General features: G+C 51.0%; 1 protein-coding gene across 1 annotated transcript; it reads right to left on the reverse strand.

Moving 5' to 3' along the window:
* Positions 1-31,637: 31,637 nt before the first annotated feature.
* On the reverse strand, positions 31,638-50,926 carry LOC146869708 (uncharacterized). Its single transcript, XM_085654507.1, has 4 exons — positions 50,804-50,926; positions 48,067-48,099; positions 34,644-34,780; positions 31,638-32,317 (listed from the first exon to the last, which is right to left on the reverse strand). Exons 1-4 carry the CDS (start codon positions 50,880-50,882, stop codon positions 32,261-32,263), a joined length of 306 nt encoding a protein of 101 aa, XP_085510633.1. The 5' UTR covers positions 50,883-50,926; the 3' UTR covers positions 31,638-32,260.
* Positions 50,927-71,920: the final 20,994 nt, after the last annotated feature.

Raw genomic sequence — 71,920 nt, forward strand, 5'->3', positions numbered from 1 at the left:
GGTTGCATGAGGGGGCGTACCTTAGTATGAGGTCGTTTATGAATTTTGGGCTACGACTGTGGAGAGATTTGAAGATCAAGCAGCCAGTTTTAAAAATGCAGCATTGAGAGATGGGGAGCCAGTGCAGTTTCCTCAAGAGAGGGGAGGCTGGTTGCCACCTAGGTTGCCGGAGGATCAGTCTGGCTGCCTGGTTCTGGACCATCTGCAGCCGCTTGGTAAGGAAGAGTAGCATGCCCAGGTATACTGAGTTTGCATAGTCCAAGTGTGATAGTACAGTGGCTATTACGTCCTGTGTTAGGGCTTCCTGCAAAAGCAACCAACAGATCTTCCGGATCTTACGCAGCTGAAAGAATCATTTCGAGATCACCAATCCGACTTGTGTTTTTAGTGAGAGATCATTGTTTAAGGTGACGCCAAGAGATTTGGCCGAGGGGTAGGGAGAGGTAGGGGATCCTAGCTCCGTCGGCCAATAGTGAGAGCCCCCAGAACTTGTGGCTACCCCCTGTAAGGACTAGTTCCGTCTTACCAGGATTTAGCTTTAGGTGGTTATGATCCATCCTGTGTTGGATGTGCATCACGGTGAATAAGTTTGGTGAGTTGTCTACAGTAAAAACCAGTTGAAGGTCGTCGGCATAATTGAAAACAGTCACGTTCCTATCTTTTAGGGACTGGATAAGGGGGAGGAGGTAAAGATTGAACAGGTGGGGGGAAAGTGAGGAGCCTTGTGGAACCCCGCAGGTAATTCCTCGCTTAGGAGCCGTGAACTGGGCTGAGCGGCCAGCCTGGAACCAGCCTTCTAGGAAGGAGCTGAGCCAGCTAGAGGCTGTGCCCTGGATGCCAGCCAACCTGACACAGTCTGCCAGTATATCATGGTCGACCGTGTCAAAGGCGGCGGAGAGATCGAGCAGCACCATGGCCTGGGGGGAGCCTCTGTCAGCTTTGTCTCGTAGAGTATCCAGGACCGCTAATATCACTGTTTCTGTGGAGTGCGCGGTGCAAAAACCCGCCTGATGCGAGTCTAGGTAGTTAGATTCCTCCATGAAGTTGGACAAGCACCTTGCTACATGGGCCTCCAATATTTTAGCCAAATATGGGAGCAGAGTGATGGGGAGGTATTAGACGGGCTCATGGGGTCTGCTCCAGGTTTTTCAGGAGAGGAACCACAATGGCTTCTTTGAATGCTGTAGGAACGTGACCCAGGGAGAGGGACTCGTTCAGGAGGGCAAGTGCTGGGTCCGTAAAGATGGAGAGAGTGTCTTTTAGCACATGTGGTGGACAGCAATCTGTAGGAGCTCCTGATTTAACTTTAGAAAGGAGGTCTTGGAAAGCCTCGACACTGATGGCAGGGACATTTTTAAGCGTGTAGTTGTGCATGGCCGAAGGAGTCATAATGGGGGGGTGCTTTAATGGTGGTAATTTTTTCAATGAAGTAATTATTCAGGGAGTCTCACAGTGCTTGAGTAGGAGTGGCCTTGGGAAGGATTCTGTCTAGGTTGGACAATTCATTCACAATCGCAAAGATTTCTTTGGATCTTATTTGAGTTTCCTCTCTGAGGAATAGTGGTGTCTCCATTGCCTCTCCAATTGGCGAAGGGCCAATTTTTGAGATTTTGGTTCCTGAGAGAACCATCTCTGAGCGTCGGCTCGGCGAGACAGCTTTACCTTTTTGAGGGGTGCGTGCTTATCCCTTGCCGCTAGTAGCCAAGCTGATACTTTTGCCTCAAAGATGTTGATATCAGAGGCAGATCTGGGGGCTGTGCTGACTAGTGTGTCCAGAAATTCCTTTTTTAGCAAGGGTGTTCCATTTCCTGGCCATCCCGCCTGCGACCGTGGGGGTTTTACCAGTGGCGAGGTTTTTTATAGTGAATTTTATAAGATGATGGTCTGACCATATGCAGGGAAGGATAATAGGTGCGGGTATAATCAGGCTGTTTGTCCAGATTTGGTCCAGGAAGTGCCCTTTGAAATGAGTGGCTGAGGATACTTGCTATGTAAAGTTAAGGTTCGTAAGGAGATCGGTTAACTCAGTTGACTGCGGCCCTCCAAGTGGGTTATTATACCAGTAGTTGAAGTCACCCACCAGTAAGATTTTGGCGTGGTTGATGACAAGGTTAGCTATCTGTTCGCTCAAAGAAAAGGGAAATAGGGGCATCTGGTCTGGGGGCCGGTACACTAGCACACAGATGATTGGGACGGAGGCAGATTCCAGTTTGATTACAATGTTTTCTAATTCCGGGATGGGGAGACAGGTAAGGGCACTAAAGTTGAGGTTTGAGTGGATAATGGCTGCTACTCCCCTCACCCCCATTTTGCCTGGTGGACGGTTGGCGTGGATTATGTAGTAGTCATTGGGTAGCGCTGCCAATTAGTCAGGGGTGGAGTCGAGTGTTAACCAGGTTTTTGTCAGCAGGAGGATGTCTGGTTTATCAGTGGTAAGGAGGAGAAAGATGTCAAGCTGGTGCTTAACTAGGGAGGGTGTATTAAGGTAGTATATTAGTAGTGACAGCGGTCTGTGTTCAATGGGTTCCTGTGGTTGTAGAGTGGAAGTGGTAGGCTTCCAGACTTCGGGGAAGGAGCTTCGCTTATGGAAGATTTCCGTGCGGGTCAATTTATTACGCATGTCGGGGGGAAGGGCAAGGTGTGTAGAGTGGTGCTGTTTGAGGGCCTTGGGGGTATACATGATAAGTCGGGCATAATTGCTGGCCCCTGGGCCCTGATGGGCACGGACGGGAGCAGACGGGCTTGCCTTTAGCACGCCTTCTGCGCACCACAGACGCGCCCGCTACGCGCATCCGCTCTGTTCTCGAGCTGCGGCCGGCATATGTATTCGGTCCCTGCTCACTGCTCCTCCCTCTCTCAGCGTGATAGGCTGATTCAGAGGGCTGTGATTGGTAGCAGCTGGTAACTAATGTCGGTGCCTTACGCGCAGTGCGATCGTTTTAAAAAAAACACAGTTTCAGATTCATACAGTCTTAAAAAAGCAATAGTGATCAATTAAAAGGGTTCAGGGTATTTCTTCTACCTGGTAGCGGCACAATCCTAGCCTGCCCGCTCCCGCGCTGTGGCCGGCATATGTATCCAGTCCCCGGCCACTGCTCCTCCCTCTCTCAACGTGATAGGCTGATTCAGAGGGGTGTGATTGGTAGGACGTGGGAACCGACGTCGGCACCTTACGCGCAGTGCGATCGTTTTAAAAAACACAGTTTCAGATTCCTACAATGTGTCAATATCTAGTTTTTCCTGTTCTTGGATCATACTGATTTCTCTGTTTCTGACCACTTCCTGTCCCTGGGACCACCCACTTCCTTCCTTCAATCTTGTCACTTGCTGTGATGAGATAATAGACACATGACAACATGCCTGGTTTAGGCAGGAGACTCCAATTTGCCGTGGAGTGCAGTAGGAATCCTCCATCTGCTTAAGTCTTCCTACTGCACTCCACGGCAAATAAATGGGAGAAAATTGTTGATTTGTTTATGTAGATCCTCCTATAAGGTGCTCCCATATAAGACATGTATGTATAATGTTTTATGAGCCTGGGCATTGGTAGCCCTTGGGTCATGTCCCTCCTGTGCCTCGTGGTCTGGTCATTGCAATGACCTCAACAACTTGAGACCGGTTTCCAACCTCCCCTTCCTAGTCAAAACCCTAAAAATAATGGGTTCTCTCACAACTAAACCAACACATCAACCTCTACAATCTCCTAGAGCCTCATCAATCTGGTTTCAAAAAGGGCTGCAGCACAGAAACAGCTATTCTGAACATACTGGATGACCTACATAAGATCCTGGACACAGACCGATGCTGCCTGCTCATACTCCTAGAGCTATCTGCGGCCTTGGACAGGGTCAACCACAAGTTTCCCTTGGATTCCCTCCATAAGAGGATCAGGCGGAGGGAGCGGTCCTACGCTGCTTACACCTCTTTTCTACAAAAACACTCTCAAAAATTAAAAACAAGCAATCTGACCTCTGACGCAATGACAATCACCTGGGGTGTCCCCAAGGCTCTGTCCTCTCGCCTTCACTGTTCAATATCTACATGGATCCCCTCACCCTCATCCTCAACAAAACAAACATCAACTTCCATCTATATGTGTATGACACCCAGCTCTACTTGGAAATCTCCACACTAGATGACATACACCAACTAAATGCCACCATCAAACAGTTTAATACTGGTTATCTTGCAACCACATAAAACTCAGCCAAGTACAGAGAGAGATTCTACTCATATCAAATTCATAGAAATCCCCCCAAATACAGGAATAGCTAAACACCATAGATACTCTTAACTGCAAACTTACCCTAGCCAACTCTTTCAAATCTCTAGGCATCACGATAGACCCCAAACTGAACATGAAAAACCATATAAAGAACAGTGCAAAGAGCGCCTTCTACAACCTGAAACTTCTACACAAAATCAAACCCTACCTACTTCCCAATGACCTCAAAACTGCCACACAATCAATGGTGCTCTATACTACGGGAGTGCCACCCTCACGGGAACTGTGAAACCCCACTTTGAACCCCTTAGAAGTACTCTCAATTCACCTGCCAGAATTGTGACAGGAACTAAAAATATGATCACGTCTTACCCATGCTGAAAGTACTGAATTGGCTTCCAATTTAAGCTTGCTACAGCTTTAGAACGGCCTGTCTTTTCCGTAATAAGTGGCAGGACCGTCTGCAGATCACCATTGAAGAGGAGGCATGGGCTGATGTGCTGGAAACCTTGAACAGAGGAGCCTGAGAAGGCTGGTTAAAATTCTGCCTTTTTCAGACACTCTATGAGTGGTACTGGACCCTGACAAAACTGCAGAGGGCCGGCCTCCTACCCCACTAGAAGTTTTGGAGAAGCTCGGACACCCATTGCGATCTCACCCACATCCTCTGAGACTGCCCCTATATCCGACCCTTCTGGTCCTATGTCGGAGACACCTTAGGAGCGTCCATACCTCTCCGTCTTCCCCTCGCCCACCCGTTATCCTCCTGCACAACACTAGAGACTCCCTAGGACACTAGGACTGCTCTTGCACACAACGCCGCCTTCTCCACATGGCACTGTCCATGGCCAAGCTCTGCAACCTCCGCCAGTGGAGGTCATCTATACCTCCCTCACGGGAGGACTGGACGGTACTGATGATGCAGACAGTGCACATGAGCACATTATCTATTGCATGCAGCGCCTTGAGACCCGTTCCGGGTGAGTAGTTTGCGCTTTATAAATTATTGATTGATTCATTCAATGAGGCAGGACCTAGCAGAGGTATTTTCGCAGACGTGGGCCCCCTTCCTGCATGACACCCCCTGAAGGGGTTCATGCCCTCGCTACCCTCCTCCCTCTCTCTTCTCTACCCATACGAAATGTCGCGCACAGTCCACCGGGTAGCCGGGCTGTTGGTCCCTTGTGCCCTCCTCCGTGGCCATCGTCCGAGCATCCCGATTACAGCAAACATGGCGTATCAAGGAATCAAGGCCCCATTCCCTCCCCCGCCAAACACCCCCGGCCCTCAAAACCCTCCTTGTCCCCCCATTTTTCCCCCTCCCCCTTCCCTCCCCATGCACACTTCTTCCTCCTCCTTTCCCCCCTTCACCATCACCCCCCTCACCCTGCCCTTGCCACCCCATCTCCTCTGATGATGCTCTTTCCCCTCCCCCGCCAACCACTCTCCCTCACCCTTCCCCCCTGGACATGTCGGCAGGCGCACCCCCATCAACATGGGCAGCAGCCCCCATACACTCACTACCATGCATACAGACCGCCCAAGGACCCCACCCATCTCATCACCTTGGTGACTCATGGTACCCCTCACACTGACCCATAAGACCCCGCTCAAACCAACAGAGCACCCCGCTTCCTCTTTATATGCCCAACACTACAGACCGAGACTTGTGATCTCCTTCACACCACTGTCTGGGCAACGGACTTTCCGTACCCCCATCCCTTTTGCTTCCTCCACGGCACAGAGGATTTTTCAAACTCACATTCTCTCCCCTCCTCATCTCTGGGACCCATGGCCTCTACCCCTGCTGTTGACAGGGAGTCTGTTCGCTTTTCACTATCTTGCGCCCACTGTATGGTGTCCTGCCCCGAGTGCCAAGTTGACTAGCTCAATATACTGTTTCTATTGATGATATGTTTTCTTTTATTGCTGCACCCACTCTTCCCCCATCTTCCCTGATCCTTGCCACCCTCACCCCCACCCTCTCCATTGCTGTACCGATTATGTTGTATATTCCCTCCTTTGCTAAACTGTTCCCATTTTGTACAACTTTGTCTTAATAACCAACAAAAAAGAACTGCCTGCCTCACGCACAAAGCTCTCCACACTGGGAAACAAGCTTACCTCGATGCAAAACTGAAAAAGGCGGGCCAACCTAGAAACCTAAGAAACTCTAAAACCCAACTCCTTATTGCACCCAAAGTCTAGAAACAAATACTGTGGCCCGAGCCTTCTCGAGCAATGCCCCAAAGTCTGGAACTCCATCCCAGTTCACATCAGGACAAACCCTCCCTTCCTTCTTGAGCTTCGAAGAGACAGCTAAAAGACCTCCTCCTCAACAGACATCTTAACTAGCAGGACGGCAAGCGACCGCAAAGACATGACCTCACTGTTGGACAGGCCTCACAGACGGCTCGCGCCCTCCCCGCTCGACAAGGCCAGGACTCCGGGCCACCTGGCATAACCCCGCGACCAGCACCTGTACCCTGTCCCCCGACGGACCCTCTGCCCTCGGACCCCTACTCATCACGGGGTCCAGCCCCACCGGCTTTCCCGGCCGGGTCAAGCCGCCATCTTGGACCCTGTACCACGCGGCCGCCTGGCCTCCCCTCGACCCTAACCCCGGGCCTGGCCGGCCCCGACATCCCGGCACCACTATCCACCCAGGAGGTGAGCGGACCACTTGGCAGGTCAATGGGAGACCGAAGTGTCAAGGGCTCTCCCCCGCCAGGTGCCGATCGCTCCCAGCTCCCCCAGGCACTGGCTCCACCCCCTGCTGGGTGTCTGGACACCGTCATCCCGGACCCTCCGACCTCCAAGTGCGAGGGTCCGGACATCAAAGGGCACCAGCCCTATAACTGAGGCAGCTCCGGAGCAGGAAGGCAGTTGTATCCTGGAGTCGAGAGACACCGAGTGAACTCAACCCTGACGGTCTACTGGCGCTGCCGTAGCCCGCTCTTGTGAACCATCGTCCTGCCTGCTGGCGCTGCCGCGGCCTTCTGCAACCTTCATCTTCCTGGGACCTGCTGGCGCTGCCGCGGCCCGTTGTACCGACCATCCTCAACGGGACCTGCTGGCGCTGCCGCGGCCCTCTGCAACCTTCATCTTCCTGGGACCTGCTGGCGCTGCCGCGGCCCGTTGTAACGACCATCCTCACCGGGACCTGCTGGCGCTGCCGCGGACCGTTCATCTTCCAGGGACCTGCTGGCGCTGCCGCGGCCCGTTGTATCGACCATCTGCACCGGGACCTGCTGGCGCTGCCGCGGCCCATACCACCTAACCACCAAGCTCGAGGATTGTGAGCTCATCACCATCTCATCCGAATTACCTGATTGGTAAATAGACTGTCCCGCTACCCCCTTCCCTACCCTACGAGACTCTAATCGAGGGGACCCCTGAGTCCAGACCTCCTTGTACCATTTTACCGTACCTTAAATAAGTGCCTATAAAAGATCACTGAACCTTATCCGTGTGTGGTATTTGTCTGTGGGGGGGAAGTTACTTGTCTGTACGATCGCTGGAGACGGCTCTCCCCGGAGACCTCTCCTCCTGACCCCGGCCGACCCTCCCGGTCCGTCTACCTTTTCTAACATTGGTGGCCAGCGGCGGGATCCGAATCAACGCGTAATCGTACAGAGAGTAGCTCACCCCACGACAAAGCACGATGTCAACCAAAGATAGCAGCTCCACCGAGAAGTTCCAAATGGAGAAACTAGAGGAGTACAACCACCGCGAACTGAGACAATTTTGCATAGAACTTGGCATTGCTACCACTGGCCTGAGTACCAAGGATGACCTAAAGCACGCCCTTGAGTCGTGGACAAAAACGGGGGTCGCAAGACCCTCCGACCAAAGCAGCGTCACACCAGACCAAAACAGCGTTACACCAGAGGGGAACGCCACGACTCCCGAGGAGCGGGGAACGGGCCTCTCACCGGAGGAGATACGAGAAAGAGACAGAGTCAGACTGCACGAATTAGAGATGGCACGACTCAAGATGGATGGGGAGCTCAAGTTAGCTGAACAGAAACTCAACCTCGAGCATATGCGGATTCGAGAGGAGCGAGAAGAAAAACAGAGACAGAGAGAGCTGGAAGAGAAAAAGATAACGCTCGAGCACGAGCGCCAATTGGCAGAGATAGAACTGCGCAAACAGCATAAGGACTTGGGGGTGCCTGAAAGACCACACACCCCGGGACCAACTGAGAAAAAAGTTCACATCCCCAAGGATGTGGTCCGCGAGTATGTCCGAGAAGACGACATACAACAATGGTTTAAGGCCTATGAGATCGCAATGACCTCCCACCGGATCGACCGGAGTGATTGGGGAGCCGGACTTTGGGGGAGATTTATCAACGAGGGTCGCGATGCCCTGCTGCAGCTCCCCGATCACCAAATGTCGTCCTACGACCACATGAAGGCTGCCCTCCTCACCCGCTACGGCCTCACGCCCGAGATGTACCGCCAGAGGTTCAGGGATTGCACCCGGATCCCAGGTACCACTTGGGTGGAATACGTGAACTATTTCAGCCGGGCCTTCGAGGGTTGGATCAAGGGAAGTCAGGTCACCACCTACGAACAGCTCTTCAACCTCATGGTATGGGAACACCTGTCAAACAACTGCTTCGTCGAGCTCCGGCAGCACCTACTCGACAGTAAGCTGACTGACCCCCGGCAGCTCGCCGCCGAAGCTGACCGGTGGGAGAGCACCCGAGTGGGCCGGAAAGGGCCACACGACCAGAACAGAAGCAACCAAGGCCAGCACCGTCCTCGGGGAGGAGGAGGAGGCCAGGGGCGGGGGAGAGACGCCTTACCAGCAACAACCGTGGCCAGCACCCCGCCGCCGGCCGGCCGGGGCAACCCCCCGTCGCGGCCTGGGTACCGAGCCAACGTCACGTGCCACAGATGCCAGCGACTAGGCCACTACGCCAACGATCCGAACTGCCCGCTGAACCAAACGCCCAAGCCCCGCCAGGTAGCTGCCGCTGCCCTGGGGGAGGAGCAGTCGTTGGAGGGTCCCGAGGAGTGTGAGCCAGACCAGCAAGGGTGGGAACCGGCCGCCATGGTCCTGGCATGCTTAGGGGGAAGAGACATGGTTCCGCGGGCTCCCCTACCCGCCAACACCAGGAAATACGGTCAGTGGGTGACCATTAATGGACAGAGAGCTGAGGCCTTGCGCGACACCGGCGCCAGCGTGACGGCCGTCCGCTGTCACCTGGTGAAGCCCGAGCAGATCTTGCCGAACATTCTCTGCCCCGTCCGCTCGGCAGATAACTCTGAAAGCATGTGCAAGATGGCCTGCGTCCCGTTTGAATGGGGAGGGGTCTCCGGCCTACTGAAAGTGACGGTCCGGGACGATGCCCCCGTGGACTGCCTCCTGGGGAATGACCTCGAGAGTTCCCCGTGGGCCACCGTCGAGAGAAGAGAGCACTTGGGGATGCTGGGCCTCCCGGACTGGGCCTGCATAACCACCCGATCCATGGCCGGCCGGGCCGCCCCCCGATCAGAAGAAACCGAATGGCCGGCACCTCCGCCCCCGGTTGCCCCCGTAGAGGACAACGGCGAGGCCGACCTCCCAGACCCGGCCCCCGAAGAAAACGCGCAACCCCAGGACCTTCCGGATCTGGCTCAGTGGCGGCAAGAAGGGGGGCCCACCCAAGAACAGTTCCGCCAGGAGCAAAAGACCTGTCCCTCCCTCGAGGGACTTCGCCAACAAGCCAGCACCCAAGCCGCCGGGGACACCACCGGAACCCACTGGGTCTACTGCGATAACGACCTGCTCTACAGCGAGCAAAGAATCGCCGAGCTGGGGGCCAGTCGAGTTCTGGTGGTACCGCTCCGCTTCCGAGACTTTCTACTCAACCTAGCCCACGATGTCCCCCTGGCTGGGCACCTGGGCCAAGATAAAACGTACAGTCGACTGGTGACCCACTTTTTCTGGCCAAAAATGAGGAATGACGTCCTGAACCACTGCCGATCGTGCCCCACATGCCAAGCAAGCGGGAAGAGTGGCCGGAAGCTTAAGGCTCCTCTACAACCCTTCCCGGTGGTCACCACCCCGTTCGAGAGGGTGGGGATAGACATTGTGGGGCCGCTGGACCCTCGCACGGCACAAGGACACAGGTTCATCTTGGTACTAGTGGACCATGCCACCCGCTATCCCGAGGCGGTGCCCCTACGGACCGTGACCGCTCCAGTGGTTGGCCGGGCCCTGATGGGGATCTTCTCCCGGGTAGGCTTCCCCCGAGAAGTCGTCAGCGACCGAGGTACGAACTTCATATCGAAGTACATGAAGTCCCTCTGGCAACAATGCGGGGTCACATACAGATTCACGACCCCCTATCACCCCCAAGGAAACGGACTAGTGGAGCGGTTCAACCGCACTCTCAAAGGGATGATTGGGGGATTGGAAGAGCCTCTCCGTCGCCAGTGGGATGTACTGCTCCCGTGCCTCCTCTTCGCCTACCGAGAAGTACCCCAGAAGTCCCTCGGCTTTAGCCCCTTTGAACTCCTATACGGACACCCTGTGCGAGGGCCCCTCAGCCTCGTGAAGGAGGGCTGGGAGTTGGCCCCCCTAACGACCCCTCCAGACGTCTTCAAATACCTCCTGGCCTTACGAAACCAGACCCGGCGCTTCAGGGAGATTGCCAAGGCGAACCTCGAGGCCAGCCAGGAAGACATGAAGAGGTGGTATGACCACAATGCCTCCTCCGTGGAATTCGAGCCGGGGCAGCAAGTATGGGTAATGTCCCCCACCGAACCGTGTGCCCTGCAAGATAAGTGGGCGGGGCCCTTCAAAGTGGTCGAGCGCAAAAGCCCCGTCACTTATCTCATCGACCTGGGGACCTCCCGGAACCCCCTTCGGGTCCTCCACACCAACCGGCTCAAACCGCACTTTGTGCGCTCCGAACTAAGCCTCTTGATGGCTACGGACAGTGGCACAGAAGAAGACTCCGAGCCCCTCCCGGATCTCCTGAAGACTCAAGAGAAGGACGGGTCCGTGGATGGGGTCCGGCTCTCTGACGCCCTCACTACGGAGCAACGACAGGACTGCCGGGACCTCCTGCTGCAGTTCGCTGCCCTGTTCTCCCTCACCCCCGGGGTCACCCCCTGGTGTTTGCACGACGTAGACACCGGGGACAGTCCCCCTGTCCGGCACCGGGCCTACCGCGTACCAGATCGGGTACGGGCCTGCATACAGGAGGAAGTGGCCAAGATGCTCACGATCGGGGTCATCGAGCCCTCGGACAGTCCCTGGGCCAGTCCGGTCGTACTAGTCCCCAAAGCCGCTGCCCCCGGCACCGCACCTGAACTGAGATTCTGCGTCGACTACCGGGGCTTGAACGCTGTCACCCGGACCGACGCTCATCCCATCCCCCGAGCAGACGAGCTGATCGACCGGCTGGGGGCCGCCCGCTACCTTAGTATCTTCGACCTAACGGCGGGCTACTGGCAAATCGGCCTCACACCCAGGGCTCAGGAACGGTCGGCCTTCTCCACCCCCGATGGCCACTATCAATTTAAGGTCATGCCCTTTGGCATGAAGAATGCCCCCGCCACGTTCCAACGCCTTGTGAACCAGGTCTTGGCGGGGCTTGAAGAATTCAGCGCTGCCTACCTGGACGATATCGCTGTGTACAGCCGCCACTGGTCCGACCACCTCCGTCACCTCCAAGAGGTCCTACAAGCCCTCCAGCGGGCCGGCCTCACCATTAAGGCCGGCAAGTGCCAGATTGGCCAAGGGTCTGTGACCTACCTTGGGCACCAAGTGGGGAGCGGGCTGGTGGCCCCCCTACAACTTAAGATTGCTGCCATCCAGTCCTGGCAGCCCCCCGTCACCCAGACCGAGGTCCGAGCCTTCTTGGGGCTCACCGGCTACTACCGGCGGTTCGTGAAGGAATACGGCAGCATCGTGGGGCCCCTCACGGGTCTCACATCCAAGAACCAGCCAAAGCGGGTCAATTGGACTCCTGACTGTCAAGCGGCCTTCGAGGAGCTGAAGGCCGCCCTGTGCACCGCCCCGGTGCTCCAGGCCCCCGATTACAGTCGGGAGTTTGTGGTGCAGACCGACGCCTCCGACCACGGCATCGGAGCCGTCCTCTCTCAGTTGAACCCCGAAGGTCAGGACCAGCCGGTGGCCTTCATCAGTCGACGTCTCCTGGCCCGAGAACAGCGTTGGAGCACCATCGAGAGGGAAGCCTTCGCAGTGGTGTGGGCCCTCAAAAAGCTCCGGCCCTATCTCTTCGGTACCCACTTCCGGGTACAGACCGACCATCGACCCCTGCAATGGCTGATGCAGATGCGGGGGGAGAACCCAAAACTCTTGCGCTGGTCCATTTCCCTGCAGGGAATGGACTTCACTGTGGAGCACCGACCGGGCCGAGACCACGCCAACGCGGATGGCCTGTCCCGCTTTTTCCGCCTCGACGAAGAGAGTCCCCAAGGGGATGGGTGACTCTCCCCGCCTTCAGCTGGGGGGGACGCATGTTGGACAGGCCTCACAGACGGCTCGCGCCCTCCCCGCTCGACAAGGCCAGGACTCCGGGCCACCTGGCATAACCCCGCGACCAGCACCTGTACCCTGTCCCCCGACGGACCCTCTGCCCTCGGACCCCTACTCATCACGGGGTCCAGCCCCACCGGCTTTCCCGGCCGGGTCAAGCCGCCATCTTGGACCCTGTACCACGCGGCCGCCTGGCCTCCCCTCGACCCTAACCCCGGGCCTGGCCGGCCCCGACATCCCGGCACCACTATCCACCCAGGAGGTGAGCGGACCACTTGGCAGGTCAATGGGAGACCGAAGTGTCAAGGGCTCTCCCCCGCCAGGTGCCGATCGCTCCCAGCTCCCCCAGGCACTGGCTCCACCCCCTGCTGGGTGTCTGGACACCGTCATCCCGGACCCTCCGACCTCCAAGTGCGAGGGTCCGGACATCAAAGGGCACCAGCCCTATAACTGAGGCAGCTCCGGAGCAGGAAGGCAGTTGTATCCTGGAGTCGAGAGACACCGAGTGAACTCAACCCTGACGGTCTACTGGCGCTGCCGTAGCCCGCTCTTGTGAACCATCGTCCTGCCTGCTGGCGCTGCCGCGGCCTTCTGCAACCTTCATCTTCCTGGGACCTGCTGGCGCTGCCGCGGCCCGTTGTACCGACCATCCTCACCGGGACCTGCTGGCGCTGCCGCGGCCCTCTGCAACCTTCATCTTCCTGGGACCTGCTGGCGCTGCCGCGGCCCGTTGTAACGACCATCCTCACCGGGACCTGCTGGCGCTGCCGCGGACCGTTCATCTTCCAGGGACCTGCTGGCGCTGCCGCGGCCCGTTGTATCGACCATCCGCACCGGGACCTGCTGGCGCTGCCGCGGCCCATACCACCTAACCACCAAGCTCGAGGATTGTGAGCTCATCACCATCTCATCCGAATTACCTGATTGGTAAATAGACTGTCCCGCTACCCCCTTCCCTACCCTACGAGACTCTAATCGAGGGGACCCCTGAGTCCAGACCTCCTTGTACCATTTTACCGTACCTTAAATAAGTGCCTATAAAAGATCACTGAACCTTATCCGTGTGTGGTATTTGTCTGTGGGGGGGAAGTTACTTGTCTGTACGATCGCTGGAGACGGCTCTCCCCGGAGACCTCTCCTCCTGACCCCGGCCGACCCTCCCGGTCCGTCTACCTTTTCTAACACTCACCCACCAAGTCTACCTGTATGCCTCCCATGCAACCCATCCTCCCCTCGCTCAAACTTTGGCTTATTTTGATTTTATCGCTAATGTGTGATTTTGCCCTCTATTTGTATTGAACATGCACTGATATAAAGCGCTTTGATACCCTTGGATCATGCCATCACTATATAAAACTACGTGAATAAATAAAAATAAATAAAATATTGTCATGTCCTATGAACTGGGACATTTCTTCTTCTCGATCCTGCTAACTGCTTGTTTTCAGGCAAATCACTTCAGGTTTCAGTCAGTTCCTGGTCCCATAATAGTCACGTCCTGTCCTCGAGCATACTTACTTCATGTGAGTATGACAGTTCTTGTCCATGGATCTGTTCTTTAGTAGATTTCAGGCTAATCACTAACTGTTGCTAATACTGTCACTTCCTGTTTACAGAATAGTCACTTCCTGTCCTCAGGGAAGGTTACTTTCTGTGAGCATATCAGTTCTTGTCCATGGATCTGTTCTCCAGTAGTTTTCCGGCTAATCACTACCTGCTGCTAATAGTATCACTTCCTGTTCAAAGAATAGTCACTTCCTGTCCTCAGGGATGGTTACTTCCTGTGAGCATAGCAATTCTTGTCCATTGATCTGTTCTTTAGAAGTCTTCAGGCTAATCACTACCTGTTGCTAATGGTATCACTTCCTATTTACAGAGTAGTCACTTCCTGTCCTCAGGGAAGGTTACTTCCTGTTACCATGGCAGATATTGTTGTCTATTGATCTGTTCTCTAGCAATCTTCAGTCTGATCAATTACTGATGCTAATACTGTCCCTTCCTGTTTACAGAACAGTCACTTCCTGTCCCCAGTTAATGTTAGTTCTTCTGAGCAAGCCCGTTCTTGTCCATGGATCAGTTCTCTAGACTGTTGCTATTACTGGCACTTCCTGTTTACAGTATAGTCACTTCCTGTCCTCAGGGATGGTTACTTCCTGTGAGCATGGCAATTCTTGTCCATTGATCTGTTCTCTAGCAGTCTTCAGGCTAATTATTAACTGCTGCTAGTGCAGTTGGTTGCTTCCTGTTTACAGAATTGTCACTTCCTGTCCTCTGGTACTGCTACTTCCTGTGATCATGGCATCTCTTGTCCACTGGTCTGTTCTTTAGCAATCTTTAGGCTAATCGCTCACTGTTGCTAATACTGTCACTTCCTGTTTACAGTATAGTCACTCCATGTCCTAAGAGAAGGCTACTTCCTGTGAGCATGACAGTTCTTCTCCATGGATCTGTTCTCTAGCAGTTTTCGGGCTAATCACTACCTGTTGCTAATAGTATCACTTCCTGTTCACAGAATAGTCACTTCCTGTCCTCAGGTATGGGTACTTCCTGTGAGCATAGCAATTCGTGTCCATTGATCGGTTCTTTAGCAGTCTTCAGGCTAATAACTACCTGTTGCTAATAGTATCATTTCCTGTTTACAGAGTAGTCACTTCCTGTCCTCAGTAAGGTTACTTCCTGTTACCATGACAGTTCTTGTCGCCTATGGATCTGTTCTGTAGCAATCTTCAGTCTAAACACTAACTGCTGCTAATACTGTCACTTCCTGTTTACAGAATAGTCACTTCCTGTCCTCAGTTAATGTAAGTTCCTCTGAGCAAGGCATTTCTTGTCTATGGATCTGTTCTCTAGACTGTTCTAATACTGTCACTTCCTGTTTAGAGAATAGTCACTTCCTGTCCTCAGGGGTGGTTACTTCCTGTGAGCATGGCAATTCTTGTCCATTGATCTGTTCTCTAGCAGTCTTCAGGCTAATCCCGAACTGCTGCTAGTGTAGTTGGTTGCTTCCTGTTTACAGAATAGCCACTTCCTGTTGAGAGAATAGTTACTTACTGTCCTCAGGGATGGTTACTTCCTGTTAACATGGCAGTTCTTGTCTATGGATCTGTTCTCCAGCAGTCTTCACGCTAATCATTACTTGTTGCTGATACTATCACTTTCTGTTTACAAAATAGACACTTCCAGTCCTCTGGTACTGCTACTTCCTGTGACCATGGCGCTTCTTGTCCATTGATCTGTTCTTTAGCAATCTTTAGGCTATTCGCTGACTGTTGCCGATGCTGTCACTTCCTGTTTACAGAATAGTTGCTTCCTTTCGTCAGGGATGGTTACTCCTGTGAGTATGGCAGTTCTTGCCCATGGATCTGTTCTCTAGCAGTCTTCACGCTATTCATTAACTGTTGCTAGTACAGTTAGCCGCTTCCTGTTTCTAGAATAGTCGCTTCCTGTCCTCAGGTACTGTTACTTCCTGTCAGCATGGCTTTGTTCTTCTCCACATATTTGCTAACTTCCCAGCCTTGGACTATCTATTTTTGTTCTCTCTATAGTCATGTTCTTTGTTCGTGTTTCTTACCCATAGTTTTATTCACTTCCTGTCCTGGGCCAGGTCACTTCTCTTTATTGGCCTTTTAGTCTTATTGTTCATTTTGATCTGCCCACACCCCTTCCTGTCCTCTCCTGGTCACTTGGGATCATTGGCGGGTTCTTACCCACCATCCTCTGCTGCAGCCTGCGCTGCCTCTGGTAATGTCTGAAAATCCCAGATGTGCCAGCTGTCCATGCACCATCAGAACACGTCCCTTAGTTCCAAACACTCCTCTCATCAGCATTCGTCCACACATGTCTCTCCAGCATTCACATGTGAAATCCAAGCATTACAAATCCTGCGTTTTTTCCATAGGCCGTGTCTCCAATTTTCCATATCATAACTGCTTTAAAGCGCCTATATATGGGCCACTGAAAGCGCTAGAACGGTAAAAATCTCTATCTGATTTAGGTCTTGAAACATGACTTTAGGGTGATATTAATCAATGGATATCTGGGGTTGAGAAGGAAAGGTCGGCAGTAGTAGAGACAGGTCAGCAGTAGTGTAAAAGACAGACAGTAGCAGGGAAAGATCAGCAGTGGTAGGGGATACATACAGTAGTAGGAAAGACAGAGAGTAGTAGTGTAAGGTCAGCAGTAGTAGGAAAGACAGACAGTAGTAGGGACAGGTGAGCAGTTGTGTAAAAGACAGACAGTAGTAAGGAAAGGTCAACAGTAGTAGGGAACAGTCAGCAGGGGTAGGGAAGACAGACAGTAGTAGGGTAAGGTCAGCAGTAGTAGGGAAGACAGACAGTAGTAGGGAAAGGTCAGCAGCAGTAGGGAACGTCAACAGTAGTAGCGATGACAGACAATAGTAGGAATAGTCAGAATTAGTAGGAAGAGGACAGCAGTAGTAGGGAAGACAGACAGTAGTAGGGTAAGGTCAGCAGTAGTAGGGAAGACAGACAGTAGTAGGGTAAGGTCAGCAGTAGTAGGGAGGACAGGCAGTAGTAGGGACAGGTGAGCAGTAGTGTAAAAGACAGACAGTAGTAAGGAAAGGTCAACAGTAGTAGGGAACAGTCAGCAGGGGTAGGGAAGACAGAAAGTAGTAGGGTAAGGTCAGCAGTAGTAGGAAAGACAGACAGTAGTAGGGACAGGTGAGTAGTAGTGTAAAAGACAGACGGTAGTAAGGAGAGGTCAACAGTAGTAGGGAACAGTCAGCAGGGGTAGGGAAGACAGACAGTATTAGTGTAAGGTCAGCAGCAGTAGGGAACGTCAACAGTAGTAGCGATTACAGACAATAGTAGCAATAGTCAGAAGTAGTAGGAAGAGGTCAGCAGTAGGTGGGAAGACAGACAGTAGTAGGGTAAAGTCAGCAGTAGTAGCGAAGACAGGCAGTAGTATGGTAAGGTCAGCAGTAGTGGGAAAGACAGGCAGTAGTAGGGTAAGGTCAGCAATAGTAGGGAAGACAGGCAGTAGTAGGGTAAGATCAGCAGTAGTAGGAAAGACAGACAGTAGTAGGGTAAGGTCAGCAGTAGTAGGGAAGACAGACAGTAGTAGGGAAAGGTCAGCAGCAGTAGGGAACGTCAACAGTAGTAGCGATGACAGACAATAGTAGGAATAGTCATTTAGGTTTGAGGCTCCAGAGAATTCTCAGCCAGGATACTCCAACAAAAGGAGGGCTGATGGCCCCTGAACTTCGGCCTTTGTTTTGGGCCCAGATGGAATGTATAATTACAAAGCCCCCTCCCCTCCTACACGAAAGCAGACAACGTGCACATGCGCTTCTGAATGTGTCCTGGTGTCTGAAAGTGACGCTGGGATGAGTTCAGCAAATTTCTGACGGGGCCAATTTCTTGGCATCATAGACTGTGTCGACCCTATGAAAAGAGTGGATAGACGCTGTCTACATGCATGCACCCTCGACTCATGCTCTGGTGGCATGCAATGGTTGAAAGTGTATGCAGCTGTTCATTATCCTGGTCCAATGTTGTGGAGGTCTTTGTGGGTGTGCATGAGGAGTTTCAGTTGGCTGCGTTTGTGAATGGGGAGCCAGTGGAGCTCTCTACGGTGAGGTGAGGTGAGATGAAGTTGCAGCTCTACAGGTTAAGTGTGAGCCTAGCAGTTGCTTTCTGAACAGCCTGAAGTCTGTGTAGGAGCTGCTTGGAGATTCCACCATAGAGTGCATTGCCTTAGCCCAGTCTGCTTGTGATGAGTGCTTGCGTGACAGCTCTGTGGCAGCCTCTTGAAGATCCTTCATAGCATTTGAACGATGTGGAAGCAGTGGCACTCACCGCGTTGACTTGTGCCATCATGTTGTCATCCACAATGATCCCTAGATTTCTTGCATGGTCGTGGGTATTGGTGTTGGTCCTAGTTCTGTCAGCAATCAAGGGGTGTCCCAAGGGGAGGTCTTGTTTCTGAAGTCCAGAACTTCAGTCTTGTGGGAGTTGAGCTTCAGGCAGTTGGTTCTCTTCCATTCTGCTCCATGCTCGTGCAGTTAGTGAAGGTGGTTCTGGTGGTGGTTGCCTTGTCCATCAGAGAGAGGATGAGTTGGGTGTGGTTGGCATAGGAGATGGTGGGGATGCCTTGGGATCAGATGATGTTGGCCAGCAGGGCATTGTTGACGTTTACACGGTTGGGCGAAGAAACGATCCCTGCGGGACTCTGCAGATCAGGTTCTTGGTATCCGAAGTGAAGCGTGGCATTTTGGCATTGGTTCTTCCTATGAGGAAGGAGCAATCCCAGAGGGTCCTTGGATGGCGATCTCATGGAGTCTTCTGATGAGTGTGTTGAGGGAGACTGTGTCAATTGATGCAGAGAGGTCAAGCAGGATGAGGGTTGCTGTTTCTGCTCTGTCCAGAATGGTCCTGAAGTTGTCAGTGGTTATGATGAGTGCGGTTTCAGTGCTGTGGTTCTTTCTTAATCCTGACTGAGTGTTGTCTAGTGGGAGGTGTAGCTCGAGGTGGCTTGTGAGTAGGGGTGGGTAGAATTTGCGAAATTCACTTTTGCAAATTATCGCGAAAATGTTAAAAATCTCCGCAAACACGCGGAAATATCGCGAAGATGCCGAAGTTTTTTTTCCCCCCCCGTTTGCAGTATTTTCTGCATGGTCGCGGCTCGCCAACTTACCCATGCGGTTGCTCACGGGCGCGGCCATCTTGTTTTCACTTGTCTCGCGGTGCATGATCACGAAAAGAAAGAGGTGATCGCGCGACGAATGACATTACTGCGGGCGCGAACTGTCGCGAGACAGCGCAAATGGCTACCAACAATCCAACATCTCGTGGAGAACGCGACCGGATCGGGAAAACTTGACGGCGAATGCGGGGATTCAGGTAAGGCGATCGCGCGCACGCGAGAATGTATTATTTAACAGCGCGAGCAAGCAAAACATTTCCGGTAAAATGCGGATTATGGAAATTTTGACATTTTCGCGCTCTCCGCGGAACGTGAAAATGTCAAATTATCGCAATTTCCGCGAGCGGAAAGGAATTTTAGCCCAGGCCTACTTGTGAGTTGCTTGTTGATGACCTTCTCTATCACATTTGCTGGATAAGGGAAGCAGAGAGATGGGACAGAAGTTGCTCATTTGGCCGAGGTCGATTGAAGGTTTTTTGAGGAGGATGTTAACTGATGCATGTTTCCAGTCTTCCAGAAGGTGGTGGAGGTGTTGATGATGTAGGTGATGGCAGTGATGACTGACGATGTGCCAAAGTTGTATACTTGGTGGGGACAAGGATCTTTTGGGACGCCTGAGTCGATGGCCTGCATGATGGTCACTGTTTATTCTTTGGTAAAAGTTTTCCATCTGCTCAGGTGGCCATCTTGATCAGTGGTGGACAGGTTGGTGATTAGAGTGTTAGGGTCTGGTTTGTTTGCAAAGTTGCTGTAGATGTTCGCGATATTGCTGTGGAAGAAGTTGTATATGTTATCGCAGAGTTCTTGGGTTCTTGGGAGGAGGTGATGCTGTGACAGAGGCCGTGGTGAAGTCCTTGATGATCGAGAATATTCCTTTGCATCTGTTGGAGCTCCCTTTGATATGCTTAGCTAGTACTCTTTTCATGGTGTCTCTCTTTTGCTGGTGGTAGCGTCTGAACACAGTTTTGCAGGTGGTTCTGTTAGTGATTTTGTGGATGGCTCTCCATTTTCTTTATAGGTGTTTGCAGTGTTGTGTGGAGTATTAAAGGTTCTCTGTGAGCCAGCTGGCCTACTTATTTTTTCTTCTTTGCTTGTTGGATGTCATAGGTGTGAGGGAGTCTGCGCAGTTCTTCATCATCTTGTTGAAATTGATGATGTCCTCAGTGAGGCTGTCAGTGGGGTTGGGCTGAACCCTGTGAAGGGCGTTGAGCCAGTCTGCTTCTGAGATTTTACCCCAGCTGCAGCTGGGTAGGCTGCCATTGTTGGGTGTTATGGTTTGTGGTGTGTTGATTTGCAAGTCTTTAATGAAGTGGTCAGTCCATGTGAGGAGTGAGGTTGAGTTGTACTTGATGCTGTCGCTGGTGGTGGAGATGAGGTTCAGTATATGTCCGGTAATGTGAGCTGGGTCTGTGGTGAGCTGGGTTAACCCAATTTTGATCAGGATTTCAAGGAGAGCTGTGGAGCATGGGTCAATATTGTCAGTGAGGTCGAAGTTGAGGTCACCGAGGAGTATTGAGGCTTTGGAGTCAATGGTGAGGGCGGTGATGAAGTCAGTGATGGAGCTGATGAAGGTAGCTTGTGGTCCTGCTGATGGGTAGACAAGGGTTCCAATTAGGGCGAAGGATTTGGAGATTTGTAGCTTGAAGTGCAGATGTTCAATGAATGGTGTGGTGCGCTCCGTGGTCATTGTTTAAGTTCCTCATGTCCATTGAATTTCTTATGTTTGCTTTTGGTTGTCAATAGCAACCTATTAGGTTTCAGTAATCCAACCTGAATATCTATTTTGCAAATTGTGCGCCAGAACTCCAAGAGTTTCTTTCTTTTCAAGTTTGTCTTTTGGGATATATCCTCCAACACATAGATGCGCTGCATGCTACATGGGAGTGATCCACCCTGTTTCTGGGAGACTACTATTACTATTCGAGCTGGGTCATGGTACAGAACCTATGCGATGATTGGTCTGGAAGAATTGGAGGATGTTCAAGAGGATCTTGAGCATATTCTATGTGCCCTCTGAAATCCCAGTGCGGGTCAAAGGTCAACTTGGTCAAGTCCAGTAGGAAGGCATTCATGATGTTCATTTCCGGTTTGTGTGAAATCGGGGTTGTTGATTGAGGTGGGTAAACCCTACTTAAGCAACTACCACAATCTTTGTCAGGGTGAACCACAAAACGCTACTAAATTAACTTGCGCTTAACCTTCTAATAGCTTTGTACAAACAAACTTAGAGGTAATGTGCATAGTATTTATGCAGCAGAGAAACAGTTATAAAGTATAAATACAAAAACATCCAACACCAAAGTGCTGGAGGCTGTCGGGGAGTTTGAGTAAGATATTGCCTAGAGTTTGATGTTGAGCTGACGCCAGGGATCGGGCCGTGTGCCCAGCGCTCCGGAGTCAAACACTCTGGCCACTGTGCCACACCTCAGTGTCTTTAATTTTCCAATAAGTAGTGACTAGCCCCAGCTGAAGGGTGGCCAGCTCTGTCCTAAGTCACCTGACTTCAGAGGTGGTTGGCTTGGTGTCTTCTTGTACAGCATCCATAACAGTTTTAATCAGAGATATTTCCTTCAGCCCATACTTGCCTCAACCATTGCGTCATATGTGCCTTTCCCTCCCCCTGAAACCGCTTCAGAGAAGAGTAGTTATCAGGACATTTTCAGTCTGAACGTAAAGCTTACAGTAGTAATGGGTGATCCAGGCAGCGTGTATGAGGGATGAGTTGTCAACGGCTGGCCAGAGTCACTGGTGTATGTTACTTTTGCATATCTGACTGGCTGTTCCTGGGTGTACCATGGGTTCCACTGCAGTCAGGCACCTGAGCAGGGTCCATGCCAGTATGTCCCATATGTCCTCTATATATGGTTGTGTCCTTATGTATGAAGATTTAGGGATTTGTAGTTATGGGTTTGGTGGTTTGGGGGAAGCACATGCACATGGGGCTGCTCCAGGGTTAGACCCTCACAAGGGGAAGCACAAATGTATTAGAGAAGCCGCCACTTTCACAAGTCAACAGATAGGGATGAGAGCCAGGGACATGCATGTCAATTCACCAAAATGCCAAGGGTGGCTGAAGGTCACATGACCACCAATGACATCACAGTAAGTGAACTTGTATTACCTTATGCCTCAACAACATCACATGAAGTGACATCATCCAATTTTTCTCTTTGGGGACATTACAGAAAATGGCACCAGACATTCTTTGTCCCTGCAGTGCACTTTTTATTGTGCAGTGATCAGCACACTGACCCCTTTAAACATTAAAGGGAACTTCCAGTGACCGGTGTGCAACAGATCTCAAACCCTTCACAGATGGTATTAAACGAAGCAACATTCTCGAATACGTATAGTCGATTCATGTTAATGATATATAGGGCTGGGTGGGAGAGAGGTGACTGTTCTTATCACTGTGTGCTCTTTTATGGTAAATGACAGAGAAATACTATTTGCAAAATCCTTAAAATAAATATGAATGCAGTCCTTTTTTGGTTTTGCATGAAGAAATGCTGGGATCTGCACAGGAGATCTGTTGCTGCTTGATAAATACCCAAATACTCTGTATGGACTGTGCTGTCTGCTTCACATAGAACTTTGAAACATTAATAATTAAAATGCCTTTTTGCAGCATGTGATGGGATTGCTGAAGACTCTCTTACCTGTGTCAGACTTCACATTTATATTGCAGATGTTGTATTTATTTTATTTTTTAAGTGTCTCACATGTGGACGCTACCAAAATTAACAATTAAATGCATTTGCAAAACAAAAGGGAAAAAAGAACAGAAGCAAGGGGCTGGAACAATGGAAAGAAAACAAGGCGCATACAGAGCCCTTTGTAAACTATGGTCCTGATGAGATCCAAGCCATGGGTCGCAAAGATAGTGCGTGGGGCCTCAAAGGAGAAGCCAGGGGTCGCAGATGCACGTCTTGGCGACACCGAAGGGACATCTCAGTGCGTGGTCCACAGCGGGGTCTTCCCTCTTTCAGCTAGGGTGACCACCCATCCGTAATTTTCATGGACTGTCTGTAAATCAGCCCTAATGTCCATTGTCCGTGATTGATATCTTAATGCATGGCATTTGTCTGTAATTTTAGCCCTTCAGCTATACAACAAAAGTTACAATTGAGATTCCTCAGCTCAAGTGGAAAGGTGTGAGTCTGCTGTACCAGAGGGAGGGGCAGACAGATGAAAAGAAACAAGCCTTTTGGGTGTCTGCTTACCCAAAGAAATGCAAATGTGTGTAATTGGTTAATCGGCAAATGTACAGGCTGCCCTGGAGCCGGTCTAGGCGTTAATTGATGGAGTCACTTGCAGTTTCCTGAAGTCAAAGATAGTTTTTTTTTTTTTTGAGAGGTATTGTAAGGGTATTCCAAGCTGAGCTGTCGAGAGAGCGCTTTAAATGGACAGTTATATAACATTTTTGCACTAGTTATAATCTGCATATTACTGAAATATATACTTTAGAAGCAATTTTTATCTTTAATATAAATGTATATGTGCATTTTGTGGCAGCCTAGATTATACTGTCTGTAATGCACTTTGAAATAATGACTTAAACCTTCACAGTGCTTTCATCGACCTTCTGGCACTAAAAATACACATCACTTTTCCCTGTTACACCAAACAGGGTTCAATTCTAAGGGTCTCCAGTTGCACACATATACATCAGGAGTGGACGCATTAACCAATACAGGTTTCATAACATAAAATAGTGCATTTCCCACTGATTTGTTTAACTTTCATTAATTTTTCAGTTAAGGAGTGCGTTATTTTATACGTAGCCACTTGATGCTGAAAGATTAACAAAATAGTTACAGAAAATGTTGTTCTTTGTAGCCACGTCTTTGATTCCGCATCGGCGCTCACTGACCCCGTTCACCGCACTATCCATACTTTTTTCATTTCAAAAGTTTTTTATTGATTGTTTCCAAATAAAAACCATACGTACAATACATCAAATGAGGGTCATACAAAATAGACATACAAAAGTATATTCATACTTTTTTTAATGCACTTCAACCGCTGCAATGAATAGCTTTGAGGTGAGCGAGCTAACAAGTTAAAAAGGAGACCCGAGCCAAGGGTCGGGCTTGGAAATAAGTGCCCGTGCACAAGTCTAGCCCTGAAATGCTTTGCTATGTAAATCATATAACAAACATCACGTAAAATATAATACAATCACTTCAAAATTCAAAAGAAGCGTATTTCTTTAATGTCACACTATAGTCTATTAAATCAAATGCAATAGGTTTTTGTACAACTGATATTCAGAACTCATATTTAATAGGGATTTCATATGCATTAGTGAAGAATAAAGAGCTTTGGTGCAGTAAAATATTTTCCTAAGATCACTCAGTTTAAGCGGGGAAGCTGCGATTTATCCAGGTTTCTAATTTAACTCTGAGTATGTGTTTGTCTTTCCTTATGTTAAGGCTTTGGTTTTACTTCTCTGTGCATTTGTCTGCAGTTTTTATATACTTGAACTAGACGCAGAGGTATGGGAGCACCTTACAAGGGCGCCACTTTCATTACACAAGGTCTCTCATCCAATGATTATAGGCATGGAGAGATTTAGTACATCCAGGATTTGTAAGCGTGGCAAATCACCCGTGAGGGTCTCATGGTGCTGTGTTGTAGGCACAGGGAGATTAAGTGATTTGCCCGGATGTTGAGCCATTGCCGAGGCTCAAACCTGGTTCTCCCAGCTCTGAATTTGGTAGCTCAGGCCGTTATGCCACATCCTGGGTAGATAGAAAGCTGCAAGCAGAAGCACCATGAATGCTCTGCTCGTTATTTCATTAAGGTTCCAGCAGTCTATATGGTGCAGAGCATCTGATACACCTTGTGTTTTGTTGGTGATAGGTGGTGCAACAACAACAGTTGATGGACAGAATGCAGAACAATGTCATACATTCACCCCAGTACAGAGATCTGGGCCTAAATCTATCGTTTTTTTGTTCACCATGCCATTCCAGTTTGGACCCAGCCATATGCAAATCAGTCTTGACCCTGTGCCTCATGAGAACAGTCCAGCCCGAACTGCCAAGCCAGGTCCTCCCTGGACTGGAAACAAGCATCCTAGGACCGGTTTCGGGGTTTCACCCCTCTTCAGCCAGGATAGCTTGATTCCAGTGGCATGGAGAGCACGGGACTCACGTCTGAGCATACCCGTCCCACTCGGGGTGACAAATGCAAAAACAACAGTTGATGGACAGAATGCAGAACAATGTCATACATTCAACCCAGTACAGAGATCTGGGCCTAAATCCATAGTTTTTTTGCTCACCATGCCATTGCAGTTTGGACCCAGCCATATGCAAATCAGTGTTGACCCTGCACCCAATGGGAACAGTCCAGCCCGAACTGCTAGGCCAGGTCCTCCCTGGACTGGAAACAAGCATCCCAGGACCGGTTTTGGGCTTTCAGCCCTCATCAGCAGGATAGCTTGATTCCAGTGGCATGGAGAGCACGGGACCCACATCTGTCACATGGTCAAGACTGATTTGCATATGGCTGGGTCTAAACCGGGGTGGCATATTGAGCAAAACAACAATGGATTTAACCCAGATCTCTTGACTGGGGGTGAATGTATGATTTATTCAGCATTCCGTCCATCATTTGTTTGCGTAGCACTTTTCAGCCTAAGTGGGATGGGTATGCCCAGACGTGGGTCTCTTGCCCACTGTGCAACTGGATTCAAGTTAGCCTGGCTGATGAAGGGTAATACCCAGAAACCGGTCCCAGGATGCTTGATTCCAGTCCAGGGAGGACCTTGCTTGGTAGTTCGGTCTGGCCTGTTCCCATGAGGCACAGGGTCAAGACTGATTTGCATATGGCCATGTCTAAACTGGGGTGGCATGGTGAGCAAAAGAAACATGGATTTAACCCAGATCTCTTGACTGGGGGGAATGTGTGATTTATTCAGCATTCCGTCCATCATTTGTGTGCGTAGCACAGCATCTGTTTATAAGCGTTTTATTGTTTTATAAACAAAAATACAACTGACGGGGAGTGAGCCCCTGAGCAGATACAAAAAGAGAGACGCAGATGATCAGTGCCAGTTTAAGACTAAAACCAGAGATTATGACTCTGATTGTCAGTGGCAGGTTGGTTCACGTTTGACATTCTCCCTGCAGTTATCCCATCCGGACCATGCTTCCCTCTCCATGTCCCACATATTTTATATTTGGGATCGTGCACAAATCTATGGCCATATGTACGAGACTTCCATTTTACATTTGCTAAATAGCGATTCCCAAGAAACCGCTATTTAGGAAATGCAAAATGGAATGTACAAAAATAGAGACAGAGTAGGAATCGCCCTTAGAAGAGACTGAACCAAAGGTGCCTCTAGGCCTAAGACCCCACCCCCTTGATGCACACCTTTACCATGTTTAAGAGAGGGAACACAAGCATTTTACCCCGGTTAGCAGGAGTAAAGTGCACAGAGTCGTAAGCCCAAACAAAAATGAGTTCAGCAAAAGAAATAGGAGGATATGGCAAAAGGTCTAGGGGGTACTATGCCATAGATGTCGGGTCTAACACCGATCCTATGTGATATGTTCAAAATTAAATGGGAGAGTGAGGGGTCTGAGTGCAGAAACCTAGAGGTCTATTCACAAACTGCAATTTGTAGAAGTTTAGTAGTACCACAATCGTACAACTAAAGTACTACACAATACTATTCACAAACCTACACATGTAAATGTCCACCTTCACTTCTCCTGAGTTTTCTCACACATGTAAGTTTACAACTTAGGGCCCTCCACAGGTCGGAGGCTAGGTGATAGGTGGTGGACATGAAATATGGTATCAAAGGATTATTTAAGGTGTTCGTAAGTAAGGAATTTACACGGGTGAAGATTTTAGTCTGCCATAAGGGTTTGGAAATCTAGTAGCTTGCTGTCAACAAACAAATCGACTAATTTTGAGAGGCCTGTATTATGCCACTGATGGGGTTGCCATGAGCGAAGCCAACCTGTGTGAGTGGGGAGGCCTAGCACAGTTATTGCAGGAGTGTAAGGTTTCTTTTTGTTAGTGAGTTTACGGATTCTATTAAGGAAAGAGAAAGCCGGGTGGGATAACCCCGGGTGGCGCTGGGTGGAATGGTCTGTAGGAATCAATGAGTGGTGCAGTAAACCCTCCTTAAAGTCTTTTTGTGCAAAATCCCGTCTCATGCCGGGGACGGCCAGACAGCCAGCGAGACACCCATGGGAGCTGTGCAGCTAAATAATGGCGTCTTTAGTCAGGGGCAGCTTCAGAGTGGAAAGATCTACCCAATGATGCCAAGGCTCCCAATTCAAACATGTGACATGTCTGAAGAAGGAAAGAGAGATGATCAGGGGAAGGTTTGCAAAATATTACAATAACCGGGTTTGCACCACCATCTTCACTAGTACCACGCAGTCCATTACTGAAAGCTAAAGAGAAGTCCAAAAAGCAAACTGGGCTTGGAGGGACCGTGTCGCTCTGCCTAGATTTCCATCTAGAAAATCAGTGGGAGAATGGTAGATTTATCCCTAGGTATCAAAAGGTAACTGCTTCCTAGTTCAATCTTAGTCTAATTGTATATAAAGGAGAAAACACTATCATATGTCAAGACACATTTGTTACATTACAAGCACTTTATCATGTCCTTACATTTTGCTTGTGCAATTTACATCCCAAATATTTTGAAGATTCTGCATGTACTTTGGCACTTAGGGATGAGGATTCTGCATGCACTTTGTCACTTAGGGATGAGGATTCTGCATGTACTTTGGCACTTAGGGATGAGGATTTTGCATGTACTTTGGTACTTAGGGATGAGGATTCTATATGTACTTTGGTACTTAGGGATGAGGATTCTGTATGTACTGTATGTACTTTGGTACTTAGGGATGAGGATTCTGTATGTACTTTGGTACTTAGGGATGAGGATTCTGTATGTACTTTGGTACTTTGGGATGAGGATTCTGCATGCACTTTGTCACTTAGGAATGAGGATTCTGCATGTACTTTGGCACTTAGGGATGAGGATTCTGCATGTTCTTTGGTACTTAGGGATGAGGATTCTGTATGTACTTTGGTACTTAGGGATGAGCCCAATCACTGGCTTGGCCATGGCACAAATGCAGAATAATTTTAATACATGGACAGAGTGGGCAATTGCCCAGCACAACCTTCCAAGGGGTCTCGCCCTTTCTGAGCCTTCCAAGCATGACCGGTGGATCATTGTACCAGCAGAGTTTGCCAGGGTGGTGGGTGCTGCTTGTTCAACAACTTGACAGTGCCTCTCCTGTTTCTCTCCCCTCTGTTGATACAAACACCCAGGTACACAATACTTTCTGATACTCACAGTGGGCCCATCTTGTCTGATTTTAAAAAATTGTTCTTCTCTTCCTTATTTGCCCTGTTCTTAGCAACAACCCTATGAATCAGTTGTTGTGGATCTTCCAGCGATTTCATCCTGCTCCTTAATTCTCTTTGATTGGTAGTCCAGGCTCCCAGTTCTGAGATAAATGTAGAGTCCTGGCGGCACACTCTAGTGCTGTGAGACTACAGACAAGCTGAGGGCACCTCACATCCTGACATTAGAAGTGAGACTGTCACCTACACCAAATGCTCTGCCTCATTATCTGTTTTTAGGTTTAACTTTCGCCGGAGGTTGAGGTGAGCCAAATGTTTTGTTCAATCTGTGTAAACTAGCAGTGTGTCACTTACCCTAGTGTTTCCCAAGCTGTTTGCAATAGGTCCTAAAATGTTTAGAAACTTTATCAAGATGTTGTTGTTGGATAGATTTGGGTAGGAGTGATGCCCTTTGAACTATGATCAAGAGCATTAATTTACTACTGAACAAAGACATAGGGGCTGATTACAATGTTGACCGGAAAGGCTCCAACCGACAGTCGGATTCTCCTAGACCGTGTCCGAACCCTACCGACTGACTCGGTTGTTTTACTTTCCGACCGACAGATTACAATGTTTGCGTCAGAAAACCAGCCCTTGGAGTATCCGTGTTCGTTGGAACCACATTGTACACCCCTATGGACAGTGTTTCCGACCTTGGGCTTACGATGTCGATTTCCAACAGACTTTCCGAGTTGGCCTGTCTGACATGAAAAATCTGTCAGAAAGGGACTTTGGGGGCCCCTGGCAGGGCCCCTTTATCCTGAGGTCTCCAGTTGGTGGCCGAGGGGGTACCTAAGGGACCCAGCTGTAGCACCATGCACTTTTTTGCAGGCACCATGTGGTGCCTGCGACAGCGTGCAGGGTTTTCCGCACACCCCCCTTTCCCCAAAGTAGACTGTGTTACAGCCGGTTGTCAGGTGGAACACGGGCGCCCATGGGAAACAATGGGAATTTGAACGAACAGTGCTCGGAAGCATCGTAATTGGTCGGGTGTAACCGCCGACCGCGATTCGGTCGGTCCCGATTCCGAGACGGTGTTAGGCGGAAAGTTTTCGACCGACATCGTAATCGCCACATAATGTTCCACCTGAATGTTCCATACCCAGAGGCAGTAATGTAAAGACCATAGTGAATAAATAGAGCTGAGTAGAACACAGCACAGATAAAGTAGTGGGTGTGGCCTCTCCCTGGATGTGTTCCTACAATTGATCTTTTGTCCTAAATGTTGACCCTTTGTCCTTAATTGTTTTCAGTCCTGTCCAGAATTTGCCTCCATGCTGGGTGGCCACCCTACTTAGAACCCCTTTAGTGAGCTTTGTGTCCTAGATTTAGTCTCTCTGAGAGGGGAGGTGGGGGAGAACTTTAGTATGCCTGGGATCAATTCAATGTAAGGGAGTAGTGTAAAGTGGAGCCTTCTAGAATCTGGATGTTTTCCATTGTTCTTCCTCCTATCAGGTAGGCAAGCGCCTCTGGTGGCGGTGAGACACTGTGCTTGTTTGGGCAAGGCCCTCCACCTGTAGAGATCCACGCATGTGCTGTGGTTGCTGCCACAGTTCCAGTACTCTTGCTTGAGACTCTCCAGTGTAGCCACTTGGGTGGGGTGGGGGGAGGAATGGTAGCACAACCATTGAGGGCCGTGACGAGAGGCGGTTGTAAAAAAGCCAATGCTGCTCTGCCGCCCAACCCCGCTTACTTCATTATTGACCTAGTGTTTCTGCTCTGCTGAAGCTCCTCTGGGTTTGACGGCAGCTCCGAAACGTCCTCTGCGGGAACTGTGGCACATATACCCTCTATTCCCGCACTGCAGTGTTACTGTGTAATGGCATCTGGGTCGGCTGCAGATGGCGGGGTCGGACAGAGCTACAAATTCAGCCTGCCATCTCGAGCCTGGCGTAGCTCCTCCTCCCCCCTTTTCACTTTTCGATGTTGATAAAGATGATAATTTCCTTAATCTCGCTAATGACACACTTTCACAGCCCTGTAGTTGAATGTTGTGGGTGCAATAGATATGTACTAATTTGTTCATTCATCTTCATAATAGGTTAACCTTCAATAGATATTCAACTAAGGGCATCGTCACCCCAAAACTTAGTAAGCATCACTTATCACCCTTATCACAAGGGGGTGTTACTGTATTTGAGGTTACAATTTTTCAATGTGCTTCATTTACCCAGAATTGTGACGAAATCTATCCTTCCCAGCCTCCCAGAGAACTGTAGCTCTGGTTTCATTGATTTCTAATTTAATGAGTCAATGCACGGCCGGCGGACAATTGCAAATACAGAGTATGCGTAATTCATCATGGTGATGGAGTATTTGATTCAGTCGCCCTGACGGAGTAAATACCATACTCCAACCTCTAAACCAGGCCTATAGCCCTCAGCCCAAGCCTCCACAAGTATGAGAGCCTTACTCCTGTCCCCAGAGGCTAGTCTGGTGGGCATTCGTAGGTGAAGTCCTATCACTAAAGACCCATGTAGGTCACTAAAGTCCCCTGGAGCTCACTAAAGTCCCCTGTAGGTCACTAAAGTCCCCTGTAGGTCACTAAAATCATCCCCTGGAGCTCCCTAAAGTCCCCTGTAGGTCACTAAAGTCCCCTGCAGCTCACTAAAGTCACTTGTAGGTCACTAAAGTCCCCTGGAGCTCACTAAAGTCCCCTGGAACTTACTAAAGTCCCCTGGAACTTACTAAAGTCCCCTGTAGGTCACTAAAGTCCCCTGTAGGTCAGCCATGTAGGAAACCAAGAGTATTCATTGCTGAAAGTAGTCTTATAAAATTGTGATGTTCACAGATCATAGGAGCCCACCACAGACCCACCCGTCTGCCACAGACAAAACAACTGCACATGGGGTAAATTAATGCTTCTTTATTGACACCAATAATTTATCAATCATAACATGAACACCTCTAGTCAACACAGATTCAGTATCAGCCAATATACTGTGAGTGAAGCTACCAGGTTGTCTTATCTATCGTGTTCCTTGACAGTGTAAATAGTGTCCAGGGTGAATCCGAGAGACTTGGCATTGAATGAGAGTTGAGGTTTCAAAGCCATCCAGGTTCATGTCACTCATCCAAGTTTCCAGTAGTTATTGCTTGTTCTTGGTGAACAGCAGATATTCTGTCTTGGTTTGGCTGGGGAAGGTGCTGGGTAGCCAGGTCTGGTAGAGTGGTGCTGTTATTTTGGTTGCTTATTTTCTCACTTATTTTGTATCATTAACTTCTGGATAACCAGTTCTAGAACAAAATGCGCTGTGGGGCCTGTGAGACTGGATGTGACTCATATCCACTACCAATGCTCACAGTATGTTTTGTGGCAACTACATGGTAAATACATTTAACAAATATCACACTTAGTTCTGGGGTTTGGTTCAAGGCCATCCCTCGTGTACTCTTCAGGAGTGGCACAGACAGGGTGGCAATGTCAAGGCATTAGTTGTCCATGAGGTTCTCCTGTTCTCCACATCTTCAAGGGTTCAGCATCTGGGACCAACGTCCTGACATCTCTGAGACCGACACTTGCAGAAGATGCTCTGGAAAAGAATGATGTCAAAGGGTTAACAAAGAGTCTCTCTTATCATAGATGGGGAGAGGCGGAGGTAAGAGTGCCCCACACCCTCCTGAGAAACGCCACAACCACAAAGTGCGGTAGCTGTACTAATGTATGTGACTCTTATCCTAACTGGGAGGACAAGTCAAAGTCCTACAAAGTTGATACAGAATTACTGACCAGGAGCATAGAGAAGTCCATCATCAGCGACCTCTCCCCACGCTGGTAGGGCAGTACCACCAGGGCGTACTCGACCACCTGTTGGACTTGGGTCAGGAGAGAGCTCTTAGTTAAAAGCTACTGGACAAAAGAGGTGTCCAGATCAGAAAATAAAGAATGCCTTGTAGTTCCCCGATGCAACACCTTTATTCATAGGGGCTGGAGGCATATCTAAAAACCGGCGTGAGCTGGTGGGTTGACAGCAATGGACCATCTCTCTGTTAGGTCAACATGACCATGCCCTACTCTGTAGCCCTAATGAGCCTGGGGCATACTGCAGGGCCAAGGATCCCTGACTTCATCACAGCGATCGCGCCGAGATTTTGTTTTTATACCAACACAACAACAGAAGATACACTTAGGTGAGTACTACCTGAGTTTGAGATGCAGGTCAGATGAGTGCTAAACTTCAAGGGATGGTGGCTTCCTGGTCAAGGAGGGGACAATGTCCTTTATTATCACACTTACACCAAAAAGGCACATCGTGCTACATAACCTATTTGAGACCGCTCCTTGCCGCTGATCAGAGTCACGAAACATGAGTACATCTACTGTACTTCTTTGTGGTTGTAGCAAAGAGCCTTGCCTTCCAGGCCCGGGCTGGCAAAGGGGGCTGGTCTCATATCTAAAGTCAGCCCAGAGCTGTGAAACCTACTCCTGTGGTTGCACAGTTGCCCCCTGCTCCTGGTGGGGGAGGGCAGGACAGTGCAGTTAGACAGGCTAAATCTGATGTGAAGATCCTGAGCTCTGGTGATATGAGCCCAATGGCTCTTCCCACCCCCACCCCTCCAGTAATGGACTGATCTCAACCTCACCCTACCCAGGCAGGTTAGAACTATATGACAAGTTGGCGCAAAACTAACTAATTCCGCAGTACGCTGAGTGTCAGTCAATATATCTAACCTTGCAGCGCTCTCATTGTCAGTAAATATATATCTAACCTCGCAGCACTCTGACTGTCAGTCAATATATCTAACCTCGCAGCACTCTCATTGTCAGTAAATATATATATAAACCCTCGCAGCGCTCTCACTGTCAGTCAGTATATCTAACCAAGCAGTGTTCTCACTGTCAGTCAATAAAAGCTAACCTTGCAGCGCTCTCACTGTCAGTCAATATGTCTAACCCGGCAGCGCTCTTACTGTCAGTCAATATATCTAACTCACAGCTCTCTCACTGTCAGTCAGTAAATCTCCCCCATGCAGCGTTCTCGCTGCCAGTCAGTATATCTAACCAAGCAGTGTTCTCACTGTCAGTCAATAAAAGCTAACCTTGCAGCGCTCTCACTGTCAGTCAATCTGTCTAACCCGGCAGCGCTCTTACTGTCAGTCAATATATCTAACTCACAGCTCTCTCACTGTCAGTCAGTAAATCTCCCCCATGCAGCGTTCTCGCTGCCAGTCAGTATATCTAACCAAGCAGTGTTCTCACTGTCAGTCAATAAAAGCTAACCTTGCAGCGCTCTCACTGTCAGTCAATATGTCTAACCCGGCAGCGCTCTTACTGTCAGTCAATATATCTAACTCACAGCTCTCTCACTGTCAGTCAGTAAATCTCCCCCATGCAGCGTTCTCGCTGCCAGTCAGTATATCTAACCACGCAGTGCTCTCACTGTCCATCAATAAATCTAAACTTGCAGCGCTCTCACTGTCAGTCAATATGTCTAACTCACAGCTCTCTCACTGTCAGTCAGTAAATGTACCCTTGCAGCGTTCTCGCTGCCAGTCAGTATATCTAACTCAGAGGCACTCTCATGGTCAGTCATTATATCTACCCTCGCAGTTCTCTCACTGTCAGTCAATATATCCAACCCCACAGAGCTCCCACTGTAACACAGTGCGTCAAAATCTGCAGCAGTCTCACTGTGACAGTGTGTCTAATACTGCAGAGGTCTCACTGTGACAGTCACTGTATCTGAGCTATCAGTTCTGTCACTGCCATACAGTTAGAATACCTAACAATGCTGACACTAAGGGGAGAGATGGATAATTAACTAACTCACACCTTCATTGGTACTCACCCGAAGGGCAGTAAGTAATACAACACAGGGCAGTGGGAATCATTAGCCCCTCCCAGCCACTTTTACTCACCCAGATGCACATGCTCAGCACCGTTAACAGGGTCAGGACAGCCAGCACGATGAGGGCGATTTGCCAGTCCCTCAGTTTGTCTGTATGCCTTCTCTGGGTGGTGAAGGTGCTGGATGCCGTCCGGGTGGTCGGTGAGTCTGAGGAGAACGAGGGTAAAAAAGGAGTCAGTCAATGCTGCACTTAAATACTTATTTATAGTAATATTATTAATGCTGCTCATGGACTCACTTGGATGGTAAAACTATCTGGAGACATGTGGTACTCATAAGTGGATAGTAATGACATTAATGTGGCCCGCAGGGACACTTAGGTAGCGATAATATTAATGCTGCTCATGAACACACATGGATAGTATTAATATTAATGCTGCTCATTGACACAGAAGGATAGTATTAATATTAATGCTGATTTTAGAGACATGTGGGCAGTAATAATTTTAATGGTGACTTTAGAGGTATGTAAGTAGTAATTATATTGAAAGTCCTGTTAGGGATACTTAGGTAGTCATAAAATTAACGCTGCTTATAGACACACATGGATAGTATTAATATTAATGCTGCTCATTGACACAAAGGGATAGTATTAATATTAATGCTGCTCACAGGCACACGTGGATGGTATTAATATTAATGCTGCTCACAGACACACATGGATAGTTTTAATATTAATTCTGCTCACGGACACACATGGATAGTATTAATATTAATGCTTCTCATGGACACACATGGATAGTATTAATATTAATGATGCTGCTGCTGATGGACACACACGGATAGTATTAATTTGAATGATGCTGCTGCTCCTGGACACACATGGATAGTATTAATATTAATGCTGCTCATGGACACATGGATTGTATTAAAATTAATGCTGCTCATGGGCACACAGGGATAGTATTAATATTAATTGGGCAAGCAGAACTGTTAAAGAACAAGCATTGGCAAAGCCAATAGGTCTTGGCTCTAATATGAATGAATGTATATTTAAAAATGACATATTGACTCCATATGAGGTATCTTGGTGCTTGTCAGAAATGACCCAATACCACAGTTCAGCAGAAACAAACCAGCCAATGAGAAGAGCCCAGTTGTTAAAGCTGCAATGAACGAAGAATGTGATTGAAAAAGACAGATGGTGGGGCTCCAGTTCCACCATTTAGGGGCTGAATAAAGAAAAGACCAATCGCCTTGTTGTAAATTGCAACTTCGATGTGATTAAGCATTTACTAAAGACATGAATTCTCCTCCCTTACACATGTTCCTTTTGTTATGTTGACTGAAGTCTGGACTCCATTTTGTACTGTCATGTCTCCACGTGCTCAACACGAGGAGAGTCTTATCTTTGTGTTAGTTGCTCTTGTAATCTGCCTAGTAACAGTCTATAAATAGTTCCTTTGTCCGTCTGGCGCATGCCCAGACTTGACCACATCTGTTATCAGTTAGTCCTTGCTTGACCATGTTTTCGCGGGCTTAAGGAGTATGTCAGCTCCGCCCACATATCGATCTTGTATTGCAAATGTCCGTAAAAGGTAACATTCCTCGTCTCATGTCGTGCCCTCCCACTTATGAGCCCCTCTGTTGTGTATAAAAGGGGACCGTGTATGCAAGTTCTGGGTGCTACTCTATGCAATACTGAAGGGTATTGTATGGATTGTAGGACCACCCTTAAGGGTTAATAAACCTTGTCTTTGTACTTTACGGTTTCCGTGCCAACTTCCTTATAGATTCCATTGCAGGAGAGCGAACCCTTGTGTCCTGCGGGCCTAGCTGGGGCCTGTACTCATCAATTGGCGCCCGTCACGTGGGGCTCATCGGCGACTCGGATGCTCGAAGGATTGGTCGCGACGAAGGTGAGGAATTTGGCCGGGGATGTGATCACTGCCAGAGGCACTTTAGTCCTGGCATCCCGAGGTTTTTCTTCCTTCCCGTCCGAGCTGACCATCTGGGTGGCGCCGGTCCTCGACTGAGACCTCTTCTGTCGGTTCTGCCGTGACAGCCGTTTGGGCGAATTTCGGAGCTTGGCAGTTGGAATCTGGACTCTTGATTGGTAAGAACCGTTGTACGGTACTTGCTCCGAGTTTTTGAAGCCTGGGTTGGCTATTTGAGTTTGATTTGCGATGACCGGTCATATCTTGTATTGTTTATTGTGAGAATATATGCGTTGCAACACATATAGGCAGGTAATGTGGAGATATTTCTCCGGAACTGTGTAACTTTGACCAGCACAACGTTTAAGTGCCATTTTTTTGATAATACTGCATATTCTGCATTATTTTTGAGCATGCCTGCTTTTAGCGCACTCCGTAAGTGGTGCTGCTGTTTTGGAAACCGGTTAAACCTCGAGGAATCTGCTCCAGCTCCCCCAGAGGGGACTCCTAATAGGGATATGTATGTGAAGCATGGTCTTTCCTCCATAATGTACAGCACAGTATGGAGGAAATATACCAAGAAGGATCCTGAGTTACGGTGGCCGTTGTATGGGTCATTTGATATACGTAAGATTGAGTATGTGGAACAGTGTATGTGTAAACGGCGTGCGCGGCAAGACATGTTTGAATGTGTGCGACTATGGGTGAAGGAAGTGCGTGAGCGAGAGAAACGCGAGAAAGCGCTGTTTGATAAAGAGCAACGAAAGAATGATCATGTGAGAGCGCAGGAAGCAAAGCGTCGGGAGGAAAGAGAACAGACGGAGAAACAAGAGAAAGAACATAGGTTACAAGTCTCGGGTCAATATGCTGTTCGTCAGCCACTCTATCCTGTCCTTAATAATCATGACGATGATTTTTATTTATTAGATCGTTCTCCGCCTCCTTATGTCGGCGCGTCTGCCCCGAGGCCACAAGATTCTGGATCGGGTTCGAGTAAGGTAGACACGCGGTCCATGTTATCGGCTGAGCGAATGGGTGAGCTTCGGCAGGTTTCTTATCGTGCATGTAAGGGCAAGTTATCCCTTGATGAACTGTTGGCTTCTTGGGAGTCGTGGCAGGATAGAGAAAGATTGTATTTTTTGGGACACTTTTCTGATGAAGTGATTGGTGCCTTTCGGAAATATTCCAGCGTTTTTGAACCTGACGATGTGGTATTGGATGCTAAAGCATTGCGTAATGGTGTTTTCTCTCCCTCTAAGGCGCCTGAAGCAGTTCGGCGACTGTTTGCGTTGCGGGATGCGGCAGCAGACCTTAAAGAGAAAGCGCGCCAACATCTTGAGGAGGAAAGGCGGTCGGATTCGCGTACTGGAGGCGGCCATTCATCCATCTCTCAATCAGATAAGAGCGATCCAGTGCATGCTAAACCAATGCGCGAGGCGGCGCCTTTGTATGTTCCTCCTAAAGGAGCGGGGACTAGCTCGGATATTACCTCCGCCGATGCTAAGGGATATTTTGTGTATAATTGGGTTTATACTCCCTGGCACAGGGCTGACGTCATGGCATTAAAGAATGCGTTGCCTGATCCCCGCAAGAATCCAGCGGCCTTTTACGAAGAAGTCGAGGGGGCCTTGAATTCTTGTATTATGACCTTAGCGGATATAGATTTGTTCTTTGGGCTTATTCTACCACCAAATATGTGGCGATCCGTGCAGAAGGTAGATGATGTTGCCACTTTTAAGGCTCGATGGTCTGAACTTGAGGATGAGGATAGGGAGAGAAAGCCCGCGCAGAAACCACCTCAGATTATTTTAGATCTCCCCGCTGCTATTTTGACTAAGTTGAAGACCATCATTCCCCCTAAAAAGATTGACTGGAATATGCTAGCCTCGTGTAAGCAGAAAGCCGATGAATCAGTTGCAGATTTCTTTACGCGCTTTGAGGAGACGTTCCATGATTTTAGTGGTCAGTCTCTTACGGATGATACGGGTCGGCACCTTTTTGCTGACAAATATGTGGCGAATTTATTACCGGCAATTGCAGCTCGCCTCAAAGCGAGTGAAAGTTCTTGGTCCACTACGACCCGACAGCCCTTCTGACTATAGCTCAGTACTATGAGCGCCAGGAGCTAGAAGCGAAGGGGCAGGAGGAAAAGAAATCGAAGGATTTAAAAACGAAGGTGATGTTAGCACAAGTATATGGTCCGCCCCGACGGGGTGTAAATAGAGGTAGGGGAGGATTTTATGGTCCTCCCTCGGGCCGATCTGATCTGAATAGGAATCAATGTGCGTATTGTAAGCAATCGGGGCACTGGGCCAGAGAATGCCCAGCGTTGCATGCTTCACGGCAGGGGCACGGTCAGGGACACACTCAGAGTGGCCCCAGAGGTAGAGGGGGTTTCTCGAATTTTAGAGGGAATTCTACTGATCACGCTCGTTTTGACCTTGCTGGTCAGCAACGAGATAGGTCTAATGTTTTTGATCGACAAAATCAGTATCAAGTGTCGGGAATTGACCGGTCTGGGTATCATGATTCTCAGCATGCATAGGAATGCGTTGGATGGGGGTTAGAATCAGTTGAGGTGCCAGTTGATCAGAGGGGTCCTTACGTATCAGCTGAGGTTTTGGGCTCCACTGATCAGTTTTTAGTGGACACAGGAGCGACTCGTAGTGCGCTGTCTAAACAATTGGTTCCGAGGGCTCCCCCATCTGGCTTAATGGTTACATCGGTAGGGTTTGATGGAACACTCTCCCAAAGCCCTCTTTCGCAGCCCCTTGCATTTCGGGTTAATTCCTTTTCTGCACCCTGTCCGTTTTTGTTAGCTCTGAGCACGCCGGATAATATTATGGGCCTTGATATGCTGAAGCACTTCAGAGCTACGATCCGGTGTTCCCCTGCTGGAGTGCGGGTGATATTGAATGACAATTACCCCCTGTCTGAACGGATGTGTGTGGCTACAGAAGATGCTGTGTTAGCTGCCCTCCCCCGTGCTCTGTGGGCCACTTCGGATACTGATGTGGGACAGATGGTGATTCCGCCTGTTCACATTAGTGTCCAGGAGGGGGCGGTGTTACCACGCCTTCCACAGTATCGTATTTCGCAGGAGGGGGAAGAGGCTCTTATACAGATTGTGCAGGATTTGATTAAGGTGGGAGTGGTGGAAGAAGTTCCCTATAATGTTTGTAATAGCCCGATTCTACCCATTCTGAAAAAGGATACGGATGCTAAAGTCTACCGGTTTATCATTGATTTGAGAGAAGTAAACAAGATCGTGATACCCCAGTACCCAGTGGTTTCGGATATCACGACGTTGCTTACTTTGGTCCCACCTACGGCGACCACGTTTTCTGTTATTGATTTGAAAAATGCCTTCTTTTCAATTCCCATTCATCCCGATAGTCGATACCTTTTTGGTTTCACTCTCAATAATAGGTCTTACCGATTTTGTAGAATTCCCCAGGGCTATACGGAAAGCCCTAGCATCTACAGTCAAGCCTTGAAAAGACAATTGGACTCCTTTGTTCTGCCCGAGGGTGTCGCCCTCATTCAATATGTCGATGACATCTTGCTGGCGGCTGACACCCCGGAGTTGTGTGAAACGAGTACGTTGTCTTTGCTTTCCTTTTTGGCATCCCACAATCACAAGGTCTCTCGGAAAAAGTTGCAATTTTGTAGACCAAAGGTGACTTATCTAGGTCACCTTTTGTCTAAGGAGGGACGTGCACTCACACCAGACCGTGTTCAAGTGATTCTAGATACACCGACGCCGTCCACGCAGAAGGACGTGCGCGCATTTTTGGGTCTTGTTTCGTTTTGTAGGCAGTGGATATTAGGGTTTTCGTATATAGCCAAGCCATTGTTAGCCCTTTTGACAAAAGATACACCTATCCCGCTCCCGTGGACGAATGAGTGTGACACTGCCTTTCAGAAACTGCGACAGGCCCTCTGTTCAGCACCAGTATTAGGGACACCTGATTATACCAAGCCTTTTTCGTTGTATGTGCATGAGAAAGATGGATGTGCATTATCAGTTTTAGTGCAGATGCACGGCGATAAGCAGCGCCCTTGTGCATATTTTTCGGCTGTACTTGATCCTGTTGCCCGAGCATTGCCTGGTTGTTTTCGCTCGGTTGCGGCGACAGCTGTGTCAATACGCCAGAGCGAGGGAATTGTGTTATCTCATAAGCTGTTGGTATTAGTCCCCCATGCTGTTGATGCCCTGCTTAATCAGACAAAGACGCAGCATTTGACCAGTGCCCGTTTAACGGGATATGAGCTGACGCTTTTGGCTCCTCATATCACGTTGAAGAGGTGCGTGACGTTAAATCCTGCTACATTGTTGCCATACCCCGAGACTCGGTCTGAGGCACGAGAAGCACATGATTGTATCCTCATGACCGAGGAACAAACAAAGGGTCGTATTGATCTCCAGGATACGCCCTTTTCAGATGTAGATGGAGAACTGTGGGTGGATGGGTCATGCCTGAAGCTACCAGATGGTACGACTTCAGCAGCGTATGCGATTACCACATTGCAAACAATAGTGGAGACAGCACGCATACCACAGAAATCAGCTCAAGCAGCGGAACTGATAGCATTAACACGAGCATGTGAGCTCAGTACAGGATTGTGTGTGAATGTTTATACAGATAGCCGCTATGCCTTCGGAGTAGCGCACGATTTCGGCCTGCTCTGGAAGGAAAGAGGGTTCTTAACGTCGCATGGAGTACAAATAATGCATGGGGAGTTAGTTCATAATCTTTTAACTGCATTGACATATCCGAAGAAAATTGCTATCATTAAATGTAGCGCCCATAGGAAAGTAGTCGATAAAGTTGGAGAAGGGAATGCGTTAGCAGACCGAGTGGCGCGGGAGACTGCGATGCAGCCCGGTGCTACTGCCATGTATGTAGTAAAGTCGCAAGTAGAAAGATGGCATGATGCGAAGGAAGAAGTGCGAGAAATACAGAGGACCGCTTCTGATAAAGAACGGGAGCAATGGTCCAGTGAGGGAGAATTGGATGATGAGGGTTGCTGGAGAAATAAGCAGATGGATCGATGGAAATTACCCACAGCTTTTGTACAACCTATGGTTCAGATGGCACATGGGCTAGCACATGTTGGAGCTTCCGCAATTGTAAAATTGCTTACCCAAGTTTGGGAGCATCCAGAGATTGCAAGCACGGCAAAGAGAGTGGTGCAGACCTGTATGATCTGCTTGCGGTACAACCCAGGAAAGGGGACTCGGACCCCAGCAGGAGGATTCGTAACGCCTACTGCACCCTTTGAGGTGTTACAGATGGATTACATCCAGCTGGAGCGTTGTAATAATTTGAAGTATGTTCTAGTAGTGGTGTGTGCCTTTAGCAAATGGGTTGAGGCATACCCCACGAAGGACAATACTGCAATGACTACCGCTAAGATGCTGTTGAAGGAGTTCTTCCCTCGATATGGCGTTTGTAGACTTCTGTGGAGTGATAACGGGCCCCACTTTATAGCGGACGTTATAAAGTATGTTCTGAAGGGTCTAGGCATCACCCAGAAGTTCCATGCAGTATTCCACCCTCAATCTGCAGGACTAGTCGAGAAGTATAATGGTACACTGAAGCTCAAGATCGCTAAAATTCAAGCTTCAACGTCTTTGACTTGGCCAGACGCTTTACCGCTGGCATTGTTGTCAATTAGGTCGGTACCGCACTCTCGAATCGGTCTTACACCATATGAGATTGTCTTTGGACGTCCAATGAATGTTTGGGGTCCGCCAAAACCTAAGACTGTGTATGATGTACCTTGCGTAATGATGAATGATTATTTGGCACAGTTAACGGATAACTTGGTTTCCATTCATCAACAGGTCCGGGAGGCGCTCCCTGATCGGTCCACCGGCGAAGGACATAGTCTCCGGCCTGGAGACTATGTCATGCTGAAAATCTTCGATAGGACGAACAGCCTGGAGCCGAGATGGGTGGGCCCTGAGCAAGTCTTGCTGGCAACAAGGACGGCTGTGCGAGTTTCCAACAGAAAGAATTGGATTCATTCCCTGCACTGCCGCAAAGTACCGCCCGGATTGGTGGAGCCCGCTGTACTGACCGATCAACGAGAGATTCTGACCACAGAGAAAGGCCGTGCTGTGGAATCGAACGACGCTGAGGAGCTCTTTCCGGACCACGCGACTCCTGGAGGAAGGCGATATCATCTAAGGCCAAGAAAGTGAATCCTTCAGTATCGGGACATGTTGTCAGAACGGCCTTTGGGTTAGTGAAACAGAGAGCCAGTGAGGCAAGGGGGGGGGATCAGCCCTGCATTAGTGTAGTGACACCCGTCTTGGCCCGTTGGTGAAGAAATCGACCGCTGCCCAAGGGGAAGAGTTCTGACAAACCTTTAGTTTCAGGAAGATATTGATTTTTTATTTTTTGACATGGAGAAGAAGAAGATCCTCTGCGCAACAGGTTTTATGCTCACAGTAACTATTGTTGGGATAACCACATGGTTTGTGGAGAACGTGACTCCTGCCAGAGAGTTGCTTGTGTTGACCACTCCAGTGCCTGCGGAGCACTATTTCTATACCCTCCCATACCAAGAATTGAAGCATCGTCAGTCTTACTTGAATAATACTTTCATTCAGATGTTACATCATACCCATGTTGCCACCAATGCTACGAACTGTTGGATATGTGGTATGATGCCAGCTCATCAGAATAAGGGAGGAACGCCATTTATACCTCTTCCTTTCTCTCATAATGGCTCTTGTAGAGCATGGTACACTTTGCTTTTTGCCACTCGGAAACCCACAGTGGGACGATTACTCTTCAGACTCAATAAAGAATGTCATCAGGATAAAGATGGATATCCGCAAGCGAATGGGACAATTTGGGAATGGGAAGAGTATCGACCAGACAATGAATCGATTCCATATGTTTTTACGAACACCAGAGACACTGTGGGAAGAGATAAATTTGTGATTCAAGTGGCACAAGCTCAAGCGGACCTGTGTGTCCAAAGTGTGGGTTATATTCCCGTCGGTGTTAGCGATTGTATTACCATATTAAACATCGATGGATTGAATAACAGTACTTTTTTAGCATCCCATAATACGTACTTCGTGTGTGGAACTAAGGGTTATTATCGTTTGCCAGCCGGTTGGTCTGGAGTATGTTATGTATAATTTTTGTTACCTCCTGTATTTCTGGCACCTGCATCCTATCATAAGGATTTAAAGTTGTTGAATAATGTGACTGTAAATAGGTATAAACGTACTTTATCAATTGATGATGTGGATCAAACTGACACCAGTTTACAGCAGTATATCGACTTCAATCTAGGATTGTTTTTCTTCGTTGGAGCTGCCCTAAATAGTAGGAAAATTCGAAGATTAACACGAGTGGTAGAGGCTGTGACAAACCAAACCGCTGCTGCTCTTGGGAATCTTACGGAAGAATTACAGATTACCAGAATTGTTGCATTGCAGAATCGTATGGTGTTAGATGTTATGTTAGCTGATCGAGGTGGAGCTTGTAAAATTATCGGAAGTAGTTGCTGTGTGTTTATTCCTGACCACACACCTTCAGTCTACAATGCAATTAACAGGTTGCATAAAATTGCAGCTGAAATCCATACAGAAAATGGCACTTGGTCCTTTTCTGGATGGTTTTGGGCATTGATCACTGCTTGGGGTTGGAAGGTTTTGACTGGTCTCTGCATAATTATAACAGTTCTGTTTTCTTGCTGTATCTGTATTCAATGTGGTCCTTTGCTCTGTTCCGTATGTGTATCATTGTGTATCCCCGATAAGAAAGCTATTGCCAATGTCACTTATCAGAAACGTTTAGCTAAGGAAGTAGAAGAGATGATGATAATTGATATATATGATGATTATTCTAACAAGCCGGATGTCTTCAGTAAATGCTGAAAGGGTCGTCTGTTGTAAATTGCAACTTCGATGTGATTAAGCATTTACTAAAGACATGAATTCTCCTCCCTTACACATGTTCCTTTTGTTATGTTGACTGAAGTCTGGACTCCATTTTGTACTGTCATGTCTCCACGTGCTCAACACGAGGAGAGTCTTATCTTTGTGTTAGTTGCTCTTGTAATCTGCCTAGTAACAGTCTATAAATAGTTCCTTTGTCCGTCTGGCGCATGCCCAGACTTGACCACATCTGTTATCAGTTAGTCCTTGCTTGACCATGTTTTCGCGGGCTTAAGGAGTATGTCAGCTCCGCCCACATATCGATCTTGTATTGCAAATGTCCATAAAAGGTAACATTCCTCGTCTCATGTCGTGCCCTCCCACTTATGAGCCCCTCTGTTGTGTATAAAAGGGGACCGTGTATGCAAGTTCTGGGTGCTACTCTATGCAATACTGAAGGGTATTGTATGGATTGTAGGACCACCCTTAAGGGTTAATAAACCTTGTCTTTGTACTTTACGGTTTCCGTGCCAACTTCCTTATAGATTTCATTGCAGGAGAGCGAACCCTTGTGTCCTGCGGGCCTAGCTGGGGCCTGTACTCATCAGCCTGTTCTTGATTGAAAGATTTCTGGGGTCAGACGATGGCCATTACTGGATCAACAGCCCATGCCTGAGAATATGAAAGCAGATGACACTCTGTGGCACCACAAAGTGACACAAAAAAGACAGCAGGCCCTCAAGAGCACGTGACCGGTGATGCAAGAGTTATTTTTACACAAATCCATAATGGTGCCATGTAATACACTCTTTTATTGTCCTTGGGTGATCTGGAGCTATCAGACAGCACAATGCTGACCTCTGAGCTGGCAAGGTAGACCCAGCTCACACTTTACATATTAAGTACTTTTATTATTACATCTTGACTCAGTGCACTTATCCCGAATTTATTTTTTTAAACAGACAACTCTTTATTTAAAGAGTAAATTAAATACAGTATTATACTATTTGTTGATATGTATTAAAATAGTTAGCTAATGTAAGGCCATGCTTTAGTTTGTTAGAAGCACATTCCATCTCAAAACCAAAGATTGTTGAAACTGGTCCCTGAGAGATGCAGCTAACAATGGGCCCTGATTGCAGTTAGACTGTTCAGGGTTTGATTCCTTTTCATAAGAGAATGTTGATTAAAAAAGGTGAATAGTGACGTTTAGGGGAGTGGTTTGAGGCTGGTTTTATTTTTATGGATTCTGCTGCTTAGAGATTAATTAGTAATGACAAGAAATTATGATTAATATTTCACAGGAATTATGGCATATCCATGAAATATGGAAAATATTTCCCAGATTTGACACAATCTTTTTTTTTCAATAAAGCAATCGAACATGTCATATATACATCTATGTCATGTCAGTGAAAATAAATGTGTCCCAATAACACATTATTTAGAGAAACTGTGCTAATACATGCACACATGTTTTACCACAGAGCAAAGTTCACCTTCTAGTAGAGCAAAAACAACATGAGAAAACACTGTTTATTGCCTCATATGTTGTATGTAACAATTACCTCACAAGGAAATCACTCTTCTAACAGTCACAAGACCTCTCAATGTGATTTTCACTTACTGCAGAACTTTAGCCATCTGCATCCTTAATCATTTTTTAATGCACAAGTAAACATGAAGTGGAAACCATGTGTGAGCAGAGTGGAGAGAGGCCAGGAAGAGGAGGGGCATCTGATCCCATACAAGGCTTTGTCATGACACTCAACAATGGCAATAAATAGTGTGTTACACTTGGAAGAGTGACATTTATACCTCATAATACACTGGGTAGTTATAGTTAGGATTGTGTTAATATAGGAAATGCTTTTAATTAATTGTTAATAGCTTTGGCGCCGTTTGCCAAATCTTCAAAAAACTTTCCCAAAAAAAGTGCTTGTTTTTTTACTTAGTATCTTCATGGGCAGTTTCAGGGTGATCCATTAAGCGGTGGCCTATAAAAAGGAGGGATCCCAAAATCCCAAATCCCCATGCATTTTCCAGAGACTTTTTGGAATGCGAGAGCGCAAAAATGTCTGAACTGAATTACACTAAATTTAATAGGAAGCTAGACATTGGTGCAGAAAGCAAGCTTTTTGTGATTTTGTGTGAATTTGTTTATTTATTTTTGAGAAATTACGGTTAAAATAATTTGTATATTTGGATGGTTGGGTTCGCTAGAATCTCGTGAGAGTCCAGTGGTCTCGTAAATTGAAAAATGGAGCCATCTGATTGGTTGAGGGGTTTGTTTTGCCAGCGACCAGTGAGCGAGAGGCTCCTGTGAGTCCGGCAGGAGCTTGTGCTCTGATTGGTAGGCCGCAACATGAAGAGATCAGTTGCAGCTGCCATTTTAGGACATGGGAACTCATGCAGGAAAGTAACTATAATTCGCGCCCTGTCCATGCACTGCTAATTTACTCATGAGATGTTCTATGACATCATTGATAGCATCGCTGCAAAATCTGAAATATAATTATTGATGACAACACTGTGCTTGGCAGGAGCACGAGTTATCGTTACTTTACAGCATGAGTATTTACTTGAGATAACTATAACTGGTGAATTTCAATCGGTTTTTAGTTTAAAATGGTATGTTTAAACCGGCATTTTCACCTAACTAAAACGTCCCTTTAACCTTTGCTTTTCTCATTGAATTTCTAATTTTTTTTTTTGTAAAGTAAGTTATAATTATAATTCCTCACTATCAGGCACATGCATCAAAATAAAAACCGGTCGCAAACGGGCAGATTCTCAGAATCTGCCCCTTTGCGACCGGTATATTTGCATTTGGGATGCATCATCCCAAATGAAAAAAATCGCATTTTAAGTAATCTCTAAATTGCGATTACCTAAATTGCGATTGCATTTAAGGAATCGCAAATTGAGATTCCTTAAATGCAATGCATTAAAGTAATGCATTTTGCGATTTCCCTAATAGGGGGCGCAAATTACCATGAAGTTGAACTTCATGGTAATTAGCAAAACCTTTGAAAAATGCACTTTTGTGCATTCCTCAAAGATTTATGTTGCGCACACACATGCCCTTAGGGCATGTATGTGCGCAACATATGTGCAGAGGTCAATTCCAGGGGTGCAACAGTGTGTCCTTTTGACACCCTTGCACCCTGAAATTGCATGCGCAATATGCGAGTACCTATTGGTACTCGCAAATTGTGCTTGCAATTTCCTATTTATTCCTATGGGCCTGTAGGCCCATAGGGATGAATGGTAAGCTATTCCCTATTTGCGACTCGCAATTTGCAAGTCGCAAATAAGGAATGTGTAGGAATTGCTATTAATATAGCGATTCCCACATGCATAGGACTTTGCGAGTCCTTAATTGCAAATCCTTAATATTTGCAATTAAGGATTCGCAAAATCCTAGCTTGATGCATGTGTCTGTTAAACGTTATTTTAACCTTTGATTTTTCAGTGAATTTCTAGGATTTATTTTAACAGAAACCCATTTATACATACTATACACATGCTCAGATGTATAGCGATATAGACATATACATATATACACGTACACACACATACATATTCATACATAGACACACAAACAGCAATAGGGAGACATAGGGCATGGCTGTAGGCTGCTACTATACCTGTACTGCTGTTAAAGAAAATAAGCTGGCAATCTGTAACAGAGGAAGAGAGAGTTTATTAGTAAAATTCTCACGGTGAGTCTCACATTTTCTCTGTTTCACATACATACTGTTGTGCGTCACAGGACCCAATGCTAACCCATAATCCAGACTGCACCCTAAAAATGCATGAACAGCTCCTGTAATTCTCACCCCTACCCTACAGTCTTCATCCGTAGTGAAACAATAACGACCGCCACCAAACCCTAACACCTAATGCCGATGGTACTCTTAGCTCCATTGCGAACAAGAGGCACAAGACCACTGAAAGCCAACCGTAAACCCAACATTTACCCGAACCCTTCATCCAAATGTTCCTGCGACTCCAGTCATGACCACTCTTTCTCGGCTGCATTTACGAGTTTTACACTCACTATCACAAAACCAATAGGTCCATGTCTACTACCGACCAAAACCAATCACCGTTCATGTGAGTGAACATCTCAGCTGGACACCACTTCTAACCCCCACCAAACCCAAGGTCTGCCTAAACCCTCAGTCGGACTGTGCTCCTGATCCCAACCATAGCACTGTCTCCAACCTGACTCTTACTTCAACCACAACCATTCCTCTAGCCGTGATCCGTTAACAATCACAAATCTAGCGCTAACTTTCACTACCCTACCCTATCCTCGAGCATGACACTAACCCCACAAAAGACCTCTAAACTATGGACTTTCACTGAGATGAAATTCCAAGCCCTCCCCTCAATGCTACACTTCCTCGTCTCCCAGTCTCTCCAACCTGTAACCCTAAACCCTGTCCACAACCACAATCCCAGCACCAACAGGAAGTCCTCTCACTGACTGCACCCCCAGCACTGGGGCACTTTCACGGCTACTCGGTCAATATATCTAACGCTGGATCACTCTCACTGTCACACTGTTTGTCTATCAAACTCCAGAGTGCTCTCACTGTCACACACTGAGTATACCTAACACTGGAGTACATGCACTATATCCAACACAGGATCACTCTCCCTGTCACACTGTTTGTATATTAACCTCCAGAGAGCTTTGACTTTCACTCACTGAGTATATCTAGCACTAGATCACTCTCCATGTCACAATGTGTGTATATTTACCTCCAGAGGGCTTTGACTGTCACACACTGAGTATATCTAACACAGGATCACTCTCCCTGTCACACTGTTTGTATATCAACCTCCAGAGGGCTTTGACTGTCACACACTGAGTATATCTAACACAGGATCACTCTCCCTGTCACACTGTTTGTATATCAACCTCCAGAGAGCTTTGACTGTCACACACTGAGTATATCTAACACAAGATCACTCTCCCTGTCACACTGTTTGTATATTAACCTCCAGAGGGCTTTGACTGTCACACACTGAGTATATCTAGCACTAGATCACTCTCCATGTCACAATGTGTGTATATTAACCTCCAGAGGGCTTTGACTGTCACACACTGAGTATATCTAACACAGGATCACTCTTCCTGTCACACTGTTTGTATATCAACCTCCAGAGAGCTTTGACTGTCACACACTGAGTATATCTAATACAGGATCACTCTCCCTGTCACACTGTTTGTATACTAAGCCCCACAGAACTTTGACTGTCACACACCGAGTATATCTAACACAGGATCACTCTCCCTGTCACACTGTTTGTATATTAACCTCCAGGGAGCATTGACTGTCACACACTGAGTATATTTATCACTAGTTCACTCTCCCTGTCACACTGTATATTAACCTCCAGAGAGCGTTGACTGTCACACACTGAGTATATCTATCTCTGCAGTGCTTTCAGTGTCACACAGTGTGTATCTCAGACTCTGGAGAGCTCTTACCATTGCACGCAGAGTATATCTAACACTGCGATATTCTAACAGTCTCACAGTCAGTATATCCGATTCTATAGAGCTCTCACTGGTGCACACTGAGTATATCTAACACTGCAGGGCTCTCACTGCCACTCAGTCAGTATATCCAAACTCTGGAGAGCTCTCACTGTCACACACTGAGTATGTGTGACATTGCAGTAACTCACTGTCACACAACTTGTATGCCCATCTCAAGAGAGCTCTCACTTTTGCACACTATATCTATCTCTGTCAAATACCTTGTATATCAAACTCCAGGGAACTCTCACAGTCACACTGTCACTGGCAGAATGTAGCACACATAGAAAGAGGAAAAACGAGGAGAAAGAAGGATATTTCTCCATGTTGCACCTCCCGAACGCCACCCCAGTGGTGGTGGGAGAATCTGATGCATTCTCAGGTTTACAATTCCTCATAAATCTGGGAATGCTTCAGATTCCATGGGTGCTGCATGGGTACACCCACAGCAACGCCCATGGAATGCCCCTTTCACGCAGTATTCTGCGTGAAAGGGGCAGCTATTTACAAGGCCATGAAAAGCCACGTAAAGTGGCTTTTTGTGGCCTTGAAAATATGCTGTGACACATTGTGCCATCAGTGCATCCTGAAAGTGACATACTGTGACGCAAAAGTACAGCTAGTGCCTCATAAATGAGGCCCCTAGTATATCAGACTTCACAACACTCTCGCTGCTACACAGTCAGTATATCTGACACCATCGGGCTCTCACCATAAGACAGTCAGTCTGAGGCTGTTCTTCTCAGTTCATTCACTATTCTTAAGGGCTTTACTCTTCTGACAGCTGATTTCTGCGTCCCTTAACCTCCTCCATCTCTCAGGTCTCTTACCTGCTGTCTGGATGTACAGGGCCAGGAATAGTGCCAGGAGCCTGAGGGCACAGCGGGGTCCCTTCCATGCTGGTGCCATGCTAAGTTTTGCTTGGAGATGTCTCAGGTCACACAGTGCGTCTGGGTACCTTAGAGAGAGGTTGTGTCCATCCCATGCACACCACAGCCTTTATACCTGTCCGTGGACAGTAAAGTGGGTGTTTCTCACGTTTCCTGGACTGGTTATCGAGTAGTTGTCAGCTCTTGTCACTCTCTGTCACTGAGCCAGAGGTGGCCTCACATTCCTGGGTGAATTTGGCTTAGATACTGCAGAAGCTGTGATGAAACAAGTGCTTATCCATAAACTTTAATTAGACTTTTATTGGGATGGGAGTGTCCCCCAGTGTCTCAGGATAATGCTCACCTCACTGCTACCAGGCCAGTGATGAATCCACTGACCCAGGCCTTACCTGGCAGTCAGTAGGGTCAAGTCCAGGTCTGTGGGCAACGCCGCACGTGCTGTCATCCATTGCACGTCTGTAATCTCAGCTGTGCGAGCTGAGTGGGCCCTCTCTCCGCTCTCAGCTGTGAGGGACCAGTGTAACCCCATCTCACTCTCATCTGTGAAGGCCCAATGTTCTGTCTCCCCACTCCCAGCTGTGAGAGCCCAGTGTCCCCTTGACTCACTCACAGCTGTGAGAGCCCAGTGTCCCTGTGACTCACTCTCAGCTGTGGGGGACCAGTGTCCCCTCATCTCATTTTCAGCTGTGCGGGCCCAGAGTCCCCTCATCTCACTCTCAGCTGTGAGAGCCCAGTGTCCCCTCATCTCACTCTCAGCTGTGGGGGCCAAGTGTACCCTCATCTCACTCAGCTGCGGGGGAGCAGTGTCCCTCATCTCACTCTCAGCTGTGGGGGCCCAGTGTCCCCTCATCTCACTCTCAGCTGTGAGAGCCCAGTATCTCCTCATCTCACTCTCAGCTGTGAGAGGCCAGTGTCCCCTTGACTCACTCTCAGCTGTGAAGGCCCAGTGTCCCCTCATCTCACTCTCAGCTGTGGGGGAGCAGTGTCCCCTCATCTCACTCTCAGCTGTGAGGGCCCAGTGTCCCCTTATCTCACTCTCAGATGTGAGGGTCATTCTCTCACCTCACTCTCAGATGTGAGGTTCCAGTGTCCTTTCTTCTCACGCTGAGCTGTGAGGTCCCGATGTACATCTTTTCACCGTCAACATTAATGGTCCTGTGTCTTCTCTCCTCATCTCATTTGTGAGGGTCATGTGTCCCTTCTCCTCGCTTTCAGCTGTGAGGGTCCAGTGTCTTCTAAATCTCGACTGTGAAGGTTTAATGTCTCCTTATTCTCTGCTTCGAAGGTCCGATGGCTCCTCACTCTAAGCTGTAAGAGCCCAGTGTCCCCTATCTTCACTCTCAGCTGTGAGGGCCCAGTGTCCCCTGTCTTCACTCTCAGCTGTGAGGGTCCAGTGTCCCCTGTCTTCACTCTCAGCTGTGAGGGCCCAGTGTCCCCTATCTTCACTCTTAGCTGCGAGGGTCCAGTGTCCCCTGTCTTCACTCTCAGCTGTGAGGGCCCAGTGTCCCCTATCTTCACTCTTAGCTGTGAGGGTCCAGTGTCCCCTATCCTCACTCTCAGCTGTGAGGGCCCAGTGTTCCCTATCTTACTCTCAGCTGTGAGAGGCCAGTGTTCCCTTGACTCACTCTCAGCTGTGAGGGCCCAGTGTCCCCTCATCTCACTCTCAGCTGTGGGGGAGCAGTGTCCCCTCATCTCACTCTCAGGTGTGAGAGCCCAATGTACCCTTAGCTCACTCTCACCTGCAGGGGAGCAGTGTCCCCTAAACTCACTCTCAGTTTTGAGAACCCAGTGTACCCTTAGCTCACTCACAGCTGCAGGGGAGCAGTGTCCCCTTAACTCACTCTCAGCTGTAACAGGTTCAGTGACATCTCTCAGTTGTGGGGGAACAGTTTCCCCTCATCTCACTCTCACCTGTAAAGGCCCAGTGTTCCATCTCCTCACTCTTACCTGTGAGGGCCCAGTGTCCGCTCACATCACGCTCAGCTGTGAGCGTTCAGTGTATTGTCTCGTCAATCTCAGCTGTGAGAGCTCAGTATCCCCTTAACTCACTCTCACCTGTGGGGCTCAGTGTCCCATCCTCACATTGTCTGCTGTGGGGAGTTAGTGCCCCCTCACTTCTCTCTTAGCTGTGAGGGTTCAGTATCACCTCACTCTCTGCTGCTGTGAAGTTTCAGAGACCCCTCTTGTCCCAAAAAGCTGGGAGTGCTCTGTCTCCCTTCTGCTCACTCTAAGCTGTAAGGGACCTATGTCCCCTCACCATAGTCTCAGCTGTGGCTGCACAGTGCCCCCTCTTGTCACTCTCAGCTGTGAGGGTCCAGTATTCTCTCACTCACTCTCAGCTGTGAGGGCCCAGTGTCCCCTAACTCACTCTCAGCTGTAAAGACGCAGTGTTCCATCTCCTCACTCTTATCTGTGAGGGCCCAGTGCCCCCTCTTGCCACTCTCAGATGTGAGGGTCATTCTCTCACCTCACTCTCAGATGTGAGGTTCCAGTGTCCTTTCTTCTCACGCAGAGCTGTGAGGTCCCGGTGTACGTCTTTTCACCGTCAACATTAATGGTCCTGTGTCTTCTCTCCTCATCTCATTTGTGAGGGTCATGTGTCCCTTCTCCTCACTTTCAGCTGTGAGGGTCCAGTGTCTTCTAAATCTCGACTGTGAAGGTTTAGTGTCTCCTTATTCTCTGCTGTGAAGGTCCGATGGCTCCTCACTCTAAGCTGTAAGAGCCCAGTGTCCCCTATCTTCACTCTCAGCTGTGAGGGCCCAGTGTCCCCTGTCTTCACTCTAAGCTGTAAGAGCCCAGTGTCCCCTATCTTCACTCTCAGCTGTGAGGGCCCAGTGTCCCCTGTCTTCACTCTCAGCTGTGAGGGTCCAGTGTCCCCTGTCTTCACTCTCAGCTGTGAGGGCCCAGTGCCCCCTATCTTCACTCTTAGCTGTGAGGGCCCAGTGTCCCCTGTCTTCACTCTCAGCTGTGAGGGCCCAGTGTCCCCTATCTTCACTCTTAGCTGTGAGGGCCCAGTGTCCCCTATCCTCACTCTCAGCTGTGAGGGCCCAGTGTCCCCTATCTTCACTCTCAGCTGTGAGGGCCCAGTGTCCCCTATCTTCACTCGTAGCTGTGAGGGCCCAGTTTCCCCTGTCTTCACTCTCAGCTGTGAGGGCCCAGTGTCCCCTATCTTCACTCTCAGCTGTGAGTGCCCAGTGTGCCCTTTCTTCACTTTCAGCTGTGAGGGCCCAGTGATCCCTATCTTCACTCTTAGCTGTGAGGGCCCAGTGTACCCTATCTTCAATCTCAGCTGTGAGGGCCCAGTGTCCTCTATCTTAACTCTCAGCTGTGAGGGCCCAGTGTCCCCTATCTTCACTCTCAGCTGTGAGGGCCCAGTGTCCCCTATCTTCACTCTCAGCTGTGAGGGCCCAGTGTCCCCTATCTTCACTCTCAGCTGTGAGGGCCCAGTGTGCCCTTTCTTCACGTTCAGCTGTGAGGGCCCAGTGTTCCCTATCTTCACTCTTAGCTGTGAGGGCCCAGTGTCCCCTATCTTCACTCTCAGCTGTGAGGGCCCAGTGTCCTCTATCTTCACTCTCAGCTGTGAGGGCCCAGTGTCCCCTATCTTCACTCTCAGCTGTGAGGGCCCAGTGTCCCCTATCTTCACTCTCAGCTGTGAGGGCCCAGTGTCCCCTATCTTCACTCTCAGCTGAGGGAAGCAGTGTCGCCTATCTTCACTCTCAGCTGTGAGGGGCCAGTGTGCCCTATCTTCACTCTCAGCTGTGATGGCCCAGTGTCCCCTATCTTCACTCTCAGCTGTGAGGGTCGAGTGTCTCTACATTCTCACCTGTGAATGTCCAGTGCCTCCTCATATTCATCTCTGAGGTCCCAGTGTGTTTTCACTCTCAACTTTGAGGGCCCCCTCGCTACACTGCCGATTGTGAGGGCCCAGTGGATCTTCTCTGCACACTTGACTGTGACTGTTTGTAGCAGAAACTATCACTGGCCTGTGATGAGTGACTGTGAGCAGCAGATACTACCCTTGACATGTTATGAGTGACTGTGAGCAGCAGATACTACCCTTGACTTGTTATGAGTGACTGTGAGCAGCAGATACTACCCTTGACTTGTTATAAATGACTGTGAGCAGCAGATACTACCCTTGACTTGTTATAAATGACTGTGAGCAGCAGATACTACCCTTGACTTGTTATGAGTGACTGTGAGCAGCAGAATCTACCCTTGACTTGTTATGAGTGACCGTGAGCAGCAGATACAACCCTTGACTTGTTATGAGTGACTGTGAGCAGCAGATACTACCCTTGACTTGTTATGAGTGACCGTGAGCAGCAGATGCTACCCTTGACTTGTTATGAGTGACCGTGAGCAGCCGATACTACCCTTGACTTGTTATGAGTGACCGTTGTCAGCAGATACTACCCATGGCTTGTTATGAGTGACCGTGAGTAGCAGATACTACCCTGGATTTGTTATGAGTGACTGTGAGAAGCAGATACTACCTATGACTTGTTATGAGTGACCGTGAGCAGCTGATACTACCCGTGACATGATATGAGAGACTGTGAGCAGCAGATACTACCCTTGACTTGATATGAGTGACTCTGAGCAGCAGATAATACCCTTGACTTATTATGAGTGACTGTGAGCAGCAGATACTACCCTTGACTTGCTATGAGTGACTGTGAGCAGCAGATACTACCCTTGACTTGTTATTAGCGACTGTCAGTAGCAGATACTACCCTTGCCTTGTTATGAGTGACTGTGAGCGGCAGATACTAACCTTGACTTGTTATGAGTGACTGTGAGCGGCAGATACTAACCTTGACTTGTTATGAGTGACTGTGAGCAGCAGATACTAACCTTGACTTGTTATGAGTGACTGTGAGAAGAGGATACTACCCTTGACTTGTTATGAGTGACTATGAGATGCAGATACTACCACTGACTTGTTATGAGTGAATGTGAGTAGCAGAAACTACCACTGGCCTGTGATGAAGGACTGTGAGCAGCAGATATTACCCTTGTCTTGTTATGAGTGACTGTGAGCAGCAGATACTACCGTTGACTTGCTATGAATGACCGTGAGCAGCAGAGGCTACCCTTGACTTGTTATGAGTGACCATGGGCAGCAGATGCTACCCATGGCTTCTTATGAGTGACTGTGAGAAGCAGATACTACCCTTGACTTGTTATGAGTGACTGTGTTGGAGCCGGCCTCGTGGCGTGGTCCTGTTCCCCCTCGCTAAGCCGCACGAGGTCCCCTGCACCTCGGGGCTCCTCCATTTTGGATTGTACGTGACTCTACGCACCCGCCTACGTGACCCCGCTCCACCCGGCCTTGGTCCCAGCGAGGCCCGACATCGAGGCGCCAACCCCTGGCCAGGGGGATACCACGTGAACAGTTCCCCATTCCCGGCGGAGGGCAGTATCAATGGGACCCCCAACCGTCCTTCCACACCTAGGTGCGATCGCCCAACAGCTCTCTGGGGCCTGGCGCCTCTCCTGCTGGGCGTCTGCCCGCTCCCAACCCGGCCTCTCCGCCCCCCGGGCGCAAGGGTCCGGACATCAAAGGGCTCCAGACCTATATCTGGGGCGACCCGGCAACAAGACAGCAGTTGTATCCCGGAGTCAAGAGCCCTGCTGATCGGATCGCGGCTGACCCTACTGAGAAAGACTCATCCTGGAACCACGCTCTGAGCCCTGCTGACTACGTCGCGGCTCCACCGTGCTTAAAGACCTTCACGAACCTTTGGGGCCCTGCTGACGCTGTCGCGGCCCGACCTTGTTGAACTTACCATCAGAGCCCAGCTGACCTCGTCGCGGCTCGACCGAAGCGGACCTACCACCGGAGCCCTGCTGACTGTGTCGCGGCTCGACCCAAGCGGAACTACCACCCAAGCCCTGCAGACACCGTCTCGGCTCTCCACGTCCGAGCTGCTTTGAGACCAGCACGCAAGGTCTGGCGCAGAGCCTCCCCGTACCAGGCTGGTACTAAGACTGTCCCGCTACCCTGTTCCTACAAAGACATTGAGGCTCTTCCTGGATCACTCGATCCCACTGTAAATATATTGAATGTGCTACCATTGATAAAGTACCGAGATAAGCAACTGATACGGAGTCCGGTGTGGTGGTGTTACTGGGCCTAGTACGATCACAGGAGAAGGACCTCCCCTAGGAGGCTTCTCAGCGGCGCTCGGCTATAACTTTGCGGTAGGAAGGTGCCCCGGAGTGGTCCCCCCGACTCCCCGGTGGTCCTCCCTCCAACATTTGGTGGCAGCGGTGGGATCCGAGCCAGACGCAATCGTACAGGCAAGTAACGCACCCGCTACCTAACCAGACGGAAAAAGAAAGGGAACCATGAACGGCCAAGAAGCAACCGTGGCCGCAACCTTCCAGCCAGAAAGGCTGGAAGAATACACCCACAAAGAACTGAAACAATTCTGCAAGGACAAAGGGATCCCAACCACAGGATTGGGCACCAAGGAAGAAATGCAGAAAGCCCTGAAAGCCTGGGCAGAATCCGAGGCCACTCCACCCCGAGCCGAAGGGACCTCGGCCCGGGACGGAAACCTGCCACCGACCATAACCCCGACAGATGGGGGGCGAAGCATCCCGGAAGACGGCCTATCCCACGAAGAAACGCGAGAACGGGAGAGGGTCCGGACACACGAATTGGAACTCGCACGACTCCGGCTGGACGGTGAACTCCTGCTGGCGGAGAAGAAACTAGCCTTGGAGCAACTACGGCTGCAGGAGGAAATCGAAGAAAAGAAACGGCATCGAGAACTAGAAGAGAAAAGGCTAACCCTCGAGCACGAGAGGGGCCTCAAGGAACTCAAACTGAAATCCAAAACGGGGGAGACCAGCACCCCCGGAGCCCGGGACGCTCTGCCACTGACCGAGCCAAAGGTTCATATCCCCAAGGATGTCGTCAAGGAATACTACAAAAACGACGACATCCAGCAGTGGTTCCGAGCCTACGAGGTAGCCATGACCTCCCATCGGGTACCCCGGAAGGATTGGGGTGCCGGCCTATGGGGGAGGTTCCTCAGCGAGTGCCGGGATACCCTGCTGCAACTCCCCGACGCGGTGATGACATCATACGACCACATGAAAGAAGCCCTACTCACCCGCTACGGACTATCAGCCGAGATGTACCGGCAGCGCTTCCGGGACTGCAAGAAGCTCCCCGGTACCACATGGGTCGAATACGTGGACTTCTTCAGCCGGGCCTTTGAAGGGTGGATAAAAGGAAGCAAGGTCACCTCGTACAACGAACTGTTCGACCTCATTGTCTGGGAGCACCTCGCCAACAACTGCTTTGTCGAACTAAGGCAACACCTCCTGGACAGTAAGCTGACCGAGCCCCGGAAGCTCGCCGCCGAAGCCGACCGATGGGTCAACACCCGGGTCCCCCGGAACCCCGTGGGGGACTACCAACGGAGTAACACAGGACCTCCTCGCCAGCGGGGCGGAGGCGGGGGGTCCCACCGCAGTAGAAAATTCCCGGCCGGGCCGCCCAGAAGCCCGCCACGAGGCCAAGCCGCCAACCACACGTCCCCGACCCTGGTCCGAAGGGGGACCCCCATCGCCAGGCATGGACCCCGACCAACAGTGACCTGCTTCGGCTGCCAACAGACAGGCCACTATGCGAGCGACCCGGCCTGCCCCGTGAACCGACGGAACGGGACCGCTGGGCCCCCTCCCCGACAAATAGCCGCCGCAGCCCTGGGGGAAGGAGAGGAAGAGGAGGAAAACCGCGACGACGGGTCCCCCGATTGGGAACCAGCTGCCATGTCACTCGTATGCCTGGGCTCCCGAGAAATGGTGCCCCGAGCTGCCATCCCAAGCAACACCCAGAAGTACCAGCAGTGGGTCACCATCAATGGACAATGGGCCGAAGCCATCCGGGACACTGGGGCCAGTGTGACCGCTGTCCGCTGCCACCTGGTGACCCCCGAACAGATCCTGCCGCATGTCCTATGCCCTGTCCGGACCGCGGACAACACCGAAAGCATGTGCCGGATGGCCAGGATCCCCTTCGAGTGGGGAGGAGTGTCAGGCACCCTAAAAGTAACTGTCCGCGACGACGCCCCAGTGGACTGCCTCCTGGGGAACGACCTAGAGAGCTCCCCCTGGGCCCAGGTGGAGCGCCGAGAGCATCTGGGGATGCTAGGGCTGCCCGAGTGGGCCTGCGCCACCACCCGGTCCATGACCGCCCAACCAGCCGCTGCAGCGGCCCCTGACGAGCCTACGGGTCAAGAACTGCCACCCTCCTCCGGCACGGAGGAGCCTGACGATGAGGCCGGGCCATCCGAACTTTCCCCCGACGAGGCCGCCTCCCTCAGCGAGATCCCCCAGCTGGCCCAGTGGCGCCACGACGGGGGCCCCACCCGCGAACAATTCCAACAAGAACAGAAGGCCTGCCTGTCCCTCGAGGGGGCCCGACAGCAAGCGGCCGCCCAGGCCTCGGGGGACCCCACGGGAACCCACTGGATCTATTGGGACAATGACTTGTTGTATAGCGAGCAGAAAGTCGCCGAACTAGGAGCCGGCCGTGTGTTGGTGGTTCCCCTCCGATTCCGAGAGTTCCTCCTGAACCTGGCGCATGACGTGCCCCTCGCCGGACACCTCGGGCGAGACAAAACCTACAGCCGCTTAGTGACCCATTTCTATTGGCCCCGAATGCGGAGAGACGTGGACCACCACTGCCGGTCCTGCCAGACCTGCCAGGCTAGCGGGAAGACTGGGGGTCGAGTCAAGGCCCCCCTCCAACCATTTCCTGCCATCCACACCCCGTTCGAACGAGTAGGGATCGACATCGTGGGGCCCCTCGACCCCCGAACCGCCCTGGGCCACCGCTTCATCCTGGTACTGGTCGACCACGCCACCCGATACCCCGAGGCCATCCCACTCCGCACTGTGACAGCTCCAGTGGTGGGCCAGGCCCTGATGGGCATCTTCTCCAGGGTGGGGTTCCCCCGAGAAGTGGTGAGCGACAGGGGTACGAACTTTATTTCGAAATACAAGAGATCCCTCTGGCAACAATGTGGGGTCACCTACAAATTCACCACCCCTTACCACCCCCAGGGGAACGGACTGGTCGAGCGGTTCAACAGAACCTTGAAGGGGATGATCAAGGGCCTGGAAGAGCCCCTGAGGAGGAGATGGGACGTCCTGCTGCCATGCCTCCTGTTCGCCTATCGAGAGGTTCTACAGAAATCCCTGGGCTTCAGCCCCTTCGAACTGTTGTATGGGCACCCTGTCCGAGGGCCCCTCAGCCTGGTCAAGGAGGGCTGGGAGGCGAACATCCAAGATACCCCCCCCGACGTCTACAGGTACCTCTTGGCCCTGCGGAACCAGACTCGGAAGTTCCGGGCCCTGGCAGAAGCCAACCTCGAAGCCAGCCAAGAAGACATGAAACGCTGGTATGACGAAAATGCCTCGACCATCGAGTTCGAGCCAGGCCAGCAAGTCTGGGTCATGTCGCCCGTGGACCCCTGCGCCCTGCAGGACAAGTGGACCGGGCCCTTCAAGGTGGTTGAGAGGAAGAGCCCCGTCACCTACCTGGTCGACATGGAGTCCCCAAGGAACCCCCTCCGGGTCCTACACGCCAACCGGCTCAAGCCCCACTTTGCCCGAACCGAACTAAGCCTGCTGCTGGCTACCGACGATGGGGGCGAAAGCGACTCCGAGCCCCTACCCGACCTCCTGGGGTCCTCGGGCCAAGACAGCTCCTTGGAGGGCGTCCACCTCTCCGCCACCCTGACCCCAGAACAGCGCCATGACTGCCGGAAGCTGCTGCAACCCTTCGCTGCCCTCTTCTCTCTCACGCCCGGGGTGACCCCCTGGTGCATCCACGACGTGGACACCGGGGACAGCCCCCCTGTGCGACACCGCGCCTACAGAGTACCCGACGAGTCCGAGCCTGCATACAGACCGAGGTCTCCAAGATGCTCGCCCTCGGAGTCATCGAGCCATCCGACAGCCTGTGGGCCAGCCCTGTGGTCTTGGTGCCGAAGGCCGCCGCCCCCGGCACCCCCCCGAACTCAGATTTTGTGTAGACTACAGGGGCCTGAACGCAGTCACCAAGACCGATGCCCACCCCCTGCCACGAGCAGACGAGCTGATCGATCGCTTAGGGGCCGCCCGCTACCTAAGCACCTTTGATCTCACCGCTGGGTACTGGCAGATACAAGCTCACCCCCGGCGCCCAGGAACGATCCGCTTTTTCCACTCCCGATGGGCACTACCACTTTCGGGGGATGCCCTTCGGTATGAAGAACGCCCCAGCGACCTTCCAGAGGCTGGTGAACAAGGTCTTGGCCGGGCTAGAAGCTTTCAGCGCTGCCTACCTCGACGACATTGCAGTCTTCAGCAACCACTGGGCCGCGCACCTAGGACACCTCGGAGAAGTCCTGGCCGCTCTCCAAATGGCTGGGCTCATGATTAAGGCCAGCAAGTGCCAGATCGGTCAAGGATCTGTGACCTATCTGGGCCATCAGGTGGGGAGTGGCCAGGTGGCACCCCTCCAGTTGAAGGTTGTTGGAAAGGCGTTCGCCGGAAGGGGGTTCGATACACGTCTTGCCCACCCCTTTGACCCACCTCTCCCTAATAAGCCGAACCAGGCGCGCACACCCTGAACTGCACTGTGAACAGAGGGACACCACACGTATTCTTTGTAGGACGATAAGTTCTTTTATCGATGATTTCAAGGGATCTTTATGACCCATAAGGCAAATAGTACAGCAGTGGCACAACGTACCACAAGTCAGTCGTGGGGAATGGGGGTAGCGGGACAGTCTTTCAAGATAGTGTCTCTGCGAAATACCCTGCGGAAGCTCACAATCCTCGAGCCGGAGGGTGTCGTGTCTCTGGGCGATCTCTTCCCGAGTCGTTCTCAAGGGGAGCGCCGCGAGTCTCTCAGCAGGCACAGGTGGTCGGAGTTCAGGAGCCGCGATTCCGTCAGCAGGGCTCAGATGGTTCAATAGCTGGTGGCCGCGAGTCACTCAGCAGGCCTAGGTGGTTCAGTGTTCAGGAGCCGCGACCTAGTCCGCAGGGCTCAGATGGTTCAATAGCAAGAGGCCGCGAGTCACTCAGCAGGCCCAGGTGACTTCAGCGTTCAGGAGCCGCGACAGCGTCTGCAGGCTCAGATGGTTCCAGGTCTTCTCTGTCCTTGTTTCTCCGGCACCCCTTGTTATACTCCGCTGGTTCTTTGAAGTCCGGAGTGCTCGCAGAGGGGGGACTGGGATGACAGAGGGGGTTCGGCGGGATTTCCTGCCGCTCACTTCTTTGGTCTTTTCAGGTGGGCCTGGGAGGGACCCCAGACGCTCGGTAGGGGAGGCGCCTGCTCCCCAGGGGCCTGGTGGCCGATTGAGTCCTCCCGGGGAAGGCGACCCGAGGTGTGACTGGGCTGGCGCCTCTGGGTCTGTGTTGAGGCTCCCGCTTCCTTGGTTGGACATGCGTGGTAGGGTGGTGAGTTGGTCAGGCCTCTGGCCGGCCCGCGGATCGGGGGTGGCTGGGGCGGCCGGAGTCGGGGATGTCGTGTCTTGAGGGTGGTTGCAGGTTGGCTGGATGATGGAGAGGGCCACGCCGTGAGGCCGGTCTCACACGCGTCCCCCCCAGCTGAAAGGCGTGGAGAACTACCCATCCACTGGGGGGTTCTCCTCGCCGAAGCGGAAGAACCGGGACAGGCCGTCGGCGTTGGCATGATCCGTCCCGGGGCGATGTTCGACAGTGAAATCCATCCCTTGGAGGGAGATGGACCATCGTAGTAGCTTGGGGTTCTCCCCCCTCATCCGCATTAGCCATTGCAAGGGCCGGTGGTCCGTCTGTACTCGAAAATGGGTTCCGAACAAGTAGGGCCGCAGTTTCTTGAGGGCCCAGACTACGGCAAAGGCCTCTCGCTCTATAGTACTCCAACGCTGCTCTCTCGGCAGCAGCCTTCGGCTGATGAAAGCTATGGGCTGATCAATGCCCTTGTCGTCGAACTGCGAGAGCACGGCCCCGATGCCATGTTCGGATGCGTCGGTCTGGACCACGAACTCTTGGGAGTAGTCGGGGGCCTTGAGTACGGGAGCGGTGCACATGGCGGTTTTCAAGGCGTCGAACGCCTGCTGGCACTGGGGTGTCCACTGCACCTTCTGCGGAAGCTTCTTGGAGGTCAATTCTGTGAGGGGCCCTGCGATACTACCATAATTTTTAATGAACCTCCGGTAGTACCCCGTAAGGCCCAGGAAGGCCCGAACCTCTGTCTGCGTGGTGGAGGGGCTCCCAGGACTTGATGGCATCGATCTTCGGCTGGAGAGGGGCGACCTGGCCGCTGCCCACCTGATGCCCCAGGTAGACCACGGAGCCTTGTCCGAGCTGGCATTTGCTGGCTTTCACTGTCAGGCCTGCTCGGCGCAGGGCCATTAGTACTTGTCGGAGGTGCTGGAGATGCTCGTGCCAGTGAGAGCTGAATACGGCGATGTCGTCAAGGTACGCTGCGCTGAACTCCTCGAGTCCGGCCAGGACCTTGTTCACCAACCGCTGGAACGTGGCTGGGGCGTTTTTCATTCCGAACGGCATGACCCTGAAGCGGTAGTGGCCATCTGGCGTGGAGAAGGCAGAGCGCTCTTTCGCCCCTTCTGTGAGAGCGATCTGCCAGTACCCGCAGGTCAGGTCGAAAGTGCTGAGGAACTGGGCGGCCCCCAGGCGGTCGATGAGCTCGTCGGCTCGGGGAATAGGGTGAGCGTCTGCCCGGGTGACCGCGTTGAGCCCCCGATAGTCTACACAGAATCTTAGTTCGGGGGCGACCCCTGGGGAGGCCGCCTTCGGGACCAGAACCACCGGGCTGGCCCAGGGGCTGTCGGAGGGCTCGATGACCCCTAGGTTGAGCATTTTCTGTACCTCGGTCTTGATGCAGGTGCGGACCCGGTCAGGCACCCGGTAGGCTCGGTGTCTCACAGGCGGGCAGTCGCCGGTGTCCACGTCGTGGACACACCAGTCGGTCACCCTTGGAATGAGGGAGAAGAGGTCTGCGAATTGTCCGAGCAGCTGGCGGCAGTCGTCGGCCTGCTGGGGAGTGAGGGTGGCCGACAGTGTCACACCCTCCACGGAACCGTCCAGTTCTTTCGTGCACAGGAGGTCGGGCAGGGGTTCAGTGTCTTCCTCTGCCCCCTCATCGGTGGCCAGTAGCAAACTCAATTCTGTCCTTACGAAGTGGGGCTTGAGACGGTTTACGTGGAGGACCCGGAGGGGGTTCCGTGGGGACTGTACGTCGACCAGATACGTGACCTGGCTCTTCCGTTCGACCACCTTGAATGGGCCAGTCCATTTGTCTTGTAGGGCGCAGGGTTTCACCGGAGCCATGACCCAAACCTGCTGGCCCGGCTGGAACTCGACCAGGGTTGCGTTCTGGTCATACCAGCGCTTCATTTCTTCTTGGCTGGCCTCGAGGTTAGCCTCTGCAAGTTCTCTAAACTTCCTCGTCTGGTTGCGGAGCGCCAGGATGTAGCGGAACACATCCGGGGGTGTCCCCCGGGGGCTTGTCTCCCAGCCCTCTTTGACCAGGCTCAGGGGCCCTCGAACGGGATGTCCGTACAGCAGTTCGAAGGGGCTGAACCCCAGAGACTTTTGGGGAACCTCCCGGTACGCGAATAGGAGGCAAGGGAGGAGGACGTCCCATTTCCGGCGCAGGGGCTCTTCGAGGCCCAGGATCATTCCCTTCAGAGTTCGGTTGAAGCGTTCCACCAGGCCGTTGCCCTGGGGGTGGTAGGGGGTCGTGAACTTATACGTGACTCCGCACTGCTGCCACAGGGACTTCATGTAGCGGGATATAAAGTTCGTGCCGCGATCACTCACAACCTCGCGGGGAAATCCGACACGGGAGAAGATCCCCATGAGAGCCCGGCCCACCACGGGAGCCGTCACGGTGCTGAGGGGGATGGCCTCGGGGTAGCGGGTGGCATGGTCCACCAGGACAAGGATGAATCTGTGGCCCTGGGCGGTCTTCGGATCCAGGGGTCCCACGATGTCGATGCCGACCCGCTCGAACGGGGTACTCACAACGGGGAACGGTTGTAAGGGAGCTTTGCGTTTTCCGCCACTCTTCCCACTGCCCTGGCACGTGAGGCATGATTTGCAGTGTGCTTCTACATTCGCTCGCATCTTGGGCCAATAGAAGTGGGTAACCAATCGCTGATATGTCTTGTCTTGGCCTAAGTAGCCTGCCAAGGGTACATCGTGGGTCAGGCCCAGGAGGAGGCTCCGGAACCGCAGGGGTACCACCAGTACTCGTGCTGCGACGAGCTCGGCGGACTTTTGCTCGCTGTAGAGGAGGCCATTGTCCCAATAGACCCAATGGGTTCCGGTTTGGTCACCGGCGACCTGGGCTTCTGCTTGTTGTCTAAGTCCCTCGAGGGAGGGGCAAGTGGTCTGTTCCTGGCAGAACTCTTCGCGGGAGGGCCCCCCTTCGCAGTGCCACTGGGCCAACTCGGGCAGTTCTTCGAGTTCCATCGGGGCCTCTGGGGCGGAAGGTTCCGGTCCTTCCCCTGGGTTAATGTCTCCTTCTTCCTCGGAAGGAGGGTTGTCTGCTTCTGGTAGGGGGTCCCTGCTCTCGGGGAAAGTGTTCGGTAAGAGGGCTTCACCGCCCTTGGAGGGGGCCACTCGTGCGGTCATGGAGCGCGTGGTGGCGCAGACCCATTCTGGTAGGCCCATCATCTCCAGGTGGGCTCTTCGTTCTACCTGCCCCCACGGGGAACCCTCCAGGTCGTTGCCCAGGAGGCAGTCTACGGGCTGCGAGGTCCGGACCGCTACCTTCAGTTCTCCGGAGACCCCTCCCCACTCGAAGGGCACCAGGGCCATCTGGCAGAGGCTCTCAGAATTGTCGGAGGATACGACCGGACAGAGGGCTCCGGCTAGGATCTGGTCTTCGGAAATTAGGCTGCGGTGGACCGCGGTGACACTCGCCCCGGTGTCGCGAAGGCCCTCGACTCGGTGGCCGTTGATGGTCACCCGCTGTCGGTACTTTTCTGTGTTGGCGGGCAAGGGTGTCCCGGGGACCATTTCTCGATCACCAAGGGAGACCAGGGCCATGGCCGCCGGTTCCCATTCCTTGGAGTCTTCCATTTCTTCCCCCAGAGCCACGGAGGCCATCTGCCGGGTCGGGGGGTTGGTCGTGGTGGTTCGCTGATACTGGGGACACTGGGGGTCATTGGCGTAGTGTCCGGGCTGCTGGCAGCGGAAGCAGGTGATCCTAGCTCGTGGACCTGGTCGTCCTGGGGCTCCGGTGCTGGCTGGAGACTGGGCCGAACCCGCCGCTGGTGGGCTGCTGGGGGGGCTGGTGGAGGACCCCCCGGCAAAGTCTCTTGGTCGGCCGTGGTTCCCTCCGCCCCTCTGGCGGGGGGGACCCTGACTGTGGCGGCCGTAGTCCCCCACGGGGCCCCGGGTGGCCCGGGTGTTCACCCAACGATCAGCCTCAGCGGCCAGCTTCCGAGGGTCGGTGAGTTTACTGTCTAGGAGATGCTGGCGCAGTTCTATAAAGCAATTGGCCGCTAAATGTTCCCAGGCAATCAGATCGAACAGTTCTTCGAAGGTGGAGACCTTGCTGCCCTTGATCCACCCGTCCAAGGCTCGGCTGTAAAAGTTCACGTATTCGACCCACGTGGTGCCCGGTATCTTTTTGCAATCTCGGAACCGTTGTCGGTACATTTCGGGGGTGAGTCCGTACCAGCCCACGAGGGCTTCCTTCATGTGGCTGTAGGAGTTCATGACCGCGGAGGGCAGATCGAGCAGAGTGTCCCTTCCTTCGCTTAAGAACCGGCCCCATAGGCCAGCCCCCCAATCCTTCTGCGGGACTCGGTGAGAGGTCATGGCGACTTCGTAGGCCTTAAACCACTGCTGGATATCATCGTTCTTATAATACTCCTTGACCACATCCTTGGGGATGTTAACTTTGGTTTCCCCGGCGGGAGCGGGCTGTGGATTCCCGGGCGGCTGTGACTTTTCGTGTCTAGCCCGCCACTCAATCTCCTTCAGGCCGCGTTCATGTTCTAGCTGGAGTTTCTTTTCGTCGTGCCCCCTTTGGAGTCTCTTCTCTTCGAGTTCCCCTTGTAGCCGTAACTGCTCGACGGCTAACTTCTTCTCTGCCAGTTTTATCTCTCCCTCGATTTTTAGTTTTGCCAGTTCCAGTTCGTGGTTGCGGCTTCTCTCTCGGTCCGCTAGTTCCTCGGAGGACAGGTTCCCCTCTGGCCCGTTGTTTCTCGCCGGGGTGCTTGTTTGTTCATGGGTAGAGTCTTCTTCCGTTTGGGTCGGGGGCGCCCCCGTCTCGACCCAGGCTTTCAGTACTTTCTGGAAGTCTTCCTTTGTGCTTAGTCCGGTGGTAGCGATGCCAAGGTCTTTGCAAAACTGTTTGAGTTCTCTATGCGTGTAATAGTCCAATTGATCCTCTCGGAACGGTGAGCTTATTTCGGTACCTGCGGCACCCAGGGGGGTTTCTCCTTCCATCTCTGTTTGGTAGTGCGTCAGTCGTTCACTGCACGCTCTCTTTCGGTGTCGGCTCGGATCCCGTCGTCTGCCACCAAATGTTGGAAAGGCGTTCGCCGGAAGGGGGTTCGATACACGTCTTGCCCACCCCTTTGACCCACCTCTCCCTAATAAGCCGAACCAGGCGCGCACACCCTGAACTGCACTGTGAACAGAGGGACACCACACGTATTCTTTGTAGGACGATAAGTTCTTTTATCGATGATTTCAAGGGATCTTTATGACCCAAAAGGCAAATAGTACAGCAGTGGCACAATGTACCACAAGTCAGTCGTGGGGAATGGGGGTAGCGGGACAGTCTTTCAAGATAGTGTCTCTGCGAAATACCCTGCGGAAGCTCACAATCCTCGAGCCGGAGGGTGTCGTGTCTCTGGGCGATCTCTTCCCGAGTCGTTCTCAAGGGGAGCGCCGCGAGTCTCTCAGCAGGCACAGGTGGTCGGAGTTCAGGAGCCGCGATTCCGTCAGCAGGGCTCAGATGGTTCAATAGCTGGGGGCCGCGAGTCACTCAGCAGGCCTAGGTGGTTCAGTGTTCGGGAGCCGCGACCTAGTCCGCAGGGCTCAGATGGTTCAATAGCAAGAGGCCGCGAGTCACTCAGCAGGCCCAGGTGACTTCAGCGTTCAGGAGCCGCGACAGCGTCTGCAGGCTCAGATGGTTCCAGGTCTTCTCTGTCCTTGTTTCTCCGGCACCCCTTGTTATACTCCGCTGGTTCTTTGAAGTCCGGAGTGCTCGCAGAGGGGGGACTGGGGTGACGGAGGGGGTTCGGCGGGATTTCCTGCCGCTCACTTCTTTGGTCTTTTCAGGCGGGCCTGGGAGGGACCCCAGACGCTCGGTAGGGGAGGCGCCTGCTCCCCAGGGGCCTGGTGGCCGATTGAGTCCTCCTGGGGAAGGCGACCCGAGGTGTGACTGGGCTGGCGCCTCTGGGTCTGTGTTGAGGCTCACGCTTCCTTGGTTGGACATGCGTGGTAGGGTGGTGAGTTGGTCAGGCCTCTGGCCGGCCCGCGGATCGGGGGTGGCTGGGGCGGCCGGAGTCGGGGATGTCGTGTCTTGAGGGTGGTTGCAGGTTGGCTAGATGATGGAGAGGGCCACGCCGTGAGGCCGGTCTCACAAAGGTCGATGCCATCCAGGCGTGGGAGCCCCCCGCAACCCAAACAGCTGTCCGGGCCTTCTTAGGCCTCACAGGCTACTACCGGCGATTTATCAAGGATTATGGCAGTATTGTGGGGCCCCTCACGGAGCTCACTTCCAAGAAGCAGCCCAAGGCGGTGAACTGGACGCCCCGCTGTCAGACCGCTTTTGAAGCCCTCAAGGCGGCCATGTGCGCTGCCCCTGTGCTACAGGCCCCTGACTACAGCAAGGAATTTGTGGTTCAGACCGATGCCTCGGAGTACGGGGTTGGGGCGGTCCTCTCCCAGATGGACACCGAGGGCCTCGACCGACCTGTGGCCTTCATCAGCCGCCGACTGCTGCCACGAGAACAGAGGTGGAGAACCATCGAGCGGGAGGCCTTCGCTGTGGTATGGGCTCTCAAGAAGATCCGGCCCTACCTTTTCGGCACCCTCTTCAGAGTCCAAACTGACCACCGGCCCCTGCGGTGGCTAATGCAAATGCGGGGCGAGAACCCCAAGTTGTTGCGATGGTCCATCTCGCTGCAAGGGATGAACTTCACCGTGGAGCACCGGCCCGGCAACGACCACGCCAATGCCGACAGCCTGTCCAGATTCTTCCGCCTCGGCGAGGAGAACCCCCAAGGAGATGGGTGACTCTCCCTGCCTTCAGCTGGGGGGGATGCGTGTTGGAGCCGGCCTCGTGGCGTGGTCCTGTTCCCCCTCGCTAAGCCGCACGAGGTCCCCTGCACCTCGGGGCTCCTCCTTTTTGGATTGTACGTGACTCTACGCACTCGCCTACGTGACCCCGCTCCACCCGGCCTCGGTCCCAGCGAGGCCCGACATCGAGGCGCCAACCCCTGGCCAGGGGGATACCACGTGAACACTTCCCCACTCCCGGCGGAGGGCAGTATCGATGGGACCCCCAACCGTCCTTCCACACCTAGGTGCGATCGCCCCACAGCTCTCTGGGGCCGGGCGCCTCTCCTGCTGGGCGTCTGCCCGCTCCCAACCCGGCCTCTCCGCCCCCTGGGCGCAAGGGTCCGGACATCAAAGGGCTCCAGACCTATATCTGGGGCGACCCGGCAACAAGACAGCAGTTGTATCCCGGAGTCAAGAGCCCTGCTGATCGGATCGCGGCTGACCCTACAGAGAAAGACTCATCCTGGAACCACGCTCTGAGCCCTGCTGACTACGTTGCGGCTCCACCGTGCTTAAAGACCTTCACGAATCTTTGTGGCCCTGCTGACGCTGTCGCAGCCCGACCTTGTTGAACTTACCATCAGAGCCCAGCTGACCTCGTCGCGGCTCGACCGAAGCGGACCTACCACCGGAGCCCTGCTGACTGTGTCGCGGCTCGACCCAAGCGGAACTACCACCCGAGCCCTGCAGACACCGTCTCGGCTCTCCACGTCCGAGCTGCTTTGAGACCAGCACGCAAGGTCTGGCGCAGAGCCTCCCCGTACCAGGCTGGTACTAAGACTGTCCCGCTACCCTGTCCCTACAAAGACATTGAGACTCTTCCTGGATCACTCGATCCCACTGTAAATATATTGAATGTGCTACCATTGATAAAGTACCGAGATAAGCAACTGATACGGAGTCCGGTGTGGTGGTGTTACGGGGCCTAGTACGAAGAAGGACCTCCCCTAGGAGGCTTCTCAGCGGCGCTCGGCAATAACTTTGCGGTAGGAAGGTGCCCCGGAGTGGTCCCCCCGACTCCCCGGTGGTCCTCCCTCCAACAGACTGTGAGAAGCAGATACTAACCTTGACTTTTTTATGCGTGGTTGTGAGCAGCAGACACTACCCTAGACTTGTTATGAGTGACTGTGAGAAGCAGATACTACCCTAGACTTGTTATGAGGGACTATGAGATGCAGATACTACCACTGACTTGTTATGAGTGACTGTGAGTAGCAGATATTACCCTTGTCTTGTTATGAGTGACTGTGAGCAGCAGATACTACCGTTGACTTGTTATGAGTGACCGTGAGCAACAGATGCTACCCTTGACTTGTTATGAGTGACTGTGAGCAGCAGATACTACCCTTGACTTGTGATGTGTGACCGTGAGCAGCACATGCTACTCTTGACTTGTTATGAGTGGTTGTGAGCAGCAGATACTACCCTGGACTTGTTATGAGTGACTGTGAGGAGCAGATACTACCACTGACTTGTTATGAGTGACTGTGAGTAGCAGATACTACCCTTGACTTGATATGAGTGACTGTGAGCAGCAGACACTACCCTTGACTTGTTATGAGTGACTGTGAGCAGCAGAAACTACCCTTGACTTGTTATCAGTGACTGCCAGTAGCAGATACTGCCCTTGCCTTGTTATGAGTGACTGTGGACAGCAGATACTAACCTTGACTTGTTATGAGTGACTATGAGATGCAGATACTACCACTGACTTGTTATGAGTGACAGTGAGTAGCAGAAACTACCACTGGCCTTTGATGAAGGACTGTGAGCAGCAGATATTACCCTTGTCTTGTTATGAGTGACTGTGAGCAGCAGATTCTACCATTGACTTGTTATGAGTGACCGTGAGCAACAGATGCTACCCTGGACTTGTTATGAGTGACCATGGGCAGCAGATGCTACCCATGGCTTGTTATGAGTGACTGTGAGAAGCAGATACTAACCTTGACTTGTTATGAGTGACTGTGAGCAGCAGATACTACCCTTGACTTGTGATGTGTGACCGTGAGCAGCAGATGCTACCCTTGACTTGTTATGAGTGGTTGTGAGCAGCAGATACTACCCTGGACTTGTTATGAGTGACTGTGAGAAGCAGATACTACCACTGACTTGTTATGAGTGACTGTGAGAAGCAGATACTAACCTTGACTTGTTATGAGTGACTGTGAGTAGCAGATACTACCCTTGACTTCTTATGAGTGACTGTGAGCAGCGGATACTACCCTTGACTTGTTATGAGTGACTATGGGCAGCAGATGCTACCCATGGCTTGTTATGAGTGACTGTGAGAAGCAGATACTAACCTTGACTTGTTATGAGTGACTTTGAGTAGCAGATATTACCCTTGACTTGTTATGAGTGACTGTGAGCAGCAGATACTACCCTTGACTTATGTGTGACTGTGAGCAGCAGATGCTACCCTTGACTTGTTATGAGTGGTTGTGAGCAGCAGATTCTACGCTGGATTTGTTATGAGTGACTGTGAGAAACAGATACTACCCATGACTTGTTATGAGTCACCGTGAGCAGCAGATACTACCCTTGACTTATTATGAGTGACTGTGAGCAGCAGATACGACCCTTGACTTGTTATGAGTGACTGCGAGCAGCAGATATTACCCTTGACTTGTTATGAGTGACTGTGAGCAGCAGTTACTACCCTTCATTTGTTACGTGTGACCGTGAGCAGCAGATGCTACCTGTGACTTTTTATGAGTGGTTGCG

This window comes from Triturus cristatus, chromosome 1_1, assembly GCF_964204655.1.
Source record: "Triturus cristatus chromosome 1_1, aTriCri1.1, whole genome shotgun sequence".
Lineage (NCBI taxonomy): Eukaryota > Metazoa > Chordata > Amphibia > Caudata > Salamandridae > Triturus > Triturus cristatus.

What these genes read in the sequence shown, in the direction of transcription:
- LOC146869708 (XM_085654507.1), bottom strand. Translation starts at nt 50,882, where the DNA reads ATGGCACCAGCATGGAAGGGACCCCGCTGTGCCCTCAGGCTCCTGGCA. An exon ending in CCTGTACATCCAGACAGCAG is followed by an intron (nt 48,100 to 50,803) that starts GTAAGAGACCTG and finishes CCTCTGTTACAG; the next exon opens with ATTGCCAGCTTATTTTCTTT. An exon ending in TTTCTTTAACAGCAGTACAG is followed by an intron (nt 34,781 to 48,066) that starts GTATAGTAGCAG and finishes CGTTCTCCTCAG; the next exon opens with ACTCACCGACCACCCGGACG.